The sequence below is a fragment of the Cannabis sativa genome, unplaced genomic scaffold (genome assembly GCF_029168945.1).
Source record: "Cannabis sativa cultivar Pink pepper isolate KNU-18-1 unplaced genomic scaffold, ASM2916894v1 Contig1, whole genome shotgun sequence".
Taxonomy (NCBI): Eukaryota; Viridiplantae; Streptophyta; class Magnoliopsida; order Rosales; family Cannabaceae; genus Cannabis; species Cannabis sativa.
In genome coordinates, this window is record NW_026870037.1 from 1,940,521 (window position 1) to 2,012,609 (window position 72,089).

General features: G+C 35.8%; 5 protein-coding genes across 6 annotated transcripts; 3 read left to right on the forward strand and 2 right to left on the reverse strand.

The window, feature by feature from the left end:
- The first annotated feature begins 15,975 nt into the window (after positions 1 to 15,975).
- LOC133032980 (uncharacterized) lies at positions 15,976 to 21,001 on the forward strand. The gene is made up of 5 exons (XM_061107472.1): positions 15,976 to 16,171; positions 17,272 to 17,722; positions 18,189 to 19,758; positions 19,947 to 20,321; positions 20,414 to 21,001. Exons 1-5 carry the CDS (start codon positions 15,976 to 15,978, stop codon positions 20,999 to 21,001), a joined length of 3,180 nt encoding a protein of 1,059 aa, XP_060963455.1.
- Positions 21,002 to 23,288: 2,287 nt separating this feature from the next.
- Positions 23,289 to 27,992, forward strand: LOC115719314 (uncharacterized). Of its 2 annotated transcripts, XR_009685486.1 has the most exons (3): positions 23,289 to 26,683; positions 26,806 to 27,006; positions 27,417 to 27,992. XR_009685486.1 is itself a non-coding variant. In XM_061107445.1 (2 exons), exon 1 carries the CDS (start codon positions 23,559 to 23,561, stop codon positions 26,640 to 26,642), a length of 3,084 nt encoding a protein of 1,027 aa, XP_060963428.1. In that variant the 5' UTR covers positions 23,289 to 23,558; the 3' UTR covers positions 26,643 to 26,683; positions 26,806 to 27,992. The 2 variants fall into 2 exon arrangements, 1 of the variants encoding a protein (XP_060963428.1); XM_061107445.1 differs by having other exon boundaries at positions 26,806 to 27,992.
- A 233-nt stretch (positions 27,993 to 28,225) lies between these two features.
- On the reverse strand, positions 28,226 to 31,426 carry LOC115721060 (WD repeat-containing protein DWA2). Its single transcript, XM_061107446.1, has 2 exons — positions 31,285 to 31,426; positions 28,226 to 29,688 (listed from the first exon to the last, which is right to left on the reverse strand). The coding sequence occupies exon 2, from the start codon at positions 29,527 to 29,529 to the stop codon at positions 28,483 to 28,485; it is 1,047 nt and encodes a 348-aa protein (XP_060963429.1). The 5' UTR covers positions 29,530 to 29,688; positions 31,285 to 31,426; the 3' UTR covers positions 28,226 to 28,482.
- A 3,080-nt stretch (positions 31,427 to 34,506) lies between these two features.
- On the reverse strand, positions 34,507 to 37,665 carry LOC133032903 (uncharacterized). The gene is made up of 3 exons (XM_061107368.1): positions 36,833 to 37,665; positions 35,955 to 36,118; positions 34,507 to 35,829 (listed from the first exon to the last, which is right to left on the reverse strand). Exons 1-3 carry the CDS (start codon positions 37,440 to 37,442, stop codon positions 34,750 to 34,752), a joined length of 1,854 nt encoding a protein of 617 aa, XP_060963351.1. The 5' UTR covers positions 37,443 to 37,665; the 3' UTR covers positions 34,507 to 34,749.
- A 21,902-nt stretch (positions 37,666 to 59,567) lies between these two features.
- LOC133032960 (pathogenesis-related protein 1-like) lies at positions 59,568 to 60,312 on the forward strand. Its single transcript, XM_061107444.1, has one exon. The coding sequence runs from the start codon at positions 59,656 to 59,658 to the stop codon at positions 60,184 to 60,186; it is 531 nt and encodes a 176-aa protein (XP_060963427.1). The 5' UTR covers positions 59,568 to 59,655; the 3' UTR covers positions 60,187 to 60,312.
- Positions 60,313 to 72,089: the final 11,777 nt, after the last annotated feature.

Below are 72,089 nucleotides of genomic sequence, written 5' to 3' on the forward strand. Positions count from 1 at the left end.
TCTCAGATATGCTTTAGTATGCCTTAGACCAGACACCTGCTGTTGAGTGGGAGTAATGAGTAAGTATCAGATTAATCCAGGAGAAGAACATTGGAAGACAATCAAGTAAATCTTAAGATTAAGAAGATGAACTATATGTTAGTCAATAAGGGTGGTTTTAAAACTCTTAGACTACACCACATCAGATTTCGAGATTTGCCTGTGTGCTAGAAAGTCTGCTAATGAGATGGTGATTACTTTGGGAGTGGAGTAGTGATTTTGGAGAAGTGTAAAAACCTATCTGAAATCTCTTAGTCTACCAGAAAGAGACTGAATATTAAAGTTGTAAGAAAGGTACTTATTCAGTCTAAGAAAAGTTCTATACATTTGTGGCACTGTTCCAACTTGTCTTAACTACTAGGGTTACTTCCTGAATAACCAAGAAGTAGTTGCCAAAAGTATAGAATCTAGTATCCCAAGAGAGTAGACATATAGAGAGGAATTTCACATTATCAAGGATTTTGTGATTAAGGAAGAGTAATGGTGGAGAAGATGTTGTGTTTAATTCAACCTGTCAGATCCTATTACGAGGAGTTTACTACTATTACACATGATTTGTATATCAAGGTGTTAATGATTATTTGAAATGCACTTTTTGTTTTATATTAGTGCAAGTGGGAGTTTGTTGGGTTTTGTGCCCTAAATAAAACTCATTTCATATAATCAGATTTACTTATTAATAAAGATCAAAAATAACATTTTATGTTGCATGGTTCACATGATTTATTTCATGATTATATGTATATAATGTATGAATTCTTTTTAAGTCCATAATATATGAATTTATTTGTAATACCCGGTAAAAATATACATATATTTTAAATTTTATTTGTTATACAATTTGTGTGAGAATAAGTATTTATTTATTTCTACTTATAGTGAATAGAGACTATTGCTTAGAATAGTATTGATAGATTTCTAAACATAGTTGAAATTATAGTAAGTGTCGAGGTAAAATTATAGTGTTTTTACGAATTAGGATAATTACTCAATTAAAGCCCAATATGAAAGTCTATTAGAGTTTGATAGATTATTTAGTGGGTTTAATTTATTGTATGAGTGCATTAAATAACATTATAATGGAATTAATGTCACAAAAATTCGTAGGTTGGGATAAATTCGCAGGATTAAAAACTGTTTTACTAAAATGATCATATCTAGAGTTTTAGAGCTCCGATTGAGGTGATTCTAATGGCGTTGGAAAGATAATTCAAAGATCTATAAATTTTGTAGAAATAGTTATATCATAATTCGGAATTTTCCTAGGTAAAAACTGAGCCTAAAGTTACGAGATAAATAGCTTACTTTTAAAATTTAAAAATTAGATATTTGTTGATTTAATAATATTTTAGCATTTTATTATATATTATTATTTTTAGTTAACCTAAACCTATCAGAATACAATATCTCATAATCTTTTTTATCAAACCCTACACGTTTTATTTTTCCTCTCCAAACCAATTAGTCAAAGCTTCATTTTTCTTCATGGTTGCTCCTCTCAAACCTTCCACACTTCTTCTTATTTTTCTACCTTCATTCTTAAAGTTTTGGATTTATAATTAAGGCTTCCGGGCTTGAGACATCATAAAAAGTTGTGAAGAGGTATGAAATATTTTCTTGCTCAATAATGCTAAATGTTATCTAAGGTTCGGACCTATTATATTTTTCGTTTTCAGAAAAAAACAAGTTTCAGTAAAGTGATGATATCTCTCTTGATATTGATCCGTTTTTAGAGATTTTTGTATCGTTGGAAATCTTATTCGATGATCTAAAATTTTTATCAAGAAACTAATAACCAATTCGGTGTTCTTCTATGTCGAAAATTATCATCTTTCTGCTATTGTTGTAATTCGTCATCTTTATATTTCCAGAAAAAGTACTTTCACTTAAAATACAATAACTTCCTGAATTCTCATCCATTTTTAATGATCTATATGTGGTATTAAAGTTTATTCAATTTCTCATAAGTTTTATGAAGAAACTTTTTGTTAATTCGAAGTCATACTATGTCAAAAAGTTAGTGTTTTTCAATATCATGTGATTCGTTTCTAGAATCTTGTTCTTGCAAAACTGTTTTGGTAAAATTGTAATATCTCTTTGAATATAATTCTAATTTCAAAGATTTTGGTATAATTGGAAAGGTAATTTAATTTCCTAAAACTTTGATGAAGATGTTATCTTCTAGTTCTGAACCACTCAATGTCAAAAGTTTGTATTTTTTCTAATTTGTGTAATTCGTTACTCCATATTTCTTCTCAGAAATAGTTTCAGTAAAACATTCATAACTCCCTCAGTTTTAATCCTTTTTTAATGATCTTTATATCATTGGAAAGATAATGAAATTTCCTATAATTTTTATGAAGACAACTTTCACTGAATTAGTATAGTTGTTGGTCAAAAATAGTGATCTTTCTGCTGTACTGTAAGAGTACGAATTTTAATGTTAGGGCCTTGAACCATGTGTTGTTATAGGTAGTAGTGACGAGATAACAAGTCTTAAGCAGTGGGATTTGAGGATCTTGTCCTCAACAAGAAAATTCATTGACATGCTTGGAGTAGCAAGAAGGTGTTCTTAACAGCTGAGGTAAGAAGAGTGGACATCTGTGCACAGGGTGTATGTTAAAACATACAACTGTATTATGGGTTTGTATTTACATGTTTTATTCTATGGTAGATTGTTGTTTTATGCTAATGTTATTACCGTGTGATATTGATAAGGCTTTTGACTGTTTGTGTGAGAATAGCACTTATAGGATAGGTTTTCTGCTGCTGGTGTGAGCATAACACTGCAGGATATATTTTTGGCTGCTTGTATGGGTTTACTTGCAGGTTATCCTATCATGGGTGAGTACAACTTGTGATGAGGGATTGCCCTATGGGATGCCGAGTGTGAGAACAACACAAGGCAGGGCAAGTTACACTTAATGTCTGATCAACATGAGTGGGAGTAGATTATCGTATGTGAGGACAATGTGCGATAAGATACTATGTGTTATGTGTGTGAGTATAGCATGCGTTAAGATTACACTGTGATATGATGTTGTATTGTATGTGAGAATAATGCGTGATATGACATGTTGTTATATGTATGCAAGTATGGTATGAATTGATTTTATGTTGTGATATTGTTATACTTATGACTATGTTATCTGGTTGGGGGGTTATGTCCTACATAGCTCTTCTTACTAAGCGTTAGCTCACGGGTACTCTGTGTGCAGGTAAAGGCAAAACTATACAGTGAGGGTGGCGAGCTCGAGGCATGGATTACATGTTAGGGGATTGTCACGATGTTTTGGTTTAAAAATATTTCATTTAAGATTATGATTCAAATAGTTTTTGTAAAGCTTTATATTTTAAGATTATGAATAAATAAATGTTTTGTTTTAAAAATAATGAGATCTCATGCTTAGTTATTTTTCATTAAAGAATGTCTTTTATTGTCTTTATCTTAAATGGTTTTAAACGGACTAGCTAGTGTGACGTCTCGAGAAATCGGGGCGTTACATTGTTAAGATTATAGTGTTGTCAGCACAGTGAAATATAATCTTAATTATATGTTCAAAAGTTTATTCCCTGATTTGTCAGAACACTGGATTTAGACTGACATGGTATAATCAGCGATAGGTATTCTTACACCTTGGAAAAGTGTTATGTCCTTTCCAGGACATTGGCAAAGTTTACCAGTATCGGATGTATGGAGTATACATCGGAAGGGACCGATATTGAACTTTGATTATATATATTAAAACTTACCGTAATATCTATTCAATTCAATATCACCTGTTGATCCTAGATCAAATGATCTTAATCCTGATATGGTTAGGTTCAATCTCAAGAGTGTTATCTGTGTTCTTTGATTTGTTAGTTAAGCCTACTTTTGGGTCAGGGTGATACGTACATTTTGGGAACACGGTCTTGCAATTGAGTGGGAACGCTAACATAAATATGGAATCTATAGCTTCTATTTTGAAAATAGAAAGTAAAGGATGATTTCCTTCGAGCTTAACCAAACGAAGATAAATGGTGGAGATCTCATTTCACTTAGCTGAAATATCATTTATACAAGGTTAAGTGTTTTAAGGATAAAATACATTGTAGGGTGTTACGGTAATTTAATCCCTTTACAGTGTAAATCATCTATATAGAGGATCATTGATCACATTAGGGTTATAACAATGGATAACTAATGACGTGTCTATATCGTGGAACATATAGAGCGTTCTATATGACTGAGAGTGCAATTCCAAGTTCTAAGTGTGGATTCAATGAGGAATTAATAAGTTAGGGAATTTACTTGGTAAATTCGGTTCGACTTATTGGAAGCTCGGTTATATAGACCCATGGTCCCCATACTAGTTGAGACCATACTGCTTGTAAGACTCAGTTAATTGATTTGAATTAATCAATTATAATTCTAAAAGTTAGACTATGTCTACTTTATGAATTTTCACTAAGCAAGGGCGAAATTGTAAAGAAAAGAGATTTTAGGTTTATTTATTGATTAAGAGACTTTATATGTCTAAATTAATAAATATATTAAATGGCAATATTATTTAATAATTATTTTCAAGTTATTAAATAATTAGAATTGGCATTTAAAAGGTTAAATTGGAAAATTGGCCTTTTTGAGAAAATAGGAATGGAAAATAACAAAATGGGAAAGTTGCAAAGTGAGGCCCAAATCCCTTTGTATGGCCGGCCACATGCAACAAGAATTGCCATTTGTAGTTTCCATTATTTTAATGCCATACAATTCTAACCTAAACCTAGAGGTTTTCTATAAATAGAAAGTGTTGGCTTGAGGAAACACACACATCTTTGAACATCAATTTCCTTCAGAAAAGGCCACACACACCTTCTCTCTCTCTCTTTTCTTCTTTGTAATTTCGAATTCCTTGAGTGATGAGTAGTGCCCACACACATCAAGTGGTATCTCAATTATAGTATGTAAGACTATGGAAATTCTGCATCAAAGAAGGAGAAAAGAAGATCCAGATTCAGATCTTGATTATGCTCTGCTACAGAAAGGAATCAAGGGCTAGAGATCTGAACGGAAGGAGTCATATTATTCCGCTGCACCCACTGTAAGGTTTTCTAACTTTATATGTGTTTATTTTCATTGTTTTAGAATTCATATTAGGTTGTTAATCCAACATACATGATAGTAAATAGATCCTGGTAAAATAAATTCCAACATATACCACATACACTACGTACCTCGATGTACGAGTGTTGGTAGGGTATGCTCATACCCTGAGTACCTTTGAGTGATATACCACGCACTCCCAGTACCTCACCGTACTTATGCTGGTATCACAGTACTCTCAGATAACATTCACTATACCAATGCACTCTATACCATAACCGTATAAGTGTTGGTAGTGCGAATAACATTTTAAGCATACATATACACATAACATATACATACACTCAGATATTCATATCACACATTGACATTGTATACAGTTCTTACCTTCTTTCCGAATTCAAGTGTGCTGGCTGAACTGAACGGAAATGCTCGTGCTAGATGGATGCCCTAATCACATTAATTGTAACACAGATGAGTAACTCACTAAATCACTTTCCGGGGACTTAAACTTGAAACTAAAAGTTTCCCTATCGATAAACAACATGGCAATACCCTAAATATCTCAAAATTGGGAAAGCTAGGGTCTCAAAAATTCCCCCAACCGGCAGACCGGTCCCAACCGGAAGTCCAGTTTTGGGACACCAACCGGTCGACCGGTTGGTACAGGTCCCCCAGAACCGGTCGACCGGTTCTGCACTGGGAACCAAAATAATGCCCCCATGAACTCAAAATTCAACCAAACTTTACCAAACTCTCTAGAACACCTGCACAATACATTTACAACCTTTTCCAACCAACAAATCCCATAAAACCATTAAAAATCAAGTTGCCATTAAAGCTCAAAGCTTGAGTTGCCATTAAAACTCAAGCTTGCTTAAAACTAACACCATGCATCAAAATCAACTACCAGAACCTTTAATCAACCAATACTGAGCATAAAAATCGAACCCTAATCATTTCTAAACCTAACAGCCCCTATTCCTCAAAAACACAAGCTCAAACTAAACTTAAATTCAAGAACTAGGGCAAGGAGTTGCTAAAGCTTACCTTGGCTTGATTTCTTCTTGAATCCCTTGCTGCAAGCACCAAAAATCCACAACAAAACCCCCTGGTTTTGGCTGCTCGAAGAGAGAGAGAAAATGGAAAGAGTTGTTCTTCAATTTTTGGTCTTTTTTCTTAATTTCACTAAATGAAGTAAAAGGTAGGGAAAATCAATTTCCCTTGCTGAAAAGTCAGCTTGCTAGGTGTCACGTACTCATGGCAGCCACCTAATCCACTAATTAACCAAATGTCTAAAATGCCCTTAACCCAAAAACTAAGGTTTTTCTAAAGCTAGGGGTAAAATGGTCGATTTTCCATAACCCCGCTCAATCCCGATAATTTATTTTCTCTAAAATATTCCCCGCTAAGAAATAAAGTTCTAAACTTACCCATGTGATCAAACTAGCCATCCATCGCATTTTCCGTTGTCGCCGAGCAAAAATTACAAAAATAATATATTTCACATATTAATCAAATAATACCCCTAGAGTTTAATAAAATCTCCAAAATTGAGAAATTATAACTCTAATATTTATTTCTAAATATTGGGGTCCACAATTAAATAAATTCATAAATTATTATAAAATAATAAAAATTAGTGCTAATTGCCTTTTCTAATCCAATTTACTAAAGCGGTCATTACAATTATTCCCGCGTTAAAAGGATTTCGTCCTCGAAATCTAACCTGGATAGTTCTGGATGTTGAGTCCTCATATCAGACTCCAATTCCCAGGTGGCTTCCTCCACCTTGCTGTTCCTCCAGAGCACCTTAACCAGTGCAATAGTCTTGTTCCAAAGAACTTTTTCCTTTCTATCCAGAATCTGTACAGGTTGCTCTTCATAGGATAAGTCGGACTCTAGTTCAAGGGCTTCATAACTCAAAATATGAGTCGGGTCTGACACGTATTTCCTCAACATGGAAATATGAAATACGTCATGAACAGCTGATAATGCTGGTGGTAAGGCTAGCCGATACACTACCTGCCCAACCTTCTCAAGTATCTGAAATGGCCCAATGAACCTAGGACTCAACTTACCCTTCCTCCCGAAGCGCCTAATACCCTTCATGGGTGATACCCGCAGGAAAACATGTTCCCCTGCCTGAAATGTAACATCTCTGCGCTTCGGATCAGCATAACTTTTCTGCCTACTTTGAGAAGCAAGTATCTGAGCCTTGATCTTATCAATAGCCTCATTGGTCTTCTGCACTAACTCTGGATCCAAGTACTTCCTTTATCCTGTTTCGTCCCAATGGATATGGGAACGACATTTCCTACCATATAACATCTCATAGAGAGCCATCCCTATTGTACTCTGGTAGCTATTGTTGTAGGAGAATTCAATTAAAGGCAAGTACTTACTCCATGAACCTTCAAAGTCCATGACACAGGCTCGCAGTAAGTCTTCCAATATTTGGATTGTTCTTTCTGATTGACCATCAGTCTGAGTGTGAAAGGCTGTACTAAACTTTAACTTGGTACCCATAGCCTTTTGAAGACTCACCCAAAATTTCGATGTAAACTTTGGATCCCTATCTGACACAATAGATTTAGGGGCTCCATGGAGACGAACTATCTCCTTCACATAAAATTCAGCGTACTGATCCACTGAATATGTAACTTTCACTGGTAGAAAGTGAGCTGATTTTGTGAATCTGTCCACTATGACCCATACTGAATCATACATTCCCGTAGTTCTAGGCAATCCAGTTACAAAATCCATTGCAATGTCCTCCCACTTCCACTCAGGAAGGACTAAAGGTTGCAGCAACCCTGCCGACCTCTGATGTTCAGCTTTGATTTGCTGGCAGGTTAAACACTTGGACACATAATCCACCACATCTCTTTTCATCCCATACCACCAAAAATAGGGTTTTAAATCATGGTACATTTTGGTGGTTCCCGAATGCAACGAATAAGGTGTGGTATGAGCTTCATCAAGTATCTCTTTCTTAAGCTCATCAACATTAGGACCACAAACTCGAGCTTTGTATAACAACATTCCACTGTTTGAGACTGAAAAGTCTTTAGGCCGACCAGCCATAATCTCATCTCGAACTTTAACTAACTCAGGATCCTCAAGTTGAGCTCTTCTGACCCTCTCCAACATATCAGATTGAAGTGTTAAATTGTGTAACTTTCCAACTACGAACTCAATCCCTGCGTTAACCATTTCAGAGGCTAGTTGAGGGGCTATCAGAATCGCAGTACAAACTTGCCCGGGACCCTTTCTACTCAAAGCATCGGCCACAACATTGGCATTTCTGGGGTGATATAAAATTTCACAGTCGTAATCTTTAACCAACTCCAGCCACCTCCTCTGCCTCATGTTCAAATCCTTCTGGGTGAAAAAGTACTTGAGACTCTTATCATCAGTATAAATCTCACACTTCTCTCCATAAAGATAATGTCGCCATATCTTTAGAGCAAAAACCACAGCAGCAAGTTCTAAATCATGAGTTGGATAGCGCTGCTCATAATCTTTCAGTTGACGAGAGGCATAGGCTATGACTCTGTCTGCTTGCATCAGAACACATCCCAGACCCTATCTGGATGCATCACATTAAACCACAAATTTTTCTTGATCTGATGGCAAAGCTAACACTGGAGCTGTTATCAAATGTTGCTTTAACTCTTGGAAACTTGTTTCACATTTATCTGACCACACAAATCTCTGATTTTTCTTGGTCAATTCGGTTAAAGGCATAGAAATTTTAGAGAATCCTTCGACAAAACGTCGATAGTACCCTGCTAAACCGAGAAAACTTCAAACTTCCGTCACAGACTTGGGCCTCGGCCAATTCTTCACTGATTCTACCTTGTTTGGATCAACCATAATCCCATTTTTCCCAACAATATGCCCCAGAAAGGACACCTCAGACAACCAGAATTCACACTTTTTGAACTTTGCATACAACTTGTGATCCCTAAGTCGCTGCAATACCATTCGAAGATGATGCTTGTGCTCCTCTTCTGACTGAGAGTATACAAGAATGTCATCGATAAACACTATAGCCCAGTTATCGAGGAAATCCTTGAATATTCTATTCATGAGATCCATAAAGGCCGCAGGAGCATTAGTCAATCCGAATGACATTACAAGAAACTCATAGTGTCCATATCTGGTTCTAAAAGCAGTATTCGGTATGTCCTCCTCTCGAATTTTGAGTTGATGATAACCAGATCGTAGATTAAACTTCGAAAACACTGTCTTTCCCTGAAGCTGATCGAACAGATCATCGATTCTGGGCAACGGGTACTTGTTCTTAATCGTCAGTTTGTTTAGTTCCCGATAATCAATACACATTCTGAGGGAACCATCCTTCTTTTTCACAAACAAAACCGGAGCTCCCCAAGGCGATACACTGGGTTGGATAAACCCAATATCAAGCATCCCCTAAAGTTGCAACTTAAGCTCCTTGGGTTCTGCTGGAGCCATCCTATATGGAGCTTTAGAAACAGGCTCAACTCTAGGTGCCAGATCAATTACGAAATCAATTTCTCGTTGCGGCGGTAATCCCGGCAACTCCTCAGGAAACACATCGAGAAAGTCTCTTACCACCCTGACTGCCTCAGGCCCAAATAGTTCAGGTCTGCTAGAGTCAATTACCACTGCTAGAAATCCTATACAGCCACTGTATAGTAAATCTCTAGTCCTCAATACAAAAATAACTGGGATCCGAGACCCCTGAACAGATCCAACATAAACAAACGGATCTTCACCTTCTGGCTGAAAAATCACCATCTTCCGCTTACAATCTATACTGGCCGAATACTTGGACAAAAAATCCATCCCCAGTATAATGTCAAACTCAGTTAGTTCCAGTTCTATAAGGTCAGCGCTCAACTCCCTATCTTCATCCTAACCGGCATAGACCTAATGCGCCTATTAGAGATAACCAACTCCCCACTAGGCATTAGTGTTCCAAACCCTCTTTCTAAAATATCACAAGGCCTACCCAAAAGATTAATTATTATTGTAGCTACATATGAGCGTGTAGCTCCTGAATCAAATAAAACTGTAAACAAGGAGTTGTTGACGGGAAGCTGACCTGTCACAACAGAAGGACTGGCTGCAGCATCGGCTTGGGTGATAGCGAACACTCGAGCAGGAACCGGTTTCACCTCAGCTTTCGGCTCTTCTTTCTTTGCCTGAGGGCAATCTTTCTTGAAATGCCCCACCATGCCGCACAGGAAGCATGTCTTCCGGTTACACTCTCCCGGATGATGTTTCTTGCACCGTGGACACTTAGGGTAAGAGTAACCCTGGCGTCCACCTCTGCCTTGGTTCCCACGGAATCGCTTGCTTTGCCCTAAACAACCAGATACCGAGGTGATTTTCCTTTTCTGTTCAGTGGTGGAGTCACTACCATCCCTACCATAAACAGGAATAGGAACAGTGGGGGTTCCACCAACACTTGGAGTTACTCAGGGCTCCTGAAGAAATTTACTGCACCCTCGGCTCTCAAAGCCTTTTCGACCATTTCAGCATATGAAGTTGCTTCAGTAGTAGTAATCACCAAATCGTGTCTAACTTTCGCACTCAAACCGGCCAAGTACTTTTCTTTCTTGCTCAAGTCAGTTGGCACGATTCCCACAGCGAGCTTGGCCAGACGGTCAAACTTAGTAGTATACTCAGTAACAGACATTCCCTCGGTTTGAACCAGTTCTATGAACTCTTTTCGCTTAGCACTGCTGATGGCTTCATTGTAATATTTGGAATTGAACAATTCCTTGAATTCCTCCCAGGTCAAAACTGTGACGTCCCGAGTGAGGGTTATCAATTCCCACAACACGAGAGCGTCCTCCTGTAATTGGAATGTGGCGCAGGTCACTCGATCATTACCAACCACTCCCATAAAATTGAGGATACGCTCGATCATTACCAAACACTGGATTTAGACTGACATGGTATAATCAGCGATAGGTATTCTTTACACCTTGGAAAAGTGTTATGTCCTTTCCAGGACATTGGCAAAGTTTACTAGTATCGGATGTATGGAGTATACATCGGAAGGGACCGATATTGAACTTTGATTAGATATATTAAAACTTACCGTAATATCTATTTAATTCAATATCACCTGTTGATCTTAGATCAAATGATCTTAATCCTGATATGGTTAGGTTCAATCTCAAGAGTGTTACCCGTGTTCTTTGATTTGTTAGTTAAGCCTACTTTTGGGTCAGGGTGATACGTACATTTTGGGAACACGGTAGTGCAATTGAGTGGGAGCGCTAACATAAATATGGAATCTATAGCTTCTATTTGCCAAATAGAAAGTAAAGGATGATTTCTTTCGAGCTTAACCAAACGAAGATAAATGGTGGAGATCTCATTTCACTTAGCTGAAATATCATTTATACAGGGTTAAGTGTTTTAAGGATAAAATACATTGTAGGGTGTTACGGTAATTTAATCCCTTTACAATGTAAATCTTCTATATAGAGGATCATTGATCACATGAGGGTTATAACAATGGATAACTAATGACGTGTCTATATCGTGGAACATATAGAGTGTTCTATATGACTGAGAGTGCAATTCTAAGTTCTAAGTGTGGATTCAATGAGGAATTAATAAGTTAGGGAATTTACTTGGTAAATTCGGTTCGACTTGTTGGAAGCTCGGTTATATAGACCCATGGTCCCCATACTAGTGGAGACCATACTGCTTGTAAGATTCAGTTAATTGATTTGAATTAATCAATTATAATTCTAAAAGTTAGACTATGTCTACTTTATGAATTTTCACTAAGCAAGGGCGAAATTGTAAAGAAAAGAGATTTTATGTTTATTTATTGATTAAGAGACTTTATATGTCTAAATTAATAAATATATTAAATGGTAATATTATTTAATAATTATTTTCAAGTTATTAAATAATTAGAATTGACATTTAAAAGGTTAAATTGGAAAATTGGCATTTTTGAGAAAATGGAAATGGAAAATAACAAAATGGGAAGGTTGTAAAGTGAGGCCCAAATCTCTTTGTATGGCCGACCACATGCAACAAGAATTGCCATTTGTAGTTTCCATTATTTTAATGCCATACAATTCTAACCTAAACCTAGAGGGTTTTCTATAAATAGAAAGTGTTGGCTTGAGGAAACACACACATCTTTGAACATCAGTTTCCTTCAGAAAAGGCCACACGCCACCTTCTCTCGCTCTCTTTTCTTCTTTGTAATTTCGAATTCCTTGAGTGATGAGTAGTGCCCACACACATCAAGTGGTATCTCAATCATAGTATGTAAGACTATGGAAATTCTGCATCAAAGAAGGAGAAAAGAAGATCCAGATTCAGATCTTGATTATGCTCTGCTACAGAAAGGAATCAAGGGCTAGAGATCTGAACGGAAGGAGTCATATTATTCCGCTGCACCCACTGTAAGGTTTTCTAACTTTATATGTGTTTATTTTCATTGTTTTAGAATTCATATTAGGTTGTTAATCCAACATACATGATAGTAAATAGATCCTGGTAAAATAAATTCCAACATATACCACATACACTACATACCTCGATGTACGAGTGTTGGTAGGGTTTGCTCATACCCTGAGTACCTTTGAGTGATATACCACACACTCCCAGTACCTCACCGTACTTATGCTGGTATCACAATACTCTCAGAACATTCACTATACCAATGCACTCTATACCATAACCGTATAATTGTTGGTAGTGCGAATAACATTTTAAGCATGCATATACACATAACATATACATACACTCAGATATTCATATCACACATTGACATTGTATACAGTTCTTACCATCTTTTCGAATTCAAGTGTGCTGGCCGACCTGAACGGAATTGCTCGTGCTAGATGGATGCCCTAATCACATTAATTGTAACACAGATGAGTAACTCGCTAAATCACTTTCCGGGGACTTAAACTTGAAACTAAAAGTTTCCCTATCGATAAACAACATGGCAATACCCTAAATATCTCAAAATTGGGAAAAACTAGGGTCTCAAAAATTCCCCCAACCGCAGACCGGTCCCAACCGGAAGTCCAGTTTTGGGACACCAACCGGTCGACCGGTTGGTACAGGTCCCCCAGAACCGGTCGACCGGTTCTGCACTGGGAACCAAAATAATTCCCCCATGAACTCAAAATTCAACCAAACTTTACCAAACTCTCCAGAACACCTGCACAATACATTTACAACCTTTTCCAACCAGCAAATCCCAAAAAAAACCATTAAAAATCAAGTTGCCATTAAAGCTCAAAGCTTGAGTTGCCATTAAAACTCAAGCTTGCTTAAAACTAACACCATGCATCAAAATCAACTACCAGAACCTTTAATCAACCAATACTGAGCATAAAAACCGAACCCTAATCATTTCTAAACCTAACATCCCCTATTCCTCAAAAACACAAGCTCAAACTAAACTTAAATTCAAGAACTAGGGCAAGGAGTTGCTAAAGCTTACCTTGGCTTGATTTCTTCTTGAATCCCTTGCTGCAAGCACCAAAAATCCACAACAAAACCCCCTGGTTTTGGCTGCTCGAAGAGAGAGAGAAAATGGAAAGAGTTGTTCTTCAATTTTTGGTCTTTTTTCTTAATTTCACTAAATGAAGTAAAAGGTAGGGAAAATCAATTTCCCTTGCTGAAAAATCAGCTCGCTAGGTGTCACGTACTCATGGCAGCCACCTAATCCACCAATTAACCAAATGTCTAAAATGCCCTTAACCCAAAAATTAAGGTTTTTCCAAAGCTAGGGGTAAAATGGTCAAATTCCATAACCCCGCTCAATCCCGATAATTTATTTTCTCTAAAATATTCCCCGCTAAGAAATAAAGTTCTAAACTTACCCATGTGATCAAACTAGCCATCCATCGCATTTTCCGTTGTCGCCGAGCAAAAATTACAAAAATAACATATTTCACATATTAATCAAATAATACCCCTAGAGTTTAATAAAATCTCCAAAATTGAGAAATTATAACTCTAATATTTATTTCTAAATATGGGGGTCCACAATTAAATAAATTCATAAATAATTATAAAATAACAGAAATTAGTGCTAATTACCTTTTCTAATCCAATTTACTAAAGCGGTCATTACACTTAGTCCACAAGTCTTTTTTATTTATAAGAGTATTTATTACAGAGAATGTTCTTGGTAGCTTTTCTCTCTTTGGCTCTTTTGAAACCCAGAATTCTCGACCCCCGCCTTAATGTGTTTGGGGGATATTTATAGTGTTTTTTTGTGGGGTGATCCATAGAACCGAGCTACATGTCTTTCTGTATTTTTTCAGTGGGGGCACGCATTCCCAACCAGTGTAACATAGGAAATGCATGGTCTATACCCTAGGTATTTTAGGAGTTAGGTTGATGTAATCCATTATCCCTTCTTGACTGATGTGATTCCTCATAAAGTAGCCGTCACTAGGCTTATTAATCATAGCGTAATAGCTGCAAAAGGGGGGGTTACGCCGTCAGACTTAATACTTATGGTAGTTCCAATACGCCTTCTCCCATGCGTCATTAAATGCGAGGTGACTGTTCAGGTAGGGTTTAATACCTCCCGGAGGTGCTTTGCTATAGCTTTGCTCTCCGGGAGTACGTGGGTCCCTCATACCTTCTCCGAGAGGTATGTTTCTTGTTGATCCTCTTGATTAAAAAGAATTAGTCGAATTATCTCGAGACCTTACTCCTCAAATCCACGTGTCGCAGTTGCGTTGGTTTACGTATTCTGGACAAAATTAAGGGCAACAATGGTATTGACTTTAAAAAATTAATTTGAATATTATTATTATTGATGTGTATTTTGTGTATTTGTGAAGTGTGTAGTTATCACATGACACATACTAGTACTATCACAATTTTTCTTACTGCCATTATACTACTAATACTATCACTATGACACACACTATGTAGTTTTGATTTTGATTTTCGAACTTTTGAACGTTGGATTGACCTTCATAAGTGTAGATTTGGAATTAATATTTTATTTAAATCTAACGAATACAGTCTTGGTACTTAATTTAAATAACTAGAATTTGGATTTTTCTAAAAAAAAAAATTGATTGAGTTGATTGGGTCAACCCGTGATATGCCAACCCGCTAACTCGCCAACCCAACCTTATCGTGGGTTTCGGTCCATTTTTTTGGACTTGAAACTCGCAGACCCAAAACCTAGTCAAGCCAACTGATGTTCAATTCTAATTAATATCACTTAAAATCTATAATTTAATAAACAATCAAGGCACATCTTCCCAAACTGGCCTTATGTATGATATATTAATAACTAGTAAATGTAGTCACGCTTCGCGCGGTTATATAATAGTTTAAATATAAATTTAAGTCCTATATTTTAAAAATTATTGACTGTTCTTTCTATTTAGTTAAATTATAATTTAGATATAGTATTTTGCAAAATAAAGTATAATGATACACTGAGTCTAATTGTAATCATATTTTAACACTAACATTAAAACTTTCTTTTCTTAACCCTCAATAACGATTGTGATCTAATTTATGATCTAATTACACTAAAGTGATCCAATTATAACAAACCAATCAAATTCAATCCAATTACAAAGAATTAAATATCTAGTTATAATGTGTTGCACCCTTAAATTTTAGAATCAAATCAATAAAATTCTAGGTGTTATTATGTCTTTGAGTCTCTCTTTTTAAGAGTGTTTTGTCTCTCTTTTTGAGAGTGTGAGTTTCTTTTCAATTAGTTTGTAAAGGTGTTTTTGTCTTGTCTTGTTTCTAACTTACTGCTACAATCTTTCTTTCATCTTTCGTGTTTTTTTATCAATACCCTATTTTTACTCCTGTTCTTTATGGCGTCTAGCAGCCGTGGCAGTGAAGATTTATCCAAAGCATGGGCAGATATGTGTTTAGAAGAAGAAGAAAATGAAGAGGCTATATTCAAGGATGAAGATGAAGTTGAAGTTGAACCTGAATTTGATGGCAGATTATGTTTAGTGGGGAAACTATTGACAGGGAAGCTGATCTGTGGAAACCTGGCAAAGGCATGTATGTCAAAATCCTGGAACAAAATCGATTTCTCTTCCAATTTTACCATGAAATCGATATACAAAGGGTCATTAACGGAAGTCCTTGGACTTATGACCTGAAACAACTTATCATTGAAAGGCTTAAACCAGGTATAAATCCAAAGAACACGACTCTGAACTATCTTGATATGTGGGTTCAAATCCACAATTTACAATCGGGATTTAAAATAGAAAAAGCTATTCTGGAAGCAGGTCGATTTATTGGAGAATATATGGAATCCGATCCAAATAATTTTTCTGGTGTTTGGCGGGAGTATTTTAGAATCCGTGTTCGTATTAACATAGCTCTGCCTCTCAAAAGAAGAATAAAGTTCAGACGTAGAGGGAATGCATCCTTTTTCTATGCCAATTTCAAATATTAAAGAGTCGCCACCTTTTGCTTCATCTATGGAGTATTAGGCCATTCTGAAAGATTTTGTGGGAAGCTATATGATACCCCTATTGACCAAATTTAAAAGCCATATGGCATGTGGATGAAGGCCCCAACGAAAAGACAAAATTTCCTCATGGCTTCACCATGGCTGCGGCATGGAAAGACGGCGGCTCCGATTGACACTGATGATACTCCGATAGCCTCACCCAGATTTAACTCTGCTCCTCCATCAATGGCATAATCAAAGGAGATTCATGAAAGTTAGCCTTCGGATGGCAAGGATAATTCCCATGATGAACCAGCTGTGATCCTTAATGACAATATTTCCACTTTTATTTCTGATAAAGAGATGGAAATCCTAGATACTAAGAGAAAGAGAATTGATACAGTTGCAAATGGGCCTGCTTATTCGAGTTCTCCCATGGAAACTAAGTCCACATTTTTCTCCTCAAAGATAGCTGATGGACAGTAAAAAAATGTCAATATGGTGGGTCCTAGTGGTGTCCAGGCCCACCAATCATTATGAGTATAATAAGTTGGAATTGTCGTGGGCTTGGGAACCCACGGGCCCAACAATTCCTTGAAGACATATGCTGTCAAAAGAAACCCAAGTTTGTTTTTCTATGTGAGACTTTATGCAAAAAAGATGTTGTGGGTAAAATTAAAAAAATGTTTGGGCTTTGAAGCTTCCTTTAATGTTGATGCCCAAGGTAGATCGGGTGGGCTTACTTTTCTTCGGAAAGTGGCTGATGAGGCCCAGCTCCTCAGGTTCTCGCAGAACCATATCGACGTTCGTATCGATCTTCCTGGGATTCATCCCTGGCGCTTGACTGGCTTCTATGGCGAACCAAATCATAGCCTCCAATCGAGAACATGGAATCTCCTCAGGTCTCTCTCTGCTGAGTTGCAACTGCCCTGGTGTGTTATCGGAGACCTAAATAATATTACAAACCAAGCCGAGAAAAGGGGCGGACGTGCTTACCCTTCTTCTCTCATTGAAGGCGTCCAATCTGCTCTTCACGATTGCCATCTCCATGACTTGGAGCTTCGAGGTTACCCTTACACATGGGAGCGTGGAAGAAACACAGGGCAACTTGTCGAGATTAGGCTTGATAAAGCTCTTGTCACTCAACAATGGTTAGATATCTTTCATGAGGTAACTCTTACTAACCTTGACTTCTCTTGTTCCGATCACACTCCAATTATTCTGGACTTTAACAATGGCAGCCATGGTAACTTTGTTCATCACTTCCGATTTGAAAATTTATGGTGCCGTGAACCTATGTGCAAACAAATAGTTAAAGCTTGCTAGGAAGAGAATGGTCAATTGTCTCTTGTTGAAAAAATAAAAATGTGTGGTCTGGCTCTTGATAACTGGGGAAAAAGTCTCAAAGGCAATTTTAAAAAGAGATTGGCAAAGAGCAAAAGTGTTATGGCAGCTATAAAACATGATGATAATTTATTTTCTTACCAAGATTATGTTGTAGAGAAGAGTAATTATTTGAGATACTTGCCCAACAAGAAATATATTGGAAGCAACGATCAAAACAATATTGGCTCAATGTCGGCAACAAAAATAGCAAATACTTCCATGCCTCTGCAGTGCTAGGAAAAGAAACAACCAAATTCACCAACTTCAAGACTCAAATGGCAACTGGGTTCGATGGGATACTGGTTTGGATAAGGTAATTTCAGAGTATTTTTCAAATCTTTATTCTGCTAGTGGTGCTCATCCTGATTTGGTGGTAAATGCAGTTAGTGGCATTGTTAATAGTTCTCAGAATAAGGACTTGCTCCAGCCGGTGACAATTGAAGAAGTTAAAAATGCCTTATTCCAAATGCATCTTGATAAAGGCCCAGGGCCTGACGGAATGAGGCCAGGATTTTTCCAAAAGCACTGGGATATCATTGGAGCGGAGATTGTTGTCTTGGTTACTGATTTTTTCGATACTGGGGAACTTCCAAGAGACCTCAATACAATCAACCTTGTCTTAATTCCGAAAAAGAAGAACTTTCTGTCTATGAACGACTTGCGGCCTATTGCTCTTTGCAATGTGTTGTATAAAATTGTCTCCAAAGTGCTGGCAAATCGAATGCGGGGTATTATTGACAAGATTATCGCAACCACTCAAAGTGCGTTTATTCCTGGAAGATTAATCTCTGATAATGTAATGATCGCATTTGAAGTTATGCACTACCTAAAGCGCAATACAAAAGGGAAAAAAGGCTTCATGGCTCTTAAGCTCGACATGAGCAAAGCCTATAACCGGGTTGAGTGGAGTTATCTTCAGGCAATTATGAGTCGCATGGGTTTTCATGATAAGTGGATCTACCTTATAATGTCGTGTCTCACCTCGGTTCGGTACAATGTTATCCATGGAGGTCATATTGTTGGCCCTATTACTCCAACCCGAGGTATTCGCCAAGGTGACCCTTTATCTACTTATCTCTTTATAGTTTGTGCTGAAGGCTTATCAATGCTCATCAATTCTGCTGAATCAAACCGCATCATCCATGGATCTCGGGTTGCAAGAGGAGCCCCCTCCATCACACACATGCTTTTCGCAGATGATAGCTACCTTTTTTGTCAGGCTTCGATTGGTGCAGCCCAAAGTGTTAGAAATCTACTTTATGAGTTTGAACATGCATCTGGTCAAAAGGTCAACATCGCCAAGTCCTCTATATTTTTCAGCCCCAACTCTGATGCTCAAACCCGGTCTCATATTAGCTCTATACTTGGAATGGCCAAAGCTTCAGATGATAGCCTATACTTAGGCTTACCCAATATCATAGGCCGCAACAAATCAACTATCTTTGGCTTCTTGAAAAATAAAGTTATTGCTCGCCTCAATAGTTGGGATGGCAAGTTTCTCTCTCGTGCCGGTAAAGAAATTGTTCTCAAAACTGTCATTCAGTCTCTACCTACATATGCCATGAGTGTCTTTCTAATTCCTCTAGGCATCTGTGAAGACATTGAGAAGCTTATGGCGGGATTTCGGTGGAACACCTCATCTAGTAAGGGTCGAGGTATTACTTGGATGTCTTGGGAGAGAATGACTGGTTCAAAAGATGAGGGTGGTATGGGTTTTCGATGCCTTCAAGAGTTCAACCTTGCTACGCTTGCTAAACAAGGTTGGAGATTATTATGTCACCCTGAGTCCCTTGTAGGACGTGTATTCAAGGCAAAATACTTCCCCAATACTGATTATCTCTCAGCCGAACTTGGCAACAACCCCAGTTTTATGTGGCGCAGTATTTAGGGCGCCCAAAGTGTGGTCCGAACCAGTGCTATTCGAATAATTGGGAATGGACTTACTACAAATATTACTTCCCATCCATGGATTCCACATTCTTCTAACAGGTTTTTTCATCATCTCATCCGACTTTATATGAACAAACTGTTGATTCTCTCTTTACAATTGATGAAAGAAGATGGGATGCTGAAATCATAAACGATTTGTTCAACCACCGGGATGCTACACTGATTCTTGGCATTCCTTTGTCACCAAATGCCGATACTGATTTCTGGTCCTGGTCTGGAGAACGTTCAGGCATTTTCTCTGTGAAAAGTGCTTACACTCTTCTGCAAAATGGCAAGCCCAAGAGCCAAGGAGCTGATAACTCTGGGTTTTGGCGCAAACTGTGGCATCTAAAGATCCCCCCAAAGGTTAAGAACTTTCTGTGGCGTGCTACCTCTGATTGCTTCCCAACATGCCTTCAACTTGTGTCAAAACATGTGAGAATCTCATCCTCTTGCCGGTATGTAAATCCCATCCTGAAACGACTGTCCATGCTTTATTAAACTGTCAACTTGCTTTGCATTGCTAGTCAACATTGGGGATTACTTTGAATATGGCTTTATCATCCTCATTTGGCAATTGGCTCCAAGAAGCTTTCCTAAAACTTGATGAGGATCAAGTATGTCGTGCTGCGATGCTATGTTGGGCCTTGTGGAAAGCAAGAAATGCTACTGTATGGAACAAAAAACAGTCTTCCCATACCGAGAGCCTGGCGTCAGCTTGTACAACCCTCGATCATTGGCGAAAAGCTCAAGACAATACATGTCTATCTTCCTTGTTCTTTGAGAATAAGGGTGATGGTGCTGAGCTTTGGACTAAACTTGATTCAAACAACATCAAGGTCAATGTTGATGCCTCCCTTTTTGCACAAGACAATTCATACGGATTTGGTATTGTGGCTCGTGACAGCCAAGGCAAGCTAATTGAAGCAAAAACTTGTTACCAAGGAGGCGATTTCAGTGCTGAAACTATTGAAGCCATCGGTATCAAGGAAGCTCTCAACTGGGTGAAAAATAAAAAATGGCGGAACGTACAGATTGAGACAGATAGCATGGTCACTGTCCAAGGTATTCGTAGTAATCAAAAGATGAACTCTACCTTTGGACTTGTTATTTAAGATTGTCAAATTCTGTTATCCTCTTTAAATAATGTAAACCTCTTTTTTATTAGACGATCAACAAATCGAGTCGCTCATGTTGTAGCAAGGTACTCTCGATTTTTTCCTGGTTGTAGCATTTTTGAGCATAATGCTTGGGCTGATTTAAAAGCCCTCTTGTACTCTGAATGCTAATATTTCAATGAAGTTGCTATTTCATCTTTAAAAAAAAAATATATCTAGTTATAGTTGGATAGAATTGGAAGTGAGTTGTTGTATTTTAATTAAATTGGATAGAATTTTGGAAGGAACTTTCAAAATCTAACTAAAAACTTGATTTAATCTACATGTAATACATATTAAAAACATATTGTATTTATTCATATATATTAAAAAATATTTAATTTTTAATAAATTTTTTACAGCAATTATTTTATAATATATATTTTTTTAATATTAAAATTTTGATAAAATAATAAATAAAAATTTATAACCTCTAGAACATTTATCATCAAATTTTCTTCATAAAATGATAAAGCCTCACAAATTAGTAAAATAGAAAGAAAATCATATAAAATGCCACCTAATTTTTTTCTTCTTACATTATATGAATATATGGATATAGATTATTTATAGTATCTAGGGGTGTTTGCAGTGCGGGTGATGCGGGTTTAAGTTATTTTCTCAAACTAAACCACATATGCGATTTTTGTAATTTTTTAAATCGTAACCGCACTGCAAGATCTTAAAACTGCGAAAAACTACACTACAAAAATATGGTGTGGTGTGGTGCGATTTATCAAACGTTAAAATAAAAATTAAAAAATTCATCCAATAAAATTTTAACAATTATACAAGAAAAAAACTATCTTATTAAACTTTTAACGTCATGATATATATGCTAATCAAGTTATTATATTGAATTGTTTCTAAAAAATTATATAATATACATATTATATATATCGATACTAATTTAGCAATAAGAAATTAGAAAAATAAAAAATAAAAATAATTTATATGGATGTTTCTTAAATTTAATTTTGTAAAAATATGAGTTGTTCATACATCAAAAAAGAAATTATAATATAAAAATTAGTATTTTTGTAATGTATAATGTGGTGCAATTTGAATCACAATTATTAAATTTAAAACCTCAAAAACTGTATTTTTTGTGTGGTATAGTATTTATGAAGTGTAGGTAGGGATGCACATTTTTCCCATGGGGATGGGGCCCTACGGGGACCCGCCCCTAATGGGGCGGGGATTCCCCGTCTAAATGAGGAACGGGGATCAAATTTTGTCCCCGAATATTAAATGGGGTGGGGATGGGGATGCCACTTCCCGTCCCGACGGGAACCCGTTTAATTTATTAATTATTTTTTTATTGATATATTATATTTTATATATGCTTTTGTATTTTTTTTAGTATATTAATATCATTTTTACTATTTTTGAAGTTGTGTTTTTTATAATAATTAACTATATTAAATAGTAAATAATATGTAATATTTTCTATTTTATGTAATTTAATAATTTTATACATTTAAATTTTTAAAATAAACTTTATTTTTACAATAGGGGATTCCCCGCCCCGTCCTCGCCCCATTAGGGAATTCCCCGCCCCGTCCCCGATGGGGAATAAGCAGGGATGGGGCGGGGATGGAGATTAAAATCCTTAACGGGAATGAGGACGGTGGGAGCACTCCCCGCTAATTCCCTGCCCCGTGTGCATCCTTAAGTGTAGACAGTTTAATAAACACTTGTATATAAAATAGTATTAAAGTAGCTAAGTGATATTCTTTCAAAAAACAAAAAAGTAGCTAAGTAATATTTCAAGAAAAGCATAGGGAGTATTAAAAACGATAAATACTATTTTGGACTGTTTTGCAAAAGTTGCTAATTGGACTCTCTATTTTGTTAAATGGCAAAATAGACCTTAAATTTTCCAAAATGGTAAAAATAAGACCATGAGCTCAATTTTCAATAATTTTATTTTTAATATAAACCAATTTTAAGACAATTTTTAACACGAACAGATACATAAAATGTAACTAGTTTTGTCTTAACATCTCTAGATCAGATTATTATTAAGTTTTATTTTGACAAAAAATCAATTCAGAGTCCTATTTGTACAATTTTGAAAAATACAAGGTCTATTTTGTCATTTAACAAAACAGAGAGTCTAATTAGTAACTTTTGTAAAATACATAGTACAAAATAGTATTTACCCTTTTAAAAAACCACTGAAAAACCCTAATTTTGTTTATTTTATTTCTTTCTTTTCTTATGCAAAGCCCTAATTTTTGTCGAACGCGTTGCATAAATTGCTGCAAATACAAATAGAATAAGAGGGAGGGAAAGAGCAAATTGCCCCAAGGGAGAACGGCTTCCATTGATTTTGATTTCGACCAAGGGAGGAAGAAGAGGTACCGTTGTCTGTAACCATTTTCTCTCCGTCCAAACATCTTTCCAGAACTAGAAACCTGTTTGATTTGTTTGGCAGTTGAATTTGACCTAGTTCTGATTTCAAGCTTCGGCTTTCTTGTATACTGTTCAAATTGATTTTTTTGAGACAAGAATGGGGGATTCCGATACACGTAATATCAGAAACATATGCATATTAGCTCATGTCGATCACGGCAAGACCACGCTTGCCGATCACCTGATCGCCTCTTCCGGCGGTGGCTTACTCCACCCTAAGCTCGCCGGGCGTCTCCGGTTCATGGACTACCTCGATGAGGAGCAGCGGCGCGCCATTACCATGAAGAGCTCCTCAATAGGTCTCCGGTATAAGGAGCATTCCATTAACCTTATTGATTCCCCTGGCCATATGGATTTCTGTAGTGAGGTCTCTACGGCGGCGCGGTTGAGTGACGGAGCATTAGTTTTGGTTGATGCCGTCGAAGGTGTTCATATCCAAACCCACGCGGTTTTGCGGCAAGCTTGGATTGAGAAGCTAACCCCGTGTTTGGTGCTTAACAAAATTGATAGATTAATTAGTGAGCTTATGTTGAGTCCCATGGAGGCGTATACGAGGTTGTTGAGGATTGTTCATGAAGTCAATGGCATTGTGAGTGCGTATAAGTCGGAGAAATATTTGTCAGAAGTTGATTCTATACTTGCTGGGCCTTCTGGTGAATTTGGAGATGAGAGTCATGAATTTGTAGAGGACGATGAGGAAGATACTTTTCAACCCCAAAAGGGAAATGTGGCATTTGTGTGTGCATTGGATGGATGGGGTTTTACTATACATGATTTCGCCGAGTTCTATGCTTCCAAGCTTGGGGCAAGTGCAGCCGCATTGCAAAAGGCGCTATGGGGTCCTCGGTATTTCAATGCGAAGAGTAAGATGATTGTGGGGAAGAAGGGAATTGGTGGAGGAAGTAAAGCTCGTCCTATGTTTGTTCAGTTTGTGCTTGAGCCACTTTGGCAAGTTTACCAGGCGGCTTTGGATACTGACGGGGACAAAAAGATGCTTGAGAAAGTAATTAAGTCATTTAATCTGTCTGTACCACCTCGGGAGCTTCAAAACAAGGATCCCAAAATTGTACTTCAATCAGTGATGAGCCGTTGGCTCCCTCTGTCTGAAGCAGTGTTATCAATGGTAGTCAAGTGTATGCCTGACCCTATTACAGCACAGGCATTTCGAATTCCACGTTTACTCCCCAAAAGAGAGGTTGTCGTTGATGAAGTTGATTCTGATGTGCTTGCAGAGGCTGAGCTTGTGAGAGCATCGGTTGAAGCTTGTGATTTGAGTCCGGAAGCTCCTTGTGTTGCTTTTGTATCCAAGATGTTTGCTGTTCCGAAGAAAATGCTTCCTCAAAGGAATTCCCAAGGTGAATTCATCAATAATTATATTGATGAAAGTGAAGATGATGACTCGGGCGAATGCTTTCTTGCATTTGCGAGGATCTTTAGTGGGGTTCTTTATTCAGGACAGAAGATTTATGTACTTTCAGCTCTATATGATCCATTAAAAGCAGAGTCAATGCAAAATCATGTACAGGAGGCTGAGTTGCAATCTGTGTACCTAATGATGGGTCAAGGTTTAAACTCTGTTCCTTCTGCTCGTGCAGGAAATGTTGTGGCAATAAGAGGCCTCGGCCAATATATTCTGAAAAGTGCAACTCTTTCTTCCACAAAGAACTCTTGGCCATTCTCAAGTATGGAGTTTCAAGTTGCTCCAACCCTTAGAGTTGCTATTGAACCATCTGATCCTGCAGATATAACTGCATTAATGAAAGGTTTAAAGCTTCTAAACAGAGCAGACCCGTTTGTAGAGGTCACAGTTTCTTCAAGGGGAGAGCATGTTCTGTCTGCTGCAGGGGAAGTTCATCTTGAGAGATGCATAATGGATTTGAAGGAGAGGTTTGCTAGAGTAAGCTTGGAAGTTTCACCGCCTCTTGTTTTTTATAAAGAGACTATTGAGGGAGATGCAATTAATACTCTTGAGAATTTAAAAACTTTAGTTGGGAGCTCAGATTATGTTGAGAGGACCACTCCAAATAAAAGGTGTGTCGTTCGGGTGCAAGTCATAAAGCTACCACCTTCTCTAACTAAGGTTCTTGATGAAAGTTCTGATTTACTTGGAGATATTATTGGTGGTAAGACTGGACATACAAATAAAAGATTCCCAACACAGATATCTAGTCTTACGGACACTGATACTCCAATAGAAACCTTAAGAAAACGCATGATAGATGCTGTGGAGAGTGATATTTTGTCAAGGAACGAGAATGATAAGGACCGGGTAGAAAAACTAAAAGGAAAATGGCTAAAGCTTCTGAAGAGAATCTGGTCACTTGGACCTCGGCAGATTGGTCCTAACATTCTCTTTACTCCAGACTCTGAAGAAAAAAGTACTGACTCCTCTGTTCTCATTCGCGGTTCCTCTCATGTATCCAACAAACTAGGATTCGTAGATGGTTCCGGTCTCTCTGACATAGCAGACAAGACATCCTCAGAATCAACTCAAGCACTGTATGTTGAGGCAGAGCGTCTTGAGAGTAGCATAGTGTCTGGTTTTCAGCTAGCTACAGCAGCTGGCCCGTTATGTGACGAACCCATGTGGGGTTTGGCATTTGTTGTTGAAGCTTTTATTTCTCCAATGACAGCTCCTGATGAATCTGAAACCTCTCAACTGCAGTCTGAACAATATGGTATCTTTAGTGGTCAGGTTATGACAGCTGTTAAAGATGCTTGTAGAGCAGCTGTGTTAGAAAAGAAACCACGACTTGTGGAAGCAATGTACTTTTGCGAGCTAAACACATCGACAGAATATCTGGGTCCTATGTATGCTGTCCTTTCACGAAGGAGGGCGCGGGTTTTGAAAGAAGAAATGCAGGAAGGTTCTCCATTGTTCACGGTGCACGCATATGTTCCTGTATCTGAAAGCTTCGGTTTTGCAGATGAGCTTAGGAGGTGGACTTCCGGGGCTGCAAGTGCTCTCCTTGTGCTTAGCCACTGGGAAGCACTTCCTGAGGATCCTTTCTTTGTCCCCAAAACAGAGGAGGAAATTGAAGAGTTTGGTGATGGCTCTAGTGTGCTCCCTAACACTGCTAGAAAGCTCATCGATAATGTAAGAAGACGGAAGGGCCTTCCAGTTGAGGAAAAAGTAGTACAACATGCAACAAAGCAGAGGACCCTGGCTCGTAAAGTGTAGATGTTCTTTTTTTGTGTAGAGGATATATTTTCAGATTATTGGTATGTTTGCACACCATAATTTATGTCAAATTATTACTTCTGAGTCCTCAAATTTACACTAGTATTCTTATTCATTCTTGTATGGTTCTTCTGTTGTTGAAATTCTGAAATCTCTGATTCAGGCACAAGAAAATATGCGTAGACAAAGGAACTTGGATTAGTTGGATGAATGAATGCAACAGTAACTATGCTGACAGATGAAAGAAATAGGCTTTTGACAGAGAATATGGATTCAGTCAATCTATCATTTTCTGCATTTGCTTGAGATGATGGTTCCGGAAGAAAGACATTGCGGCGATTGAGTTTCTCCTATAAAGAATTTGGTATGTTTCACTTCACTATTGTTTCATGAAGCTATAAATACTGTTGCAGTTTAGGTTTTGTTTGGAACTTGAATTTTATCAAAGAAAATTTTATATTTATATAAAAAGAAGAATAAGATACAGGAAAATGTATGAATATATTCAAAAAAAAAAAAAATCATATTTATATGAAAAATATGACACTAAATTGAGTTATCATTTTTTCTGAAAAATAAAGAGAGAAAAGTTTGTCTCAATCTTAGTAAACCAAACAAGAGAACATTTCTTTTTTAATTTACTTTTTTTTATCTAACTTCTATATTCCAACAAGAAAGTTAATTCCTCTCCACCAGTGGTAACTGGAAAAGAAAACGAAAACATCTAGAGTTTGGCCTACATTAATTTCTATAAAGTCTCCATTTTTATTACAGGCCTAGAGGTGCATGAACTGAGATTGCATATTTGCTCAAATACAATGTGCTCCCCCATGAACTCTGCAGTTTTTTAAAGAAGAAATAGTTTCAATTCAGACCAACTCTGTTCATGCCTGCTGCTAGATCAACTAGGTGAATGACAGAGTGCTGAATTTCCTTCTCATCTGTTGTTTATTTGTGACTTTAAATTGAGTCTGTCAATCCTGAATTCGAAGTGGTGGAATAGGAGGCAGATTGAATTGAAGGAATTCAAAATTTTCTTCTTGGTTTCAAAAAGCAAATGACAAGGCAGTTTGCTTGCTGTGCCGGGAACATAATCTGTTTGGTGTTGCATAAATTTAATCTATTTTGTTTATTATGTCCTGATTACCATTCCAATTGTATCCAAATTTTTGGTTTGTAAAATTATGAAGATTTGAGATAGCCACCTTTGGCATTATTTATTCTTTGTGTCTTTTTCTTCTTTATTTTGGGTGCAGAAATGTATTTATTAACTGTGTGTATACTTCATAATTCATATTGTTAATACAGGTTATAACACTGAGACAGTATAGAGAGTTTTGACAAATAAAATGAATGCCACTTACCAGTTAAATACAAACAGTGAACATAAGTTTAAACAATTCTATATTTATTTTTGGATTCCACACCCGAATGTTATTATTATTAGTATATTGTAAACAATCAAACAAAATTGTAATGAAATTTAAGTTTATTTTATGAAGATTTTTTTTTATTTTAAATATTATCAATATATATTACAAAATGATAATAATTATTATTTTTTATATCAAAGAGCAGCTCTATTTTTAAATCCACAGAACGAGTTTAGTTGTCATCTTATCAAATATGGGGCCACAGGGGTACATTTATCGGTTTGAAATCGAAAAACATTGAACATGCAAGCTTAAAACATGAAACCCCAATCAACATACCAACAAAATAAGACGCAACCTAACAAGAAATGGGTTGAATTTCTTCTAATTTTCTTCAAATATACCTATCACCAAAAACAAAAAAGAGAAATACTACCAACTGCATCGGTGCCATTTGTATGGAACATTCATCTTCTGGATAAAAAGGGCTTTACTGATTCCACGACTACCCTTCCATCGTAAGACAATGACGCAAAGATCCAAGGCTCGCGACAACTCCAAGCAAGGCCATAAACACTGTCTTCATAATCAATATAAGAATGTAGTAATGGGTCTAGATGATTTGCTCTAGTTGGTGAATCAACTACTCTTTCAGATGTAAACTCATCAGCCCACCACAAATTGACAGTTGAGTTTGTACCAGAACTCAGAATAAGCCCTTCGTACTCAGGATTATACTTGACAGCCCATGACCAGTGTGTGTGCCCAGAAAGCTCCTGAATGGGAGTCTTTGGCTTCCTGAGATCCCACAAGCACACTCCAGATTCGTCTTCTGCTGTGACAAGTATGTGCTGCTTCTTGGGATTGTAATCAACATTGCGTACACGAGAGCGCTCAATTGAATTTGTTTTCTTCATTGTTCGTAAGTCCCAAAACTGAAGTGAAGATTCACTAGTCGCCGCAATTGCATTCACATCATGTGGATCCCATGCTCCTCCAGAAAAGTGGTACATACCAGCTGATTCTTGTGATAGTATCTGGATAGCTTTTCTTGGCATATTATCTAAGCTCCATAAGGAAAGATTTTCCTCATCAATACTTATCAGCTTATCATGTTTTCCAGATGGCCACCAAAGAATGCACTTAATCTTACCAACATTTTCCCCAATTGGGGTAATTTTTTCCAACTGAGGGGAATTCAGCTCGCCATACAACTCGGGTATCTGCCATATTGCAGCCTCATACGATTCGCCAGTAAAGTAGACAGTGGAGAAGATTCGTTGATCGAAGGGACAAGAAGCGAGATCCCAGATCTCGTTTGGGTGGGAAAACAATCCATCGCATACTAGTTCAGTTCCTCCTGACGAAATCCGGATCAAATGTACCTCATTTTCTTCTTTCAGAGTGAGAGTGCCGGTGAGAAAGGTGGTGTGATCTGTATCAGCTTTGACATCGGATATGCACCTTGCCTGATATTTCAGACCATATCCGATGCCTGACGAACCTCCTTGCATTGGTTCCCTTTTCACGATCTCTGGGCCTCTGCGGTATTGTGTGTCGCCCTTACGATTACAAGAGAGAGATCTCTCTCACAATACGCGCGTTTCAAAATGATATAAATATTACACAAAATTAATTTACGGTCTAATTAACATCTATCTTGCTAAACATTGCTAATTAACATGACAATAAATATTACACAAAATACTAGGAAGCTGTGCCGCCATAAGCATCATGGGGGGCTTGGTTTTCGAGACTTAAGGGATTTCAACTTAGCCATGTTGGGAAAACAAGCTTGGAGGTTAGTTACAAATGCTCATTCTCTTGTTAGTCGGGTATATAAGGCCCGATATTATCCTCAGGGTTCTTTTTTGAGTGCTTCTCTTGGGCCGAATCCTAGTTTCATATGGAAGAGTATTTTTGAAACGCAAGCTTTGATTAAGGAGGGAGCTCGTCGGGGGGTTGGTCCAGGTACGAATGTTAGTGTTCAATTTGACCCGTGGCTTGCGGATGAGTCTCAACCGTGGGTTACTTCTAGAGCTACTGGTATGGAGACGTGGACGGTTAATAATCTCATGGTGGTAGGAGAACGGGCTTGGGATTTAGAGGTGGTTTCAGATATATTCAATGACCGAGATAAAGAGATCATCATTCGTACTAACATTGATCAGGAGACTCCTATGGATACTTGGTATTGGCATAAGGATCTTTATGGATTCTATACTGTGAGGGAGGCATATCGGTTGCTGCACCATTCAGAGATCACTAATACTAGTGAGGCTGAGATTAAGATATGGAAAATTGCATGGAAGCTTCATGTCCCTCCCAAAGTGCACCAACTTATGTGGCGTGCTTTATCTGGTTGCTTGGCTACTAAGGTTCAACTTACCACCAAACATATTCCTCTAGACCAAGCTTGTCCTATGTGTAACCAGGTGCCTGAGACCATTTACCATTTGTTGGTGCAATGTTCTTTTGCACGGTCTTGTTGGCATCTTTCGGTTCTAAATTGGAGTCATACGCCTATGGAGTCTTTTTGGGATTGGTTTAGCCACATTCTGCTACAACACTCATCCACGGCCCAGGAAGAATTGCTCATGGTTCTTTGGGCGATTTGGTATGCCCGAAATGAGGTGGTTTGGCGGGACAAATCAATGTCAGCGGCGGAGGTTATTCTATTGGCAAGAGTAGTCCTTAATCAATGGAGAAATGCTCAACAAAGGAGAATGGGGTCTCTACTTGTTCCTACGGGTTCAAGAGAGGACTTAGAGCATTGGGTGAAACCAGTTATGGGAAAGATTAAGGTTAATGTCGATGGTGCAATCTTTGCAAGTGATGGTCGATTTGGAGCGGCAGGGGTGGCCCGGGATTCTCAGGGTCGATTCATTGAAGGCTTCACAGTTTTACGAGTGGGGTGTGTGGATTCGGCTATGGCTGAATTGGTAGGGGTTAAGGAGGCCTTGAGTTGGATCAAGAGGAAACATTGGGGACCGGTTGACCTTGAAACCGATTCTTTGGTTGTCGTCCAGGCAGTCCAAAGCACGGTGGAGATACCTTCTCCTTTTGGCCTTCAGGTGGCGGTTTGTCGTTCTCTTTTAGCCGATTTGCCGTTAGTCTCAATTAATTTTGTTAAACGTTCTGTAAACAAAGCTGCACATTGTCTTGCTCGTAGCTCTTGTTTGTATCCAGATCGTATTTTTAGTGAGGATGATGTTCCTCCTGATTTTCTTTCTATTGTAGTGGTTGAATCTTCTTATTAATAAAGTTACCATTTTCCTTCAAAAAAAACATGACAATAAAAATCTTGTATTTTAAAATACAATCTAATTACTAATTACTAATATGTTTCAAACGCAACCTAAAAGGTTAAATATGATGGTTTTGAGTTTGATTTTGGTAACATATTTGTAATAAGACAAAAATGTCCTCTTTTTTTTTTTTTTTGAACTAAAAATTTAAACTTTATTAAATTAAATTAGCTACCAAGATAGCTTCCAAACCAGCAGGGACAACACTCCCGCGGGAAACACAGCCAGGAATAGAACCAGAAGAATGAGCTAAAAAGTTAGCCGCCTGGTTCTCGGACCGTTTAGTAAAATTAATTGAAATAGAAAATAAAAGAGAGGATTGCATAATAGCAACACAATCCGAAATTAAAAGCCCCACCGGAGACAACAAACACTTCTTCTGTTGCACGGCTTGCATCAGCAACAGCGAGTCCGACTCCATAACCACACCAGCAGGCACATACACTCTCTCCATCTGAGAACGATTGGATAAAGTCTCACAAAGAAACACAATACTGGGCTTCTTTTGGATCGCAAGATCCTTAAGGAATTGTAAAGTCCATACGTTATGAATTAATATAGAATTTTCGTAAGTGAAAAAGCCGGGTTATTGAAATTTTTACAATGAGTATTTGATTGAAGAATTAAATTATTACTCAACAAAGACAAATTCAAATGATTGTTGAAATTTTTAAAGAAGGGATGAGATCAATTCAGAAGTACTAATTTTTTTTTTTTTAATTATTTTTTGAAATTAATAGAAATAATTATTAAAGCAAAACAAACAAAATTCAATTGGTCTAATTTGGGATCGTAGCCCATGGCAATTCCAAGATAAAATATTCATAATGATTGGTGGGCCTGGACACCAGTACCCACCAAACTCAAGTTCTTTGAACCATTTACCACTTCGCTCGTTGCCACATCACCCCTCACACCATCAGTATCTTCCAAAGCCGTTCTTCTCCTCTTCGTGTCAAGAACCAAAAGACAAGCCTCCTCGTTGATATCCTCAGATAATTCCTTATGCATAGCAGCTGGTAAAATATCTTCCATAATTATAGGGTCCCCATTAACAACCTTTGATGTTCCTATTCCTGCCTCATGTTGACCTAAAGTTTCCTCCACTATCATCAGACTCAACCCCAGCACACCACGAGTCCCCTCCACCATTGCCATCGTCGACCGAGAGACCTCACCACGAGCCGCGGTTTTTCCTGCAGAAACATCGTCCAAAGTAGCATTAAACTGCTTAAGCCATTTAGCTCCGATCATGTGGTTTCTACGTATGGGTCTCACTCGCATCCATTCCCCATACGACTTGATTATCTGACCCTCTTCAACCTCGAACCACCGCGGACAAAAGCTTTCAGAATGCCCCATAACTCCACAAATAAAGCAAAAAGTGGAGAGATGTTCATACTTAAAGTTAGTCCAGAACTTGATCCCGGTAGTATTGCGAAGCTTCATACGCCTCTTTAATGGCTTCGTAACATTCAAAGTCACACGAACACGAAGATAATCTCTCCATAAGCCCATGAAATTCCTTTCATCCGATTGAACAAACTTTCCAATATAGTTTGCGACATCCTTAACAACCGTAGCAGTTTTAAACCCTGATCTAAGGTCATGCAATTGCACCCACATATCAACTTCATTCAAGGTAACCAATCTTGGATCCTCCCCCCGCTGCAACCTTTTGAAAATTAACAAGAACTCATTGAAAGTCCAAGGACTTCGATTCATCATACTTTGGATGTCAATCTCATGATAAAATTGAAAGAGATAGCGGTTGGAATCTAACTCCTTGACAAACATCCCCTTCCCTGGCTGCCACAATGAAGCCATCATATGTTGCATAGCCTCAAAGTCAATTTGTCTTTCAGTTAAGAACCTTCCAACGATACACCACCTATCATCATAGTCATTACTATCCGTAGCGCTAACATCATAAGACAAGATAGCCTCCTCCTCCTCCTCAATAGGTTTATGCACCCCTGTACCGTCTTCCATAATTGTACCACAACCAGCAGAATTCCAAAAGCAACAAAGAAAATAAGAACCAACAAAAAAACGAACCAGAAAAACTAAAAGGAGAAACTAAAAAACCATGTCAAAAGACAAGACTAGTAAAAAAAACTTAATTAGTTTCAACACATAAAACTAATAATTCTAACCCCATAAAACACTAATTTGAAATAACCATGAACAGTAAAAAAATAAATGAAAAAAAAACTAAAAACAGTAAATTAAATCAAAACTCTAAACAAACAACAAAACTAATAACCATAAACACAGACAACTAATCGTCACACCAACAAACCCAATCGTCACAACAACAAACAAAACCCAATCGTCACACCAGCGAAACCCAATCTAATCCCGCATCCCAACACCTAAGCGACGCCATCATCGGGAATGGAGATTCACCCGCGGCTATGGGAACGCCGTCGTCGTTGGGACTGGAGGTCCGTCCGCGGCTGAGAGCGAGCGATCAATAATCCCCCTGGAAACGTCGAGACCGATGATATAACCACTGCTTAAGGACAACGAACAGAAGACGAGGTTGGCCGGAGAAGACAACAGGAGCGGCGGCTTCACAGAGGCGGCATCCGTATTCCCCCTATTTCTGTTTTTACTTCTCTTAGGGTTTACAGGAGCGACGAATGTACATTCATTTTTTGTGAAGAAACGAAAGCGTTTTTAGATTAAAAAATTACTCTCCCTTAAAAATTCTTCCTGAACTATTGAGATTGTTAGATCACGTCCCCTGAACTTTTATTCATGTTAAACTATTTTTACTAAAATTTGATAAAAGTATTTAAATCCAACAATGGGGGCATTTGTAACGACCTTAAAAGTTCAGGGAGCATGATTTAATACATATAAAAATTCGAGGAGCAAAAATCCAAATTAGGATTTTTTTTTTTATTTAGTTTTTGGTATTTCCTTTTTACTTTGCAAGTAAATTGTTGTTTAGCCTTGGATATATATTTTGGTCACATGCTTGGTTATAGGGCCCACATATCGTCATTGGTAAACTGCAGATGAGGTGCCACTAGAGTTGTGTTTGGCCAAGTTCATTAATAAAAAATCGGATACTTATGTATAGTGCCAGGACTTACTTGCATTGAAAACGAAGCAATGAATCTTACAAATATGTTTACCACAAATATATATACCTTAAAATACAAATAATTTATCTTTCTTGAATTTGTTGGACTCCATAGTGGTGGCATTTCAATTTCACTATCTGTTCTGTTCTGATACAACTCTTTATATCTATATCTCGATCGAACAATTACAGCCTACACAAAATTTATGGCATCAATCTCAAACTTAGACAAAAAAAGATTATGCCTGCAAAATATAAGGCAGTTGTACAGGTAAAAGTGAAAAGGAAACTATGGAACACAAATAAATATTCCTAGTAATCGCCAGCAGATGCTATGTCGGGTGACACACAACAGCCTTGCACGAATAGTCATCGCCCACCATCCATGCACCAAAATTTTCAAGCCGTTTCTTAAGTAAATCTAAATCCATCTTCACATACCAGTGAACAAATTTTTTCTCAATGTCTAAAGTAACCACTTTATCATTATTGGAAGAAATATCAACTCCAATGTTTGTTTCGTCAACTCTCTTAATCTTCTTACTCTTTTGCTCCAATAATTTTTCTATTATACCTGCAAAACTTGTGCTCTCTTGGTTATTCGGCATAGACTTCGACATCATTGCAACATCTGAGATAAATTTGTCGACCCAAATATTACGAGCAGAAGTTGAGCTTCTAATGAAGAGAAGTCCTGAGATCTTCCCACTGTAGAAGTCGTAGGTATTATCCTGATCAAAATAGGGATAACCTTGAAGTAGAAGCATGTTCCCCTCAATGAGCAAGGAATTGTATCCTAATTCTATGTTCTTCATTATCACATAGGCTTTCACCAATATGGAAGTCATCATATCTGAATGGAAATCTTGGGAATCTGGCATTTTAAAAGTTGTTACACTCCTCAAGAAATGGTCTCCGATGATCACAGGATGTCCTCTACGAGCAAGGTCAAGCAGGAAATCTGACTCGTGGCCAATGAAAATGAAGTTCCAAATATTTAACTTCTCAAAGTTGCAAATCAGGTTCCTTGTGACCATCTCCGATACTCCATATAGGCTCACAATAACTGCAGTTCCCTGTTTCTGCACTGTGTGAAGAACAGGCCCGAGTTCATCAAAATTCCTAACAACCCTTTCAGGAAGTACTTCTCTGAAACAGAAATCATACCACTTCAGGTTTTTCAATGGCTGCATTTCCAGAAGGTTGAAATCAAGAGAGTTTTCATCCAACAGATTGGAATCAGGTCCAGCAGTTTTACCATAGTTGACACCTGCATCTCTGTGAGAGACACTCAGCGCTCTCTCATTTAAAAAATTAGTGTAAAAATTATAGTAGCCACGAGAATGAATGAATTTAATGAACCAAGGAGTCCATATTCTCTCCCCCATCTTCTTATACCACCCATTTGTTACCTGCATTTGAATTCCATATCTTAATCACATAATAGAAAGATTTACAAAAAAACGAAGAAAAGTTGTCAAAAAGTAAGTAACCTAAGAAAATTGAAACCTAACGAAAATAGAAGAACAAGAAGTACCATTCCATCAAGAAATGGCTTAATGCCCTTGGCTTTGTGTTTGTCATACCACAGCCTGAACTCTTTCCAAGGTTTTGGAAAGAGGAGCTGACCCCAAGTGCCTACCAATTGGTAGAGAAAAATTCTGGTTCCATTATCCAATTGTATTTTGTTACCATGTTTACCTGTAATCAGCAAAAACTTACAAATTAAACATTGAAAGCCAGAATTTGTTCATGATATATATGTGTGTATGTATGTAATGTATATAGATATAGTACACATTCATAATAGAATAGAAAAGGCAGGAATCATACAAGACCATATTTTCTTGACTGCAATAATTCTCTACGAAAAAGCACAGCATGAGCCGTGTAAAAGGGAAAGTTGCTATTGTTACATGAGACTTGACTGAGAAAATTATTTGCAAGCAAGCACAAATCCTCAACAAGTTTCGTTATAATGGAAATTGTTTATTCAGAGCTCAACTGAAACTCAATATATTCATAGCGAAATTCAAAATGCCAGGTAATTCTAGACCAACTAGAAGAAGATGTCAGACATTCCTATTGTTTGGTGGAAGAGAAACCAGCAAATTCCATGTAATCCAGACATTAAAATTCCATTCATTGATGAAATTACTTTCCAACTATTAGATAATCAATCAGTTTTGCATACAAACAATTTTACTAATAACACATTATTATTTAACATCAATCATTCAAGCTGAATTATCTTGCAAACATTGCTATGTAAATTGCAACATTTTATACACAATTTAATCACACAATACCTCTCAAACAACGTGTACAGAATCTATGATAAGCCAAACATTGGTTCGATCAGTTTTTATGCTTGTTCACGATTCAATTTTAAGAAAACTATAAGCAAAATGGTACCTGGAACAAACCTTGGTCTCTGCAGTGAAGCTCCATAGATGTACGGACGAAAATCTGGATCACCATAATAATAATTCACAATCAAACTCCTAAGAAACTTGTAATAAAGCGGCGATACCTCTAAGTCATCCTCCACGACGAAGGCGAATTCGTCATCGGACTCAGGCCACCAGGCCTCCAGCCACTGGGCTTGAAGTCCAGCATTCTGGGTCCGATAATGGACGAGCTTCTCCCCAAATTTCCAACTGAATCCATCAGCGAACTCCAAAATTCGATGCGAATCCTCCAACATACGATCCACATCAGCGGAGCCATTGACGAATGCGAAGTGGTCGATATAGACGTGGAGGTGTACCCGATCGGAGAGATAATCTGCAGCGGCGAGGGAGCGGAGGCAGCGGGCCAGCGAGTCGAGGCGGTTGTAGGCGAGAACCTTGATGATGAAAGTGAAGTCTCGGTGGGGGGTGTGGGAGGTGTGAAGGGGAAAAGTAGAATGAGGGTTAGGAGTAGGGGTGAAGGCGTGGAGTGTAGAGTGGTAGTAGGAGTAGAAGAAGAGAGCAGCAATGGAAAGGAGGAGGAGAGGCAGCAAATGCCGGTTGGGACCCGCCATTTTTGGTTCGATTCGTGATGAGGTCTGAGTTCGAAGAACGATTCAGAATCGTTCAGATCCTTGAGACACAGAAATTGAATGATATCTGCATTTTTTTTCAACTCAAAGTGAGCTTAAATTAGCAGTTGGACATTGAAACCCCGGGTCTGGTATCAGCCAGCGGCCTAGTTAAGGGTGTTCTTTGATTCATTTTCCAAAGAGAAATGCTAAATGGAAAAATTTGTAAAACTAACAAGCTTCACAACTTAAAAAATGTTTTTAATTTTAAAAAATAGAAAATAGTTTTTTTTTTTTCTAAATTTAAGTTACAAGCTATCAATTTATCTTCGCCTACTTATTGAGTTTTGTCTTTTGACATGTTTTGTTTTGTCCGAGGTTTTTTCCTCTGTTTTGTCTTTGGAGTGTTTTGTCTTGTACTGTGTTGATTATGGCGTTGTCTAGTAGAGTTAACAGTATAATTGGTTTGATTCTGGCAGAGGAGGAAGATGAGGCGCTGGCGTACGGTGAAGATAAGGTTGTGGATTTAGCCATAGACGACCGATGGTGCTTAGTGGGTTGTTTCTTGACTGTACGTAATATAGATTTCGATGCAATGCCTCATCTCATAGCTTTGTTATGGCAACCGGGTAAAGGTATGTATGTCAAATAGCTTGATTCAATCTGGTTCTTGTTTTCATTTTATCACGAGGTGGATATTCAACGAGTCATGGAAAAAAGTCCTTGGACGTTTAATAATTTCCTCTTGGTTTTTCGAAGGTTAAAGAAGGGAGAAGACCCTAAAGTCATTCCCCTATCCCATGTTGATATGTGGATTCAACTCCATGATATACAATCGGGGTTTAAAACTGCTCAAGTGTGCAAAGGCCTAGGAAATTATATTGGCAACTTTGTGGAGGCAGACCAAAAGAATTTTATGGGTTTATGGAGAGATTACCTTTGTATCCAAGTTATTTTGGATGTTTCAAAACCTCTCAAACGACGATAGAAGATTTGCACATTAGCTGGAGAGGAGTTTTGGGTTAACTTCAAGTATGAACATGTTCCTACATTCTGTTTTATATGTGGAATCATGGGACATTCTGAAGGATTTTGCCCTCGTTTGTTTGATATTTCGAAGGATCATATTGTGAAACCATATGGGATATGGATAAAGGCGACACCAAGGAAGAAGAATACTACGATGGGCTCAAAATGGTTGCAGTCATTTCAAGATTTTTCGATGAGAAGGTCAGCGGTGATGCTAGTACAAGAGCAACGGAGGTGCATGGGAACAATCATAATGTCCCTATTTTAGTGGAGGGGATCGTGGGTCAACCTTCTTCTGCCCATAATAGTGGAGCAAATAGTGGGTTTAATGGTAAAGAGGTTGTTGGGGGATTAGATACTGATAGTCAACATGATGAGTTGGCTCAAGATACTATAGTTATTACTGATACTAAAAGGAAAAGAATTGAAGTTGAAGTGACTGGGATTGGTGCTTCACGTGTTGGTCAAATGGGGTTGGATGTTAACTCTTTTGTCTCTCATGAGTTAGGCCCAAGTGGGGAAGTGGATAGTGATGTGGAGGAAGTTTTTACTGAAGACATTAGTAATGGTAATGGTGTTAATGGGCCAAAAAACTTGAACAAGGTGGGTGTTGGTTTCCAAGCCCACCGAGGATTATGAGTTTTTTAAGTTGGAATTGCCATGGGCTTGAGAACCCATGGACTTTACAATTCTTAAAGGATTTTGTTATCTAAAAGAGACCCAACTTTTTTTTGTATGTGATACTATTAGTAAAAAAGATAAATTAGAAAAAGTGAGGTTGTTGTTGGGTTTTCATGGTGTCATTACTATTGAACCTCAAGGTAAGAGTGGGGGGTTGGATTTTCTATGGAAAAATGAGGAGGAAGCCCGACTGTTGGGTTTTTCTCATTCTCATATTGATATGGAAATTACTGTGGAGGGAAAGGAGAAGTGGCGCTTTAGTGGGCTTTATGGTAAACCTAACCGTGGCCAACGTCGCTGTACATGGGATCAAATGAGAAGTTTGGCTTTAGATATAGATTTGCCTTGGTGTATCATGGGAGATATGAATAATGTTTTGTCTAAAGAGGATAAGAGAGGTGGTAATAATTACCCGAATTGGTTATTACGGAGATTTCGACAAGCCGTTAGTGATTGTGAGCTACAGGATATCGAGCTTATTGGGCATCCTTTTACTTGGGAAAAAAGAAGAGGTACTGATCATTAAATAGAGGTTAGACTGGATCGGGCTCTATGTACTCAAAATTGGTTAGCTCTTTTTTCTTTTGCTAAACTGTATATTTAGAGCTTTCAACTTCCGATCATTGCCCCATTTTTCTTGATTTAGTGGTTAATAATTCTTTTGTTATGAGGAAGAAGTTTCGTTTTGAGAATTGTTGGCTAAGAGAACTTCTTTGTCATCAAGTGATTAAAGATTGTTGGAATTTTAATTCTGAGTTCAATGTTCAGCAAAAGATTAAATATTGTGGTGAGATTTTGCTTGATTGGGGTGAAGCTTATTCAGGTGATTTCAAAAAAAGGTTGAAGGAGTGCAAAGCCAAAATAAACCTCTGGAAGCATGGTAGAGATACTATTTCTTCCAATAATTTTCGGGCAGCCAAAGGTAAATTTGAAGAAATCCTCACTCAACCTGAAGTCTTTTGGAGGCAAAGGTCGAAATAATTATGGCTACAGGTTGGGGATAATAACAGTAAGTTCTTTCATGCTTCTACATCGGCTCGAAGACGCAGTAATGTTGGAAATTATTTTACCAGGATCTTAGATCTACTCACAAGTATGTTGATTAACACCCTAAATATGAACTTCTAAAACGATTATGAAATAAACACATATAAAGTATGAGAAACCTTACATTGGGTGCAGCGGAATATTATGTCTCCTTCCGTTCAGATCTCTAACCCTTGTATCCTTTCTGTCACAGAGGATTATCAAGATCTGAACCTGGATCTCTTTCTCTCCTTCTTTAGGGCTGAAACTCCTTCTTGTTGAATGTCTTTCTTCACGATCTTCCTCACTATGATTGAGGTATCACTTGCTGTGTGTGGGCACTACTCTAACACTAAGTGGTTTCGAAATTTCAAGGAAGAAGAAGAGTATGAAGTGGCGGCTAGGGTTTAGAAAGAGAAGGCTCAGGTTTTTCTCTAAAGGAAAGTAGAAGTAAAAGTGTAATTTTCCTGAAGCCTTCACTATCTATTTATAGCATTCCACTAGGGTTAGGTTGAATTATTTCGCATTAAAATAATGAAAATATCAGATGAAAAAACTTATAAAAGTGGCCGGCCTAGGCAATGTGGATTTGGGCCTCACTTTTTGCAATTTTGCAGTTTTATCATTTCTGCATCTCATTTTCTCAAAAACGCCAATTTTCAAATTCAACAATTTAAATGCCAATTCTAACTATTTAATAACTATAAATAATTATTAAATAATATTTTCATTTATCATATTTATTAATTGAACCATACAAAGTATCATAATTAACAAATATGCCCTAAAAACTCTTTCTTTACAATTTCACCCTTACTTAGTGAAAAATTCACAAATAGACATAGTCTAATTTGAGAATTATAATTGATTAATCAAAACCAATTATATGAGTCTTACAAGCAATATTATCTCAACTAGTGGGGGGACCATGGGTCTATATAACCGAGCTTCCAATAAGCAGATCAAGAATTTATAACCTAAATTCACTGACTTATTAATTCTTCGTTGAATCCACGCATAGAACTTAGAATTGCACTCTCAGTATATAGAATGCTCTATATGTTCCACCATATAGACACATCATTAGTTATCCATTGTTATAATCCTAATTTGATCAATGATCCTCTATATGAATGATCTACACTGTAAAGGGATTAGATTACCGTTACACCCTACAATGTATTTTATCCTTAAAACACTTAACCCCGTATAAATGATATTTCAGCTTATGTGAAATGAGTACTCCACCATTTATTTTCGTTTGGTCAAGCTCGAAGGAGATCATCCTTTACTTACTATTCGCCAAATAGAAGCTATAGATTCCATGTTTATGTTAGCGCTCCCACTCAATTGCACTACCGTGTTCCCAAAATGTACGTATCACCCTGAGCCAAAAGTAGGCTTAACTAACAAATCAAAGAAAACGAATAACCTCTTGAGATTGAGCCTAATCATAACAGGATTAAGATCATTTGATCTAGGATCAACTAGGCGATATTGACTTGAATAGATATTACGGTAAGTTTAATAAATCTAAGTCAAAATTCAATATCGGTCCCTTCCGATGCATACTGTTGGAATATTATTTTTCCAGGATCTTAGATCTACTCACAAGTATGTTATTTTAACACCCTAAATATGAACTTTCTAAAACGATAAATTAAACACATATAAAGTTAAGAAAACCTTACATTGATGCAGCGGAATTAATGTCTCCTTCCACTCAGATTTCTAACCCTTGTATCCTTTCTGTAGCAGAGTATAATCAAGATCTGAGCCCGAATGTCCTTCTTCTTCAAGTTTGATCCTTCACAGTCTTCCAATCTATGATTGAGTTACTGATTGCTGTGTGTGGGCACTCACTCTTTCACTAGGGTCACGAAATTGATGAAGGAAAAAGAGAGGGATGATTTCGGCCAGGTATAGAAAGTGGGGAAGGCTCAGTTTATCTGAAGAGAGAAATTTCTGTCAGAAAGGCTTGTGAAAACTTGTGAAAGCATGTTTTGTGACTGAGCCATCACTTTCTATTTATAGGCAACTACTAGGTTTAGGTTAGGAATTATTTGGCATTAAAATAATGAAAATATTAATTTGCAAAACCTCATTAAGTGGCCGGCCATGGTGTTGTATTGGGCCTCACTTGATTTTGCAGTTTTATCAAATTTTATCTCTATTTTCTCAAAAATGCCAATTTTCCAATTCTAACCTTTTAAATGCCAAAACTAATTATTTAATAACTAAAATAGATTATTAAATAATATTGTCATTTAATTTAATTATTAATTAGACATATAAAGTCCATTAATAAATAAATAAACCTAGAAACTCTTTTCCTTACAATTTCACCCCTGCTTAGTGAAAATTCATAAAATTAGACATAGTCTAACTTTAGAATTATAATTGATCAATCACGAATCAATTAATGAGTCTTACAAGCAGAATGTTCTCAACTAGAATGGGGACCATGGATCTATATGCTGAGCTTCCAATAAGTGAACCAAATTTACCAAGTAAATTCCTACTTATTAATTCTTTGTTGAATCCACTCTTAGAACTTAGAATTGCACTCTCAGACTTATATAGAGCATATTGTATGTTCCACGATATCAATATACTATCTCATTTAACCATTGTTATAATCTTATTGTGATTTAAAGATCCTCTATATAGATGATCTACATCGAGATGGGATTTCTTTACCGTTCTCACCCCTCAATGTATTTTGCCCCTTAAAACACTTAGCTACCTGTAAATGGTGTTTAGTGATCTAATAATTAGTCAGTTAAACAAGAGCTCATCCATTTACTTCTATTTGCTAAGCTCGAAGGGAATCATCACTTGACTTCTATACACCAGTAGAAGCTATAGATTCCATATTTATGTTCAGCACTCCCACTCAATCAACTATCATGTTCCCAAAATATACGTATCACCCTGACCCAAAAGTAGGCTTAACTAATAAATCTAAGAACATGAATAACACTCCTGAGTTGAGCCTAAGCATATCAGGATTTAGATTCTCTTAATCTTAAGATCAACTACTGATATTGACTTGGAAAGATATGTATAACGGTAAGTTTGTAATATCTTAACTTAGTTGCAATATCGGTCCAGTCCAATGTATACTCCATACATTCGAAACTAGTATACTTTACTAATGTCCTGGAAAGAACATAACACTTACTCCAAGTGTAAGTACACATCATCGCTGATTATCACATTAGTGTAAATCCAATAACACTAATGAAACAGGGACCAATACTTTTGATTCATATGATCACAATCACATTCCATTGTGTTGACGATACTATAATTGTGAATAAACATATGATCTGGATTTAACTGATTTTGTGTGTAAATGTAATAAACATATTTAAACCATTAGCATGTAGAATTCATGCAAACATCAATCACTTCAAATTTCTTATATTGATAACTAATCAGATTGTAAAGAGTTTTATTTAGGGCATAAAACTCAACAAACTCCCACTTGCACTAACATAAAACAAACTGTGCAAATAGGTCAATCTGATGTCTTGATCTTCAGATTAAGTGTAGTATATTTGAATCCATCCAAACTTCTAGAAACTAGTTCATAAATACTCTTATGAAACATCCTTTACTATATGCTTTACTCATTAAGGGATACTGAAATCTTTACTGTTTTAAAAGTACATCTGAATTACAGAAGACATATCTCTCATATTTTAAAATATGTAATTGAGATAATACAGTGTAGACTTTTCTTCAGTGATATAACTTTCTGGTATTTTCGAATAGACCAAGTTACAATTCTTCTCTGGTAGAGCTTGAATTATTATTCAATAATTCCTCCACCCCCAAAGTAAGCACCATCTCATAGAAATTTCGAAATTAGATGGTGAGATACAAGGACAACTGATACACAGTTCCTTAATATCTAACATATAGATCACTTTCATAAATCCTTCTTGAATATCTTCTAATGTTCCCTATTTGATTACATCTCAGATAGCTCCCACTCAATAGCAGATGTCTGGTTAAATAATACTTTTAACCTCTGATTGTTTAGAGAGTTACCTAGTTGTGACTTTTGTATTAGTCTGAAACTTTAAGTTAAGACTAAGTCATCAACATAGCAGACTAGTATTTGAAGTGAAAAATACATGCCAGAGATAAAGTAATCAAAAATAAGATACCATAAAATTTTATGAGGATTAAGAATTCTAGGTTCAAGTCATTCGAATGGACTGAACTAGATTTCTTTATCTTATTCTCATAATTCTGATAAGCTATTCCTATTTATGTGAATGGATAGATTTGCTTTTCAGTAATGTTCTTAAGTACCTATCACAAGTATCAACCTAATGAAGATGGGTATAGAACTTTAAAATTCTCCCACTCAATTAAGGTAGTGTGAAACTTTAACAAAGAACTTTCAAAGGTATCAAACTTTTACTTACAACAGTAAAACGAAATGGAACATACAATCAAGATCAAGAATTTATATTGACAATAGCTGACTCATTATATTACTTCCATGTTTAAAGAAGATATGTGTTACATAGGGAATTGTGGAATGGACTCCACCCCTAAGAATATACATATAGGGTACTATGGATAACCTCCACCCCTAAGTATATAGAGATTATGATCCACCCCTAAAGGTTGTAAAGATCATGATTCTCTTAGTGTGATAGAGTTTATATGGAGTTGAATACTATCTAGAGTTCATTAGATATAAAAGATCGTTGAACTGCATAGTTTTCTTAACTTTTCTCCACCCCTATCAGATCAAAAGATCCTTTTATTAAACAAATTCTTAATAATTGTATGAGAATTAACAATTATTGATAAACATAGAAATAATTTCTAGTGTTTATTTAATATAACTCTATGAAGAGTTGTAAATATTATAGAATTTGCATCAATAATAAAAACACTTACACATACAAACATATAAATATAATGTGGTAATTGTTGATGAAGATAAAATAAATGAAGCTCAATCTCATAATTTGCAATGGTGATTTCGAAAATAAAGAATACTTTATTAATAATTAAAAAAAATGTGTTGCAGCAATATGAGAAAAACAGGGATAAATATCCCTAACTAAAATTTGAAATCCAAATTGTCTTTAAACTAAAACAATTAATTCAAAAAATAATTGAAGAGCTTCATCTTCATCTAGACGATTTTACCCTTGGTCCAGCTTTCTGATGCAACTCATCTGAGTTCAAGTAGCTTGGCCTATAAGAAGAAGAAAACAAATAAACAAAGTTTAGTCCAGAATCATAAATCCAATTGGATAATAATTCACTAAAACTCTTAAAGTTTATAAATGGAAATACCTTGTTTCTTTGCAAGAAGTTTAGGACACTGGGGTTTCCAATGACCTTTCTCATTGCAGTAGAAACACTTTCCTTTAAGTGTAGCATCACCAGAAGGAACAGCCTTTTTATTCTTCATGGCTTTAGTTCGCTTCTTGGTGTTGTTCCACTTCCTCTTCGACTTGGGCTTTGAAGCAGAGGCAACATTTGCTTCAGGTTTCATCGTCCCATTACCATTCCCAGGATTATGAGGTTTACTCCCTTTCTTCTTATGTCCTCCAATCAAATTTTCATAAGTTTGAAGGTCATTGAATAATTAATGAAAGTCAATTTCCTTCTTATTCATGACATAATTTGATGTGTATGGTAGAAATGCTGGAGTCAGGCTATTCAAGATAAGACTTACTTGAGTAGCACTGTCCATTTCAGCACCATGATCCTGGGCTTCTTGGAAATAACTTGACATGAGGAGAACATGGTCACACACGTTTTGATGAGGTTCCATCCGTGCATTAATGTACTTCTTAGTCGCGTCAAAGCGTGACTGAAGCGATGCCTTACCGAATAGCTCATTTAACTTCGTCATAACTTCAGCAGCCTTCTCAGTTTTAGAAAACCGAGTTTTGAGGGTGTCAACCATGCTAGAAAGCGTAAAGTATAGAGCTTTGTCATTTGCTTTCTACCAACGCTCATACTTTTCTTTCACAGCTTTGGAAGCATTGTCCCCAGGCACTTCAGGTGACGGATCAGTTAAAACAAACAAGGCACTTTCTCCTATGAGAGAAATATTTATGTTCTCATTCCACTTATTAAAGTTAGATCCATTCAGCTTGTTTTCAGTCAACAGTGATAACATGGGATTCATTTTTATAATACAGGATACTACAAAATAATAGAAATCAGCAAATAGAAATTAATAATGGTTTAACACAAAATCAATTCAGAAATTATAAGCACATAGCAAGTAGGAATGATATGAGAAAATACTTAAAAATTCAATCCTAAATAATTTCCAAGGTTTTTCAACAAACTGATATCAGTGTCCCGTTTAGGCGAGAGTCAAAGCTACCATCCATTGAATAGAGTTGTCAGCTCATCTAAAATGTTAAACATGCTAGCAACCTTTTATTCGATCAAGATTGGAATCCAGCGTTGTCCCGTTTAGGCGAGAGTCAAGGCTATTCTATCTTATGAGCTTCTACCATTGTTTCACAATTTGCAAGTCAAATATGGTCGCCACCATTAGGGTGATCCATACCATATAAAATACTTACAAACTACTTATCATGCGAGATTAAACGGTGCGAAATTGCTAATGAACGTTCCTCCATTAGGGAGGATTACTCACTAAAACAAACGCGGTGTAAAACCCACAATGGAGATCGAATATCTTAATAATAATAAAGCTCATTCTTTAAAATGTATTTTCCTTATTATTCTAATAAATAAATTCTCATTAAATTCGAAATTTAGAATTGAAATTCAAAAATAAGAATTTAATATAATATTTATAAAATTATACTTAGATGGTGATTGAAATAAAATTAATTATTTCCATCTTAGTAATAATCTTAAATATAAATATTAAGGAAATTAATTTAAGTTAAATTAAATTAAATAATTAGCAACTTAAAAATTTCCTTTGAGAATATATTTATTGAGTTCGAAAATATAAAGTATAAAAACTATACAATTTTCGAAAAAATAATAAAAATAGAAAAGAAATACTTCAAGCAAAAATATCACCTATCTAGATTTTCTTTTGACTAGTTAATTCAATTTCTAATAATATTATATATATATATATATTAAATTCATTTATTTTAAATTAATTAATTAAATGAAAAAAATCATTGATTGTAGTTGGTCCAAGAATTAATTAAAATAAATAATTAATTTACAACTCAATCTATTTTTCAAAATAAAAAATTCGAAAAATATTGCATAATTAAAATGCAATTTTCGAAATTGATTAAGAAAATAAAGAAAAATATATATATTGAAAATTATTTAAATTTAAGTTGAAAAACTAAATTTCAACCTAAAAATAATTTTCTATTTAATTAAGTGTCATGAAGAATCAATAAATATTTAAGTATCATGATGAAAATCAACTTAGATATTTAGATTTTTCAAGTTAATTAAATGTATTAAATTCAAGAAATAATAATTAAGTGTTGGGAAGGCTTAATTATTAATTTCTAGTTTAATACTAGGAAAAATATACTTAATAAAATTGTACCAAAATTAATTATTTAAATAATTAATTTCACAAAGTATATTATTTTCCTATTTAAATATCAGAAATAATAAGTAGTCTAGAAATTACTATCTAGAAAATATCTTATTTGACTAAGTATCTTTTCAACAAAAATTTCAAAAATATCTAATTTAAGTTATATAGAAAAAATCTAAAACTTAAATAATTTCAAATTTAGATTTAATTAAATATCAAAATTAAGTTACAACCACTTAATTTGAAGATATCTTCTTAAGTTAATATTCAAAAATATATTAACCTAAAAAATATCTAAAATATTCCATTTTAAGTTAATATTCGAAAAGATATTAACTTAAAAAATATCTTAATAATCTTTAATAACTAATGCCTAGGATTCCTCAACTTGATTTAAAATTTAAATAAAATATTCAAATTTAAGTTAGATAAGAAAAATCACTTGATATAACTAATTTATAACTTAAATAGGGATATTTAATTAAATAAGCTCCAGAAAGAATCTTAGTTAGTTAAAATTCTATATTTAATTAAATACAAGAAAAATACAAATAGTTTGTCTAGAAATAATATCTAAAACTAAAAATATTTTTCTTAAAATTACCTTTAAAATATTAAAATGAAAATAAATTTCATATATTTTAAAAGTTAATTATGTTGCTAATTCAATTTTATTAGGTCAAACTAATATAATTAACCTAGTACAGTTATTTAAATCAGGCAAATGGGCCTTCACAATTGGGGTAGTTCATGTGAGGGGGTGCTGGGTTCAGTATGTCGTACCCACTTCTATGGCTCCCAACACAAGGCCCAAAAGAGAGGAATTTAACCTTAAAATGAATAACTGTTATTAATTGAATAGGTCCAATAACTAAATGGACCTAAATAAAATCTATCATGGTGTGACATTTTATTTAGCAACAACCTATATGCATCTATATAATAAAATAAACACATAGGCTCACACAGGCACACTTTGGATGGATCCTATCATGTTGCTAGGTCATACACAAATGAAAGAAGATTGTAAAATTTTACCTGCTATAAATTATTAGCTTGACCAAGGGAGCCATCAGATCATTAGATCTGGCAAAAAGTAACCATGGCTATTTGCAATCAAGTAATAATAGGTTTTGAAAACTTACACACAAACTAAAACCACATACTCCTGCAACAAGGTTAGCTGGATAGTTGGAAGTAGGATTTATTTAATTTTAAATAAATAGATTTCGAAATTAATAATTAAATAAAAAAAATTTAATTAAAAAAAATTTAATTTTCGAAAATAAAAAAAATAAAATAAATATTTATTTTCGAAATTAAAAAAAAAATTAATTTAAATTTCGAAATTATTTTTTTAAAAAAATATTTAAAATTAAACCTAAATTTTGAAAAATTAGGTTTCAACCAACCTAAATATCATTTCAAAATTTGCTAACTACTTTTAAAATTTAAATGTTATTTTATAAATAAAAATTAAATAAAAATTAGAAAAGATAAATTAAATATCTTTTTCAGATTTTAAATTTAATTTAAATATATAAAATAACAAAATTTAAAAGTTAGCAAAATATCTTACATCTATTTAAAATTACATGATTATAGTTATCTTATTTTAAATTTAAATAAGGTCAAATTATTTAAAAAAAAATTTAATTTTTTTAAAAAATATATATAAAATCTGACCTTAAATTTAAAAATAAGATAAGATATAATCAAATTTAAAAATAAGATAAATAATTAAGCAATAAGATAGATATTTACTATTTAAAAATTCAAATTACACTAATATCTTGAATTAAATTAAAATTTTTTTAAATTAATTCATAATGATAATTAGAATTGAATTAGGAATAGTAAATATATAAATACAAAACTACACAAAAAATCGGAAGTTAATTCCATGAAAAAGCATGAAAAATCGAAGAAAAACGAAAAAATTGTGAGTTGTACGGACAGTTTTCGCGATCGCAGGAAAATTTCAGCACAACTCCGATTTTGTCGAATCTTCAAAAAATCATAACTAATTCAAATTAAATCGAAATTGAGTTCTGTAAAAAAGTAACTTGCTTAATTTTTTCCATACTATCCAATAAAAATAATTTTAGAAACAGAATCGCAATTATTTTTCACGAAAATTTACAAACATCAATCAATCATCAAATAACACTCAATACAACATGATACCATCCAAAAACAAACAAACAATCATTTTACAGTCCAAATTTCATGCAAGTAAATCAATTACCATGGCTCTGAGGCCAGTTGTTGGAATATTATTTTACCAGGATCTTAGATCTACTCACAAGTATGTTATTTAAACACCCTAAATATGAACTTTCTAAAACGATAAATTAAACACATATAAAGTTAAGAAAACCTTACATTGATGCAGTGGAATTAATGTCTCCTTACACTTAGATCTCTAACCCTTGTATCCTTTCTGTAGCAGAGTATAATCAAGATCTGAGCCCGAATGTCCTTCTTCTTCAAGTTTGATCCTTCACAGTCTTCCAATCTATGATTGAGTTACTGCTTGCTGTGTGTGGGCACTCACTCTTTCACTAGGGTCACGAAATTGATGAAGGAAAAAGAGAGGGATGATTTCGGCCAGGTATAGAAAGTGGGGAAGGCTCAGTTTTTCTGAAGAGAGAAATTTCTGTCAGAAAGGCTTGTGAAAACTTGTGAAAGCATGTTTTGTGACTGAGCCATCACTTTCTATTTATAGGCAACTACTAGGTTTAGGTTAGGAATTATTTAGCATTAAAATAATGAAAATATTAATTTGAAAAAACTCATTAAGTGGCCGGGCATGGTGTTGTATTGGGCCTCACTTGATTTTGCAGTTTTATCAAATTTTATCTCTATTTTCTCAAAAATGCCAATTTTCCAATTCTAACCTTTTAAATGCCAAAACTAATTATTTAATAACTAAAATAGATTATTAAATAATATTGTCATTTAATTTAATTATTAATTAGACATATAAAGTCCATTAATAAATAAATAAACCTAGAAACTCTTTTCTTTACAATTTCACCCCTGCTTAGTGAAAATTCATAAAATTAGACATAGTCCAACTTTAGAATTATAATTGATCAATCACGAATCAATTAATGAGTCTTACAAGCAGAATGTTCTCAACTAGAATGGGGACCATGGATCTATATGCTGAGCTTCCAATAAGTGAACCAAATTTACCAAGTAAATTCCTACTTATTAATTCTTCGTTGAATCCACTCTTAGAACTTAGAATTGCACTCTCAGACTTATATAGAGCATATTGTATGTTCCACGATATCAATATACTATCTCATTTAACCATTGTTATAATCTTATTGTGATTTAAAGATCCTCTATATAGATGATCTACATCGAGATGGGATTTCTTTACCGTTCTCACCCCTCAATGTATTTTGCCCCTTAAAACACTTAGCTACCTGTAAATGGTGTTTAGTGATCTAATAATTAGTCAGTTAAACAAGAGCTCATCCATTTACTTCTATTTGCTAAGCTCGAAGGGAATCATCACTTGACTTCTATACACCAGTAGAAGCTATAGATTCCATATTTATGTTCAGCACTCCCACTCAATCATACTATCATGTTCCCAAAATATACGTATCACCCTGACCCAAAAGTAGGCTTAACTAATAAATCTAAGAACATGAATAGCACTCCTGAGTTGAGCCTAAGCATATCAGGATTTAGATTCTTTTAATCTTAAGATCAACTACTGATATTGACTTGGAAAGATATGTATAACGGTAAGTTTGTAATATCTTAACTTAGTTGCAATATCGGTCCAGTCCAATGTATACTCCATACATTCGAAACTAGTATACTTTACTAATGTCCTGGAAAGAACATAACACTTACTCCAAGTGTAAGTACACATCATCACTGATTATCACATTAGTGTAAATCCAATAACACTGATGAAACAGGGACCAAGTCTTTTGATTCATATGATCACAATCACATTCCACTGTGTTGACGATACTGTAATTGTGAATAAACATATGATCTGGATTTAACTGATTCTGTGTGTAAATGTAATAAACATATTTAAACCATTAGCATGTAGAATTCATGCAAACATCAATCACTTCAAATTTCTTATATTGATAACTAATCAGATTGTAAAGAGTTTTATTTAGGGCATAAAACCCAACACATACTCCATGCACCCAACCTGAGCTTTACTTTAACCAATGCTCTGGAAAGAACATAGCATTTCTCCAAATGCAAGTGAACTCTGTTGTAGATTATCATATCAGTAAAACCCCGTGTTTGATAAATCTAGGAATCTTTATTCACATAGTCATGTTTACTTTCCAATGTGTTGACAACACAATAAACAGGATCAAGTATGTGAAAAGGGTTTCAGATGAATTTATAAATCAAATAGACAAGCAATTGATAAGATGAACCAAAACATACACAAATGAATGAAAAATACTTCTGTTTCTTTATTGATGTTGAATAAAATGGATTACATTGAAATGAAGTTTTATTTAGGGCATAAAACCCAACATGTAATCTTATTATTAAGCTTTAGGACTCCAACGGTGTATGGACTAGTTGGGATGATGGATTGGATCGAGTTATGGTTGACTACTTTAAGGATTTGTTTACTGCCTCTGGTACGGATTCTCTTGATGTTATCAAATGTATCCACCCCAATATTACTGCTCCTCAGAATGTTGAGTTGTTACGCCCAGTTACAGAGGAGGAAGTGAAGGCTGCTCTCTTCCAAATGCACCCTGACAAGTCTCCCGATCCTAACGGGATGACTTCATGCTTCTTTCAAAAATATTGGAATGTTGTTAAGAATGATATTGTCCATCAAGTGCAGGATTTTTTTCTTACGGTTCCCTTCGTTTGAGTATCAACCATACTAATATTGTTCTAATTCCTAAAAAGAAACAACCAGCTGTTATGGGTGATCTCCGTCCCATTTCGCTGTGTAATATTATTTATAAGGTTGTTTCTAAGGTTTTGGCTAATTGTCTTAAGGTGGGTCTTCCTATTGTCATCTCGGATACTCAGAGCGCGTTCCTTCCTGGAAGATTGATCTCATATAATATCCTTGTTTTGTTTGAGATTATGCATTATCTTAAACGAAAGACAAAAGGTAAAGATGGTTTCATGGCTCTCAAGTTGGACATGAGTAAAGCTTATGACAGGCTTGAGTGGGGGTATCTTCGGGCAATTTTGTTGCGTATGGGTTTTGATGGGAGGTGGGTGAATTTGATCATGCATTGTGTGTGCTCGGTTTCTTACTCTATAGTTCACGGAGGACGTGAGTTGGGACCTATTGTTCCAGGTCGTGGGGTTAGACAGGAGGATCCATTATCCCTCTACTTGTTTATCTTGTGTTCAGAAGGCTTATTTGCTCTTATTCGAGATTATGAGACGGTTGGTTTGATTCATGGTTGTAGTGTTGCTAGAGGAGCTCCAAGAGTGTCGTACATGCTTTTCGCCGATGATAGCTATGTTTACTGTAAAGCTAATGATCGTGAGGTATCTAATGTGCTTTTGTTGCTGCAAGTGTTTGAAAATGCTTTGGGTCAAAAGATTAATTTTGATAAATCTTCTGTGTTTTTTAGTTTTAATACAGAGGAGCATATGAGGGACTGCATCTGTGGTTTGATGGCATTTTTGAAGCTGATGATCACACACCACTTACTTGGGTTTTCCGAATACCATGGGAAGAAAGACGACTGCAATTCTGGATTTTTTAAAAGATAAGTTGAGAAAGAGAATTCAGAGTTGGGAGGGGTGCCTTCTCTCTCAAGCGAGGAAAGAGGTTATTCTTAAAACGGTTGCTCAATCTCTTCCAAATTATGCTATGAGTGTGTTTTTGCTTTCCATTGAAACTTGTAAAGAGTTGGAAAAACTTATGGCTAAGTTTTGGTGGAATTCAATAAGCCTCAACAAAAAGGGGTGAGTTGGATGAGTTGGAAAAGATTATGTAAACACAAGAATGAAGGAGGATTGGGGTTTCGAAGCCTTCGTGATTTTAATTTGGAACTCCTTGGTAAACAAGGTTATTTATTGACTCATCCTTCGTCACTAGCTACACGTATTTTAAAGGCTCCTACTAGTTCTTTTCTTACAGCAGAGATTGGTTCTAATCTGAGTTTCGTCTGGCGTAGTATTTTTGAAGCTTGAGACTTGGTGGTGGCAGGGGTGGGAAAAGGTGTTGGTGATGGCCTCTCAGTTAGTATTTTGACGGATCCTTGGCTTGCTAAGGCAGATCACCCTTATATTTTGTCTACACATCCGAGGTTAATCGATAAAATAGTTTCTAGCCTTATGAAGACTGACAAACGTGCTTGGGATGTTGAGATTCTCGATGATCTATTTTAGGTTCGTGATAGGATGGTAGTTTTTTCTATTCCTCTCAGCTCCTCCATTCATGAGGACTCTTGGTATTGGAGGTTCGAAAAATCATTGGCACTCAACCTAAGGGGAGATTCAATGATGAAGCCATTGGCACTCAGCCTTTTGAATTCGTCCTATAAAGCTTGTGTGCACTCCTTATCCAGCAACCTCCTTTTCTGTTCTACAAGTCAAAAATTTGGATCTATGTTAGGGTATAAGTCATTACAGATGTGTCTATTCCCACCATGTCTTCAAGCGACCATGCAAATAGATCAAGGTTTGCCTTTAGAAATTTTATTAAGGCTGATTTTATTTTTGGCGCTAAACTTTCTCCAATCTTCATTTTTTTGGTCGGAAGAGTGGGATCGATTTCCACCTCTTCCAAGTCCTCTACTGGTCCAAAGCTTTCTGTAGAATCCTCAAAGCGAGGATCTAGGTTTGCCTCCCCGCTTTGGGCCGGACTTCATTGCCCTTTAATGGGCTCTTGGTCAGAGCTCTTGCCAGGCATCTTTTCTTTTTTGGCTTTAGACAAAGCCAAGTTGTAGTAGTGTCGGGCAGATTGTTAATCTCCCCTTAGGTATCCCACCCTATGTCTTGTTGGAAACTTTAGGTAGAGGTGGTATTTTAATGTTATTGCCTTTAGGTCGTATAAGCCTGGCTAGCCTATCATTACATTGAAGGGAGATGACATGTTAATTGTCACGAATTGAGCCATCAATGTTCTTGTTATGGGACTTTCTCCGTCTGTTAGGGGCAGTCAGATGTATCCCAAGGGTGCAAGGCCTTGACCAAAAATGTCGTACATTAGTTGTGTACAAGGTGCTAGATCTGTTAACTGGAGCCCCATCTTTTCATAAGTTGATTTTAAAAGAATGTTGGAAGAGGCTCCGTTATCAACCATGCACCTAGCAACTTTCAAGTTCCCTATTTGTGTAGTTATGACTAGAGGGTCATTATGAGGGAAGCTGACCTGGGCAGCATCTCCTTCTGTAAAGGATATGACCGGCTCTTCGAGCTTGAGTTGTTTGGAGTCTCTTTCTTCCACTTCTAGGATGTCGCTTTTTTGCTCATGATAGAGGGTTTGAGCATAGTGCTCCTTGGCTTTGCTTATTTCTGCTGCTATGTGGGGTCTGCCTATTATGACCGCTAGGTGACCCACAACTAGGGGTTGCATCGAGTCTCTGTTCTGAGTAGCTTGTGCTTGAGCTTGGTCATTTTGCACATAATGATGTAGGTGGGGATTATTTTTCCTTATCATGAATTCAATCTCCCTTTTCAAATGCATACACTCGTTTGTGTAATGGTCGAAGTCATTGTATAATCGGCAGAACTTAGAGGTGTTCCTCTTTCTGATGTCTTTCTTGATGGGAGGAGGCTTCTTGTACGTGACAACTGTTTAAGTAGCCATGTAAATTGTCTTAGGATTTTTGGTTAGGAGGGTGAAGCATGTGTATTTCTCCTCATTCTCCCTTTGGTATTATGGTGCAGGGGAAGTGTTGAACTTCCTTTTTTGGCCACAATCTTGGCTAGAATTATGTTGAAGTTTGCCTCCATTATTCTTATTGCTGGAGGTTTGGTCGGTATTGGTCATGCTGGCCTACATGTTGGCTAGGGCTTGGGGTTGAATGACACCCTGAGCCTGTCCACCAGTGATATCTGCCTTCCTGTTCGGGCTTGCCGGACAGCTTCTTCCAACTTTATGAAGCCATCAGCTCGCTCGAGGAACTCTTTCATATTGTTTTTTGACATCCTCCTGATATCTATCCAAAATTTACCTCATGATATCTTTCCAAAATTCACTTAATGGTAAGATACCTCCCAGTATGGTCGTGTAACGACCTTCTTCTGTTAGGCCTTTGACCTTACTGGCCTCGACCATGAACCTTTGAATGCAGTCTTTCAAAGGTTCACCTTGTCTTTGTTTTATCTAAACCAGGTCTTTAAGTTATGACGGTATTTGTCTCAAGGATGATAATTGGGTATAGAATTCTCGAGAGAATTCATTCTAAGAGTTGAACCTCCCGGAGCTAGCTTGAAATACCATTACTGGGCTATCTCAGACAAGGTTGTCGGGAAGATCTGACATCACACATCTCTAGTTAGTTTTTGGAGATATGTTTGCATCTCAAAGTACTTTATGTGTGCTAAGGGATCTTCTTTTTCAGTGCACATCTTCCATACTAACATCTTGAACTTATGTAAGGGCAGTGCATTAATGTATGCTGAGAATGTTGACCCCCTTAACCTGTCCAGTTCCAAATCTGACAGCTTTGAACTAGATAGGCCTTTTATCACGTCTCTGATTTGATCCAATTGTGCTTGCACAGATGGATCTGCTCCAATGGGCTCTTGGCCAAAACACCTTTCTTGGTCGGGATGATGCCCTTGGGTGACCAGCCATAGATTGGGCAATTGGCTTTCACCGGCCAGCCCTAGATTGGACAGTCCTAGGCCGGTTACCCTCCTTTAGCCGACCAAACTGGCCAGAATCCCCTAGTTGGCCAGGCCAGTCTGTGGGTTAATAGGAGGTTGGTCGTACCAATTGCTTGGGTTTGGTGGGTCCACCTATCTAGAATTATTGTTCAGAGGTGGAACAAAGTCACTTAAGTTCTTGTTCCTGTGCATTTTCGCTTATCCTAGGACCTAGCCTATCAAAAATATGTCTTAGAACAACTTGTTCCTAATATTCTGGGGGAGAGCATTACTGTGCTGGTCGGCTAGGGTCTGGCCGATTGGTAATGTCTCCTTTTCGAAGTTGCTTGTCCTTTCTCCAAGGCCTACTGATTCTAGGAACTGGCTGTTCCTGCCATACGGTCTATCTGGCAAGATTTGTCTATCTTTAGGCAGAGGAAGGTCTATCCTCGTGCTCAAGGGATTGGTTGGATAGTCTATCAACTATCAACATGCCTTTAGGCCCTGCCTAAACTGTTGATGAACCTTCCTTACAAAGGATCTCTTACCAGATCCTGAACTCTTCCTATGGTTCTCTCATTGAACTGCCTTATCAGGTCATTGACCTCCTTATTACGGCAGTTCAGCTCCGCCTGATGGGCTTAGAGGATGGCCTCTTGGTCATCCCTCCACCTTAGGAATTTGTATCTCTATTGGACAAAAAATGAAGTTGGAAGAGCAAAAATATTTGACTGCTCTCTAGGTCCTATTTATAGAACATATAACCCTAGAGACAACCACAAACATGATTTCTCAGCTGTACAAAACTTTCTTAAAAGAATTCCTGATGTGCAGCATCAAAATTGGATTCTGCTGCAACAAATTAGGACCAGAAAGGAAACTTTCCGAAATGGATCAAGATCGCGAATTGACCTCTAATACCTACCAGATAAAATTTATTTGATTTGCTCTAATCATGACAAAATCGATATCATCAATTAGAAAAAAGAAAAGTCAAGTTTCCTAAAAATAGATAACTTTCCATAAGAGAATTCATTTTTTTGTAAGACAAGTTTCTTAAACAAATGAAACTAATTGAGAATAAAACTTTCCTTTGAAGAAAAGAGCAATTAGAGGCACAAAATTAACATAATAAAATCAATTTAATTGCATAAAAAGATATACATTAATTAAAAAATATTTATTATTCAGTATATTTATAATATTTTTATAAAAAATAAATAATTATATAACATTGTCTAGTGCAACATTTTGGTTAATTAATTTTTTTATTGCTATACTGGTTAAATTAATTATAGATTACTTAGGAAATTAATTAATTATAAATTTAATTTGAATGGACATGCATGGAAATATATTTTTGTGGGTAATATTTTTACAACAAATATATAATCATTACAAAAAATTTTATTTTTAATCACAACAAAATTTGTGACTAAAGATAAAAAAATTGTTGCTAATTATAAATTATCATTATTGTGTTGTGACTAAAAAGTCCGTGGCTAAAAGTATTACTCACAAAGATTACAATTTGTTGTGACTAAATATGTTTTTAGTCACAATATTTGTTGTGACTAAAACTAAATTAGTGACAACTTGTAACTAAATACTATATTTTAATCACAAGCAATTTTTTGTTGTGACTAAAAGTCACATTTAGTCACAAACAATTTATGTTGTGATTAAAAAATTGTCACTAAAAGTAGCAATATTTTGTAGTGAATTATATAATATCGTCTAGTTTAATATTTTGGTTAATTAATTTTTTATTGCTAAACTAGTTAAATTAATTGTTGATTACGTAGGAAATTAATTATTTATAAACTTAATTTGTATGGGCAAGTATGAATATATAAAAATATATATACATTTTTTTTTGTTCATTTGGTACACTATTGTACCATTGTGTTATGTTGGGTTGGATTGTATTGTATAATGTATATTATTTACTATGTTTGGTGTAAACTTGTACTAATTGGTTGTAAAAAATTGTACTATCTTTACCATATACTCGACTCCAAACTCACCTTTCTCTGACCCCAAACACTGACTCTAGACACCAACCCTACTCGACCCTTGACCCTGGCCTTAAACGTGAACCCCTACCTCGACCTCACACTCGGATCCCAATCCCTAATTCTAGCCTTCAATTTCCGACCTCAGACCTAGGTCCGAACCTTGACCCTAGCCTCGACTCCTAAGCCCCGGACCTGGAACCCCAACCTAGACTCGAACTTCGACCCAAGCCCCTAACCCTGACCTTGTACCAGACTCCGACCCCAGAACTTGGTCATTGACCTTGACCCCGACCTCAAATCTCGGACCTCGGACCCCGACTCCAAACCTGAATCGAGACCCCAGCCCCGACCCCTGGTCTTGGACTCCAGCGCTAACCCCAATCCCGACACCACTCTGGACTGCTAACCTTAACCTTAGACATTTCTTAATATATAAAAGCTAACACAGATCATTTTTTATATATGAAATAATATAATTCATTGAATCAAAACTTGTGATTGTAATAATTAGTAAAATACAAGATTTTATTAGACAGAGTTTCTTTTTATTGTATTATACTACTTATCTAGCGAGTCCTAATGTATTTTGGTAAAATATGACATGGGCTCAATAATCCTGACCGTAATTACTCATGATCCCAAAAATCCTATTCTACAATAACAATTATAATAAAAAAGCGGCCCTAAACAAATTCAATCAATAGGACATAAATGTTGAGCTTCAATCTCCCTCACAAAATACTATATATCCATTTGTTTACTGTTTTTGTTTCAATAATTATCTCAATTGATAGCCGTCAGAAAAGTAATACTCTTTTTTAATTTTCATCATTATCCCAATTCATAGCCGTCGACCCCACACAGAAATAGAATCTCAATGAAAGTCTTCATCAAACAAACTCCCTAATTTTTAGCATTGCAAGAAGGCATGGCAAATAGGTAAAATATATACTAGTTTAAATCCACTACCATGTGGCGGCTTTTTTATTATTTTGATTAAACTAATAAGAATATGGATCATAACATAAAATAAAGCATTGCAAAAACTATAAATTAGCTCACATTTATAATATCTATACTATATCTCATATTTGCCTATTGTCAAAGAAAAAAAATGGCTTTCTATAGAGTTTCAGTGTCACTCATAATTTGTATCTTAGGCTTAGTAGTCATGCTAGAGTCATGTAATGGCCAAGACTCTCCTCAAGACTACCTTGCCCTTCACAACAGGGCCCGCGCCCAAGTGGGTGTCAGGCCTATGAGGTGGGACAATACCGTAGCAGCCTATGCGCAGAACTACGCCAACCAACTGGCGTGGGGAGACTGCAGTCTTACCCACTCCGGTGGAAATTATGGCGAGAACTTGGCCGGGGGAAGAGGCGGCTTCCAATTATCAGGGGCCGATGCTGTGAGGATGTGGGTGGATGAAAAGAGCATGTACGATTACAACTCCAACACATGCCTTAGTGACAACCCTTGGGCTTGCCTTCACTATACTCAAGTGGTGTGGCGCGACTCTACTCGCCTAGGTTGTGCTAAGGTTCATTGTAATGTTGAAGGAATCATTGTTATTTGCAACTATGATCCTCCTGGCAACTATATTGGCCAGAGACCTTATGGTGATCTAGCTAAATCCACCATCTAATTATCTTTCATGCTATATATGTGTGTTTCTGCACTCTTATTATCCTATTATTGAAGTTCATGATAAAATGGGATGCGTTGCAATATGTACCAACTTATAATGTATAATAAAAAAGAAGTTTCATCATCTTGTTATTCCTGTATATTTTATCATACAAAATGTACAGCCAACGACTATTGAAGTTTGGAGAGTGTGTTTGAGATATATTGACAATGAGAAAAAGTCAATAATAGTCTCTAACTCTAATCAATTATAGGACATCATCACATCCGTACCAAGTAGCAACATTCGTACCATGTAGCCATATTGTAAGAAAAAGTATCAAATTTGACCAATAATATATTTGGCACATGATCACAGTACACCGAGCAAGATATATATAATTAATACACCTCTTTTTTTTTTTTTTATTTTTTTTATCTAAACGTTTATATATTACAATCATATTTTACTTGGGACTCGAACCCAAGACCTCCAAGACACACACATCCACTTATGGCCACTTGAGCTAACCTCAAGTGTATAACTAATACACCTCTAAGTAGGTGTTTATAGACCCTTAGTATGTTACAAAAGATTTTTTTGTCAATTTTTGTATGATCCTGTCGTACTTATAATTATTTAAGATTATTTGTAAATTTTTAAACTTTTTTTAGTAATTTACAATATTGAAAATAAAATTTACATATTTAGCACATGTACAATTATTTTTTTTATATACGTAGTAAGTAACTTTAAATTTAATTTTTGGTAATGTATATTTTTAAAAAAATTACAAGTTGTCATTAAATAGTTAGAATGTACACGATTATGAAAAAAATTAGATTATTTTTTTTTTTTGGATACGGAAACAAAAAAGAGATCTACTAGAACAACCCTTTAGCGGGGTCTACTAAAAAATTCTCTATAATATATATATCAATTTTATATAAAATGTGGCTATGTAACCGAATTTTTGGTTTAACGGTGTTTTTTAGTTTCCTACATTAACTTTAACAGAATATCCTATTACTTAACATAATATTCTTTATTAATTTTATAATATTATTATATATATTTTTAAAAATAAAAATTATGTAGATAAAAATTATTATAGATATTTTTTATAAGAAAATTTTAATTTAAATTTAAAATATTGTAAATATTTTATATAAGAAAATTTTAATGGTAAATATTTTATTGATCGATGCATTGCACATGGTTTTTAAAGGCACATGATCTTGAAATATAATTTATATAAATTATTTTCTAATATCAAAATCGAAAGTATTTTAAGTCAAACTATATCTGTAAGGTAAGTCAAAATTGATATATCATGAATATATGAAATATAATTATTCATAGGAGGTATATATATTAATGTTGCTGCAATAGTTAAAATCTCAAATCTCATTTCAAAAATTAAAAAATAAATTTATTACTTCATTAAAACAAATTAAACATTCATAGATTTCACTTAATATCACCTAATTAAATTTAATTAAAAATAATTATGCCTGGATTGCACGTAACATCAATCTAGTCCTTTATTAAATGTGACTATCCATTCAAAAAAAAATGTGATTATCTAACAAAAATTGTTGGTTTGATGGTTTTTTTTATATTTTCATTAAATTTAACGGTTAAAACTAGTACCGTTAGATCAATCAATTAATTATCTTTTTTTTTTTTGGAAAAAAATTAATTTTTAAATATCTAAATTTAATTTATTATTAAAATATGAATTTGATATATAATTATTTAAAAGTATCAATAAAATTAGACGATTATTTTTTATAACAAAGTTTCTTAATTTAAATATAAATTAGATGTTAATTCAATTAATTAATCATACTTTATAAAAAATTTATTAGTTATATTATTTAAAATATTTAAACTTTTTTATTTATTTTATTGTTTAATAAAATTAGTTGAATATATTTTTTATAAATAAATTTAAAATTAGATTAAATTTTATATATTTTAAAAAATATAATTAAATTGTATTATATTTACTTATTATTATTATTATTATTATTATTATTATTATTATTATTATTATTATTATTATTATTATTATTATTATTATTATTATTAGTATTTAAATGAATAATTTGCTAGGTAATAGTAACTCTAATATAACTCTAGGCAAATATGTATTGCATGTTTCTAATTCCTAGTAGAGTAATTTGCGGCTAAACCCTCCCAACTATGATTTTACTTGCAGTTAACTGTAATATCCCGAAAAATGTAGTGATAGTTTAATTGGACTTATTTTATTAAATATGTGATTAAGTGGATATATTAGAGTAGGATTATAATGCTACTTAAACTAAATACGAGTCGATTAGGGAAATAAGAATAAATAAATCATAATTTATTAATTACGGGGATTATATTAGAATATGCGGGTATCGTAGATACTATAATTTGAATAAAATATTTTTGAGCTTGGCAACTGTGGAACTTGACGGGGAGGTCTGAAATGTCAAGACAATAAAAGATGAATTGAATTGGATTCTTATACCAAGACTAGTTTTGGGTTTTGGGTTGTCGGTTTGGTGGATTAGCTAGAATTACTTAAATGCCCCTAAATTTTTAAATGGTATAAGTTTAGTTAAGAAGGGTAAAATGCTCATTTCTTGGATTAGTTTATTTTGTGTTTTAGTGTTTAATAAGTTTAGAATATTAGATTTAAAAGTAAACTTTGGCTGAATAGTGTTGGCATCTATTTTTATTTTTAAAAGCTTGAAAATTAAGATAAAGCAAAGAAAATGAAGCTTTTATTCCTCTTTCCTTCGAGCAACCTAGGAGCTGAGCAAAATTAGGAGTTTTTCATCAATTCTCTGTGGTTTCTAGCAGGTTTCTTCCATTCAAGTTCAACCTAGGAAGATTAAGGTAAGTCCTTGCCATGTGAATTAAGAATTTTCAAGTTTTAAGATGATTTTGTGTTAGGGTTTTTGAGATTAATTTTGTGGTTGTGGGATTAAAGTTTAGCACAACATTTCATCATCAGACAGATGGACAGTCTAAGAGTACTATTTAGATCTTAAAAGACATGCTTCGGGCATGTGTGCTTGACTTTGAAGGATCATGGGTAAATTACCTTCCCTTGATCGAGTTCTCGTACAATAACAGTTATCAAGCAACAATCGGGATGGCTCCTTATGAGCTTTTATATGGAAGAAAATGCAGATCACCTATTCACTGGGATGAGGTGGGTGAAAGGAAGTTGTTAGGCCCTGAACCTGTTCAGAGAACAAGTGAGGCAGTTGATGAAATAAGAGCGCAAATGCTCACGGCTCAAAGCAGACAAAAGAATTATGCATATCCCAAGTGAAGGGACGTTGATTTCAGATCGGGGACATGGTATTTCTCTGGGTATCACCTATGAAAGCCATTAAACACTTTGGTAAGAAGGGAAAGCTTAGCCCGAGGTTCATTGGACCTTTTGAAAGCCTTGAGAGGATAGGGAAAGTAGCATATAGGTTGGCTATGCCCCCAGTGCTGGCAGCTATACATGATGTGTTCCATGTTTCGATGCTTCAGAAGTATGTCTCAGATTCGTCCCATATTCTAAGTTATGAAGCATTGGAACTACAGCCAGATTTATCATACGAGGAACAACCGATGCAAGTACTTGACAGAAGGGAGAGAGTCTTGAGAAACAAGACAATTACACTGGTAAAAGTATTATGGAAGAATAGTAAGAGGCAACCTAGGAACTCGAGACAGATATGCAGCAGAAATATCCGGAGTTGTTCAGGTAAATTTCGGGACAAAATTTCTATAAGGAGGGGGTAATTGCAATATCCTAAGATTAAGGAAATGGATTAGCAAACCCTAACTAGTTAATTGTGTATAATTATAAAATTATATTATTATATAATTTATTATATGTGAATTAATAAGATATATGACATGTTAAGACCCCGTTGGTGAGCCAGTGACATTTTAGTAATTTTGACCGAGAAGGGTAAAACTGAGAAGTTGGCGCGGTATAGTCACAACCGGGTATTTCGGGCCGAACCGAGTTCGGGGCCGAAATACAATTTTGGAATGATTTATTGGTATTTTAATTAAGTGTGATTAATTTAAAATTTATTTGAGTAGATTTATATTGGAAATGACTATATTATCCTTAAAATATTTATATGAGAGTTATGTGGCCCTAAGGGCATTTTGGTAACTTTGCATGTATGAGTTATGTTTCAATAAAAAGCATTTGGCTGCTTTGTTTCAATTGTTGAATGGGTGAGGTTTTGCTTGGTTCAAGCTTGGATTTGGTGGCTTTGTGCTTGAGTTTGAAGAGATTTGAGGTAGCTTTTCTTACTGATTTTTAGTTGAAATTATAGTAGAGATTTTTATGTAGAAAAGCAAGAAAATGTGTTGTGTTCTCTTGAATGCATCTGTGTTGATATTAGTGTACTTATGTTACTCTATGCTTGATTGTGTTTAAAGATTGTTGTAGATAGCTTTGTGTTGTGAATTTGAAGGGAATTTTGAGTTTAGATTGATTCTCTAATTAATCTATGTAGCTCTGAAATTATTGTTGAGATTTATTCTTGAGTTCTAGCTCTTATGTGGGTGTTTATGGTGGATTTTTGCTCAAGTGTTGAGCTTAGTTTTGTGTAGTGATTTACTCTGAAATTTGTGTTTATGGGCTTTGTTTTTGAGCCATAATTTTGTGTTTCAACTCTCTATATGTATATTGATGTTTTTAATTTATGAATTGAGAGTAGGATTAAGCTTTGGGTATGATTTGGTGTGTTTATGCATGATTTTTCGAAGTTGGAAAATTGGGTTTTCTGGGTTAAGAACCCAGGGGTCGCGGCTCGCCCCTGTTGAAATCCAGGGTTTTAAACCTAAGTGTCGCGGCCCCGTGTGGGGAGTGCCGCGACCCGCTCCCTTGTTTCTGGGCAAATTCGAACGTGATATTCGAATATTCATAATTTGGTGATACGAACTCCATTTCAGGAGTTCTATATATCGTTGGAAAGCTCGTTCCGAGCTCTATGTGAATATTTGAGAATTGAATACCAATTTTATATTATGTGAAAGTAGAATTAGGGATTAACCCTATACTTGTAAATCCCAGAATTTGTGACTAGGATTACTGCACTTGGTCAGGAGCACCCGAGGATTTGGAATCTCCACGTTTGCGGGACATCAGGTAAGATAGTAGTTAGCATGTAGAGTTATGCGCAGTGGTGCTTATATTGGAAATGATATATGTGAGTAATTAGAAACCAGGTTTAAGGTTATTACCCTAAAATAAGCGGTTTAATGACCTAGGGTTATTACCCTAGTGATTAATAATGTGTAAATGCTATGCCATGTTAATTATATGTGTATACTGAGATTTAGGGTTATGCATTCAAGGCATAATTGGTTTGGACTCGGTAACTAGAACCGAGATGAATTATTCTAAGGCCTTATTGTACATAGACGTGTGAGCGTAACACGTAGGTCTATGCCACATAGACATAAATAGGCATGTGAGCGTAACATGCAGGTCTGTGTCATACAGATAAAGGTGAAATGGCATAATTAATGTTTATATGAAGTGTTATTTATGATTATTAATATTTTATATTATCTTGTTGGGCTTGGCTCACGGGTGCTCTACTGTGCAGGAAAGGGTAAATTTGTCTCTAATCAGCCATGAGTGTGAGAGTTGGGCAATGTATGTACATGTTCGGACCACACTAGACCAAGTGGGTTGGGGTTTACCAGTGATGAACTTTTGCAATTTTGTTTTGCCACTTAGGTCCGCTAGTTGAAAGACTTGTAATATTTTGTAAAATATTTTTGGGATCCCGAATTATATAATCTTTGATTGTAAAGTTAAAATTATTACAAGTTTTATTTTCATCCTATTTTTGTTTAGAGTTTAAAGTCCTTGCGCTTTTTAGCTTAGTAATCTCGTTTAGGAGATTAAGGTTCTTAATCACTTTGGGTAGCGTGCCTAATTGTTAGGGCGTTACTACTATCGTACCCCATCGTACCATATACAAAAAAATCACAAATTTTTTTTTACCAAACAATAAATAAAAAATACAAAGAAACCACATTTGAATGGATAATGTAGGTTTTAAATGGATAATGTTTTAAAAAATAAAACTAACCTTCCACATTCTCAGTTCGTGGGTGGATGTTGATGGTTGGGGAAACTTCATAGGTGGCACTCGATGGTTAGGGAACTTCATTGGTTGCGCGAGGTGGTTAGGCTGTTTCGTGGGTGGCGGGAGGGGTTGAAATTTGGTGTGTTTCAATTTAGGGAAGAAGGAGAAGAGTGGGAAGAGAGATGAGTGAGGAATTTCAAAATGGAGAGGGTATTTTTGGAATAAGGGAAAAGTTGATCTATCCCCCAATATTGATACACAGAACTTTAGGGAATTAATTTCCCCTAATGTATGCATATTAGGATTGTACATATATTTTCGTAAACCGCCTAAACCGAATAATCTGCCTAAACCAAACCGAAAAAACTGCCAAAAAAAATCAAAAAACCCGACGAAAAAAAAAACCCGTCCAATTTATATATTGGGCGGGTTGAAAATAAAGTAACCCGCCCAATTAAACCGACTCTACCCGAAATAACTCGAATAACACTATAATTTTTAATTTTATATTTTTTTTAAATATTATTTATTTTATCCTATTAAAAAAATTGACAGGTTTTTATTAAAAATATTTATCAAATTTTTATTAAAATTAAAAGTTAAAAAAAACCCTAAATCTAAGACTCACTCACTCGTCTCTGTCTCTCATTCTCACCCTCTCTCGCTTTCTCAGTTCTCTATTCACGCCGTCACCATCTCAGGCGGTCTGAGATTCTCCTCGTCACAACGTCTTTTACGGAGCTAATGCAGCCTGCAACTGGTAATCTCTCTCTCTCTCTCTCTCTCTCTCTCTCTCTCTCTCTCTCTCTCTCTCTCTCTCTCTCTCTCTCTCTCTCTCTCTCTCTCTCTCTCTCTCTCTCTCTTATTTGTTTTTTTTAATCTGTAAGAACCACTTTCATCTCTCTTTCTCTTCTCAAATTTTAATAATATTGATTCCTAGCTATTTGTATCAAGTTTTGGTTTTAGTCTCTGGTTCATATATACAAATATATATTTTTTTTGTAGTTATGGATGTGAAGTGAGTGTGGATGATGATGCATAAAACAGTAAAACTTCATCATTATGATTTTTTTTTTTTTTAAATTGGACGGGTTGCACTTAAATTTTAGCAACCCGAACTTTAGATTGGATTAGAAAATGTATAGGATAAACCGCCAAAACTGACCTACTTACAACCCTAATGCATATATAATCAAATTTCCCTAGTGTAAATCTCTCAGAACCCAATGCACCACACTATATTTTTGTAGTGTAAATGTTAAAATTTAAATTTAGTGTTAAATCAACACCAAAAAAGTATTATTTAGCACTATTTTTTTTTTAATTCCAAGAGCAATACTAAAAATTACACTAAATCTTTTTTTTTTTTTTTTTTTTTTTTATGAAAACAAAAGCTTTATTTAAAAACAAAAGGTCTAAACGCCAAAGTTCATAGTGGCAACAAAGAGTGCCACTTCCCTTGGAGAAAACAACTTGTAACAGCTATTGGAGGCAGCCCAAGCTGCTAAATCATGCGCACCAGAGTTCAAACGGCGGGGAATCCATTGGAGTTGGCACCTCGGTAACAGTTTGAGGAGGTTGAGGGTGATATCGAACAGCCCCGGGGCTCTCCACTCCGGCGAAAAACCAGCAGAGAGGCCATTCACTACCGACTGGCAATCCGAGAAGATGGACACATTCCGCCACTCCATCTGCAAAATTCTGCAGCAGCCCCAATGTATCGCTGCTAGTTCAGCCACAAACGGAGAGGACACCTTCCTCTTAGCAGTAGCAACCTCAATCACAGAACCCGAACGATCCAACACCAAGACAACAATAATACCAAACTCACCACGGATCGCCGCATCCACAAAAACATTAACATCAGTCCAAGGAACATCCCGAGGGACTTTCACCACATCAGGAATGGGCACTAACCCCTGCTGATCCAAAGAAGGAGGCACAACTAAGGACCAGTCAGCCACCAACAAAGAGATCTCATGCTGAATTTTGGGCACCTCAAGACTATGCCCCTCATGGAAGGAAGAGTTTCTAGTCCTCCACAACACAAAACAAAGAGAAATCGCATAGATAGATAACTGAGCAGTATCCCTCTCACCTAGGGGGTATCATTAGGATGCACTAACCACTTGACCAAGTCCAAGTTGTCAGAAAACACCATGGAATCCGAACAAAAATCCCACGGACCCGATCTCCAAACCTGGACAGAAACATCACAGTGAAAGAAAAGATGGAGAGGAGAGTCATCCCCAGAATTACAAAGCACACAGTGAGAGCTATTACCGAAAATACGTTGGATCCTACTCCCAAACGGGAGTATATCTCTAGCAAGCCTCCATAAGAAAATCTTAATCCTCTCATGCCCCGTTAACTTCTAAAGAGAATTCCATGGGGTCTCATCTATAAGACCCTGATCCCGTATACGAGCCAAGAACACCCTTTTAATCGAAAACGAACCGTCCGGAGCCGATTTCCAAAAAAGCTCGTCATTAGCCTCAATCAGAAGCCGAGGAATCTTTAGGACATCTTTATAATGTTACACTAAATCTATATTCTTCATTATAATGTTATTTTATTAATATAATAAAAATATTTACTTCATAAATAAATTATTTAATTATTGAAAAATTAAAAAAAAAAAAAGAATGTTGTAGTCTATAGTACCCATTATTATTAGTGAGATACTATAAACTCCCATAAAAATAAGATAGATTTTGAGGCTCGGTTTGCGTATTTTATAAGAAAAATTACTCTATATATAAGTTTTTAAGGTGCAATGACATAATTTGAACACACCTCTAATGTAGACCCGATGAATTTTTTCTCTTTGCCTCTGTTATTACCCTTGACAATATCTGGTTTATTCGTAACAAAGAAATACCGATGGTGGACAATCTGGTCATTACAATTCGCGCTAGTATATGAAAAAACACATCCAATTTACTCTCCACATTAGACATTCTCTTACAAGAAAATATGAGTAGAATTTTTTTATTTTTGTGTGCATGATAAAATTTTTAATATTTTCATAGTAATATCTGTTAAACTTTCTACATATTATGAGCTAACAAAAAAACATTAAATGCTAATTTTTATTACTCATAATCATCAACCAAGATCAATATTTATTTAGAGCATCAAATTCATAAATACACATACCTCCCAATCCATCCACATGAGTCATTTTGCTTGAATGCCTCCAACAAGAATCACCAACAAGTTTTCAAGATTGAACCCAAACCCTTAGAGCCACAATGTGGAGCAATCCCCTATTTTCTTATTACCATACACCCTTAAAACCACTCTACCATCAATGACATGTATATACATACATCTCATACCCTTATAACCCTAAGGGGTTACTCACTAATAGGGCTTAAGTGGTCCTTTTATGGTATACTATAATTTAATGGGCCAATTATAATATAAAGGGTGCTCTCATGTGCCTCTAATACATAATTAATTTATCAACCATCCCATTATGGTTATGAACAAATATTGGGCACATAGTTAATGATTGTGTTTATGGTATTAAGCTTATGATTATATTAGTCCACAATATTAATTTTAACATTCTCCCACTTGGACAATATAATTAATCACCATAACATTGTCTACCACACATAAGGTAACCAATTAAAAACATACATAGTATCATATCGACGGGATATATATATTATGTATGAATTGACCTTGAAGACATTTTAATTCAATAACAATCATTAACAATCAAACCAAACATGCATGAGGTACAACAAAATTGAGACTATGCGCATTCATCTCCATTTGTACCTGTCACTTCAATAAACAACACATATATGCATGTATATGTCAACAATAACTAGAAGTGACTACAATATCATTATGCATGTTCAAAAAACGCAATCATAAGCATTCCATACAAGATACTAGCATGTTCAATACATAATAGAAAAACTCCCACTGAGCTCAACAGCTAGGCTCCTAACAATCCCATTCGAGCAACATGCTCCAAAAATACACATATGGGTAAGCCTTTCGTTAGTGGGTCTGCTAACATGCCAGTGCTAGGCGTGTATTCAATGGAAATAAGAGACTCTGTAACTTTCTCTTTAACAAAATAGTACTTTATGTCAATGTGTTTAGAACGGGAAGTACTTCTAACATTTCTAGAGAAAGCTACTACTGCGGAATTATCACAATACAATTTCAGCGGTCTCGAGATAGAGTCCATAACACCCAATGCTGAAATGAAGTTCCGCAGCCATATTGCCTGACAAGTAGCCTCATAACACGCCATATACTCTGCCTCCATTGTTGATGATGTTGTGAGTGTCTGTTTGACACTTTTCCACGAAACAGCTCCTCCAGCCATCATAAAAATGTAGCCTGATGTAGATTTCTTATCATCCACGCATCCTGCATAATCGGCGTCACTAAACCCAACTATATCAAGAGTGTCAGCTCGCCGATAGGTCAACACATGATTCTTGGTACCCTGAAGATACCGCATGACCTTCTTAGCCGCTTTCCAATGGCTAAGTCCAGGATCACTCAAGTATCTACCCAACACGCCAACAACAAAAGCAATGTCAGGACGTGTGCATACTTGAGCGTACATCAGGCTACCCACAACTGACGCATAAGGAACCCCTTTCATTTCATCTCTCTCTTTGTCATTTTGTGGACATTGGCCCTTTGAGAATTTATCACCTTTCACTATTGGCGCCTTTCCAGGTGAACAAGTATGCATATTGAATCTTTTCAAAATCCGATCAATGTAAGTTCTCTGAGACAACTGAAGAATACCTTTAGTTCTATCCCGAAGGATCTGTATCCCAAGTACATATGAAGCCTCACCAAGATCTTTCATATCAAAATGGTCAGATAATAATTGCTTTGTCTCAGACAATAGATTTTTATCATTAGAAGCAACCAAAATATCATCAACATACAGTACCATGAAGATGAAGCTGCTCCCACTGACCTTCATATATATACATTGATCAACTTTATTCTCCATGAAACCATTTGCAGTGACAACTGCATCAAACTTGAGATACCACTGTCTTGATGCTTGTTTAAGTCCATAAATAGACTTATTGAGCTTGCAAACCATATGCTCCTTGCCAGGCTCCTCAAAACCAATAGGTTGAGTCATGTAGATATCTTCATACAAATCTCTATTTAGAAAGGCAGTTTTTACATCCATTTGTTCAAGTTCCAAATCAAAATGAGCAACTATAGCCAAGATGATTCGCAAAGAATCTTTGGTAGAGACAGGTGAGAATGTTTCTTTGAAATCAATACCTTTTCTCTGGCTATATCCTTTAGCAACAAGTCTAGCCTTATACTTTACTGGTTGCCCACTTGAATCATATTTAATCTTGTAAACCCATTTGCACCCAATGGGTCTGCAACCTTCCGGTAGGACAACTAAATTCCATACTTTGTTTCGGGACATGGAACTTGACTCATCTGTCATTGCATTCAACCATAACTTAGATTGAGGACTCCTCATGGCTTCTTGGTAGGTAACTGGTTCAGAAGCGTCTCCCACATCATAATCATGTTCTTGCAAATAAACAAGGTAGTCATCATGAATAGCAGGTTTGCGAGCTCTCTCTGATCTTCTCAATACAACTTCATCACCCTCAATATCAGGATTTTCATCTTGCATATGATTCTGAGGTTCGTCATGAGCTTCTGTTGGAATTTGTTCAATCACAGGATCAATAGTAGGAGCGGAAGCGGAAGCAACGGGTACAGGGACATAAATACGTTCTTCCCTGAACACAATTTCTCTTGACCCTTGACTTG

Coding starts and splice junctions, on each gene's coding strand:
- LOC115721060 (XM_061107446.1), bottom strand. CDS start 29,529: ATGCAAGGAGGTTCGTCAGGCATCGGATATGGTCTGAAATATCAGGCA.
- LOC115719314 (XM_061107445.1), top strand. CDS start 23,559: ATGGGGGATTCCGATACACGTAATATCAGAAACATATGCATATTAGCT.
- LOC133032980 (XM_061107472.1), top strand. CDS start 15,976: ATGGCGTCTAGCAGCCGTGGCAGTGAAGATTTATCCAAAGCATGGGCA. Junction 19,759..19,946: donor CTGAGTCCCTTGTAGGACGT/GTATTCAAGGCA, acceptor TTCTTCTAACAG/GTTTTTTCATCATCTCATCC. Junction 20,322..20,413: donor TTCAACTTGTGTCAAAACAT/GTGAGAATCTCA, acceptor TTGCATTGCTAG/TCAACATTGGGGATTACTTT.
- LOC133032903 (XM_061107368.1), bottom strand. CDS start 37,442: ATGGCGGGTCCCAACCGGCATTTGCTGCCTCTCCTCCTCCTTTCCATT. Junction 36,119..36,832: donor GAGACCAAGGTTTGTTCCAG/GTACCATTTTGC, acceptor TGCTGATTACAG/GTAAACATGGTAACAAAATA. Junction 35,830..35,954: donor AGCCATTTCTTGATGGAATG/GTACTTCTTGTT, acceptor ATTCAAATGCAG/GTAACAAATGGGTGGTATAA.
- LOC133032960 (XM_061107444.1), top strand. CDS start 59,656: ATGGCTTTCTATAGAGTTTCAGTGTCACTCATAATTTGTATCTTAGGC.